At 42.2% G+C, this 68554-nt stretch overlaps 16 protein-coding genes across 16 annotated transcripts; 8 read left to right on the forward strand and 8 right to left on the reverse strand.

The window, feature by feature from the left end:
* Nucleotides 1–427: 427 nt before the first annotated feature.
* Nucleotides 428–1755, reverse strand: BCR41DRAFT_426749 (WD40-repeat-containing domain protein). Its single transcript, XM_022030768.1, has 2 exons — nt 735–1755; nt 428–630 (listed from the first exon to the last, which is right to left on the reverse strand). Exons 1-2 carry the CDS (start codon nt 1691–1693, stop codon nt 471–473), a joined length of 1119 nt encoding a protein of 372 aa, XP_021875512.1. The 5' UTR covers nt 1694–1755; the 3' UTR covers nt 428–470.
* A 4457-nt stretch (nt 1756–6212) lies between these two features.
* On the forward strand, nt 6213–7602 carry BCR41DRAFT_343263 (hypothetical protein; the record flags this gene model as incomplete). The annotated part of the gene is made up of 4 exons (XM_022022326.1): nt 6213–6522; nt 6565–6704; nt 6823–7095; nt 7216–7602. 4 exons carry the CDS (start codon nt 6213–6215, stop codon nt 7600–7602), a joined length of 1110 nt encoding a protein of 369 aa, XP_021875513.1.
* A 1469-nt stretch (nt 7603–9071) lies between these two features.
* On the reverse strand, nt 9072–10497 carry BCR41DRAFT_390704 (hypothetical protein; the record flags this gene model as incomplete). The annotated part of the gene is made up of 2 exons (XM_022028262.1): nt 9460–10497; nt 9072–9352 (listed from the first exon to the last, which is right to left on the reverse strand). The coding sequence occupies exons 1-2, from the start codon at nt 10478–10480 to the stop codon at nt 9072–9074; spliced, it is 1302 nt and encodes a 433-aa protein (XP_021875514.1). The 5' UTR covers nt 10481–10497.
* Nucleotides 10498–10819: 322 nt separating this feature from the next.
* On the forward strand, nt 10820–11503 carry BCR41DRAFT_426752 (hypothetical protein; the record flags this gene model as incomplete). Its single annotated transcript, XM_022030769.1, has 2 exons — nt 10820–11075; nt 11161–11503. Coding segments are annotated over 2 exons (529 nt in total), but the record flags the coding sequence as incomplete, so codon positions are not given.
* A 30-nt stretch (nt 11504–11533) lies between these two features.
* On the forward strand, nt 11534–12413 carry BCR41DRAFT_231670 (hypothetical protein). The gene has a single exon (XM_022020069.1). It carries the CDS (start codon nt 11876–11878, stop codon nt 12329–12331), a length of 456 nt encoding a protein of 151 aa, XP_021875516.1. The 5' UTR covers nt 11534–11875; the 3' UTR covers nt 12332–12413.
* A 983-nt stretch (nt 12414–13396) lies between these two features.
* On the reverse strand, nt 13397–13666 carry BCR41DRAFT_296631 (hypothetical protein; the record flags this gene model as incomplete). Its single annotated transcript, XM_022020438.1, has 1 exon — nt 13397–13666. A coding segment is annotated over one exon (270 nt), but the record flags the coding sequence as incomplete, so codon positions are not given.
* Nucleotides 13667–14824: 1158 nt separating this feature from the next.
* Nucleotides 14825–15857, reverse strand: BCR41DRAFT_231676 (hypothetical protein). Its single transcript, XM_022020070.1, has one exon. The coding sequence runs from the start codon at nt 15766–15768 to the stop codon at nt 15010–15012; it is 759 nt and encodes a 252-aa protein (XP_021875518.1). The 5' UTR covers nt 15769–15857; the 3' UTR covers nt 14825–15009.
* A 507-nt stretch (nt 15858–16364) lies between these two features.
* On the forward strand, nt 16365–18524 carry BCR41DRAFT_426754 (P-loop containing nucleoside triphosphate hydrolase protein; the record flags this gene model as incomplete). Its single annotated transcript, XM_022030770.1, has 2 exons — nt 16365–17645; nt 17820–18524. 2 exons carry the CDS (start codon nt 16365–16367, stop codon nt 18522–18524), a joined length of 1986 nt encoding a protein of 661 aa, XP_021875519.1.
* A 909-nt stretch (nt 18525–19433) lies between these two features.
* On the forward strand, nt 19434–20036 carry BCR41DRAFT_375749 (hypothetical protein; the record flags this gene model as incomplete). Its single annotated transcript, XM_022026975.1, has 2 exons — nt 19434–19917; nt 20020–20036. 2 exons carry the CDS (start codon nt 19434–19436, stop codon nt 20034–20036), a joined length of 501 nt encoding a protein of 166 aa, XP_021875520.1.
* Nucleotides 20037–22801: 2765 nt separating this feature from the next.
* Nucleotides 22802–23731, reverse strand: BCR41DRAFT_314861 (hypothetical protein; the record flags this gene model as incomplete). The annotated part of the gene is made up of 1 exon (XM_022021192.1): nt 22802–23731. One exon carries the CDS (start codon nt 23729–23731, stop codon nt 22802–22804), a length of 930 nt encoding a protein of 309 aa, XP_021875521.1.
* A 5528-nt stretch (nt 23732–29259) lies between these two features.
* Nucleotides 29260–29862, reverse strand: BCR41DRAFT_375751 (hypothetical protein; the record flags this gene model as incomplete). Its single annotated transcript, XM_022026976.1, has 2 exons — nt 29260–29276; nt 29379–29862. The coding sequence occupies 2 exons, from the start codon at nt 29860–29862 to the stop codon at nt 29260–29262; spliced, it is 501 nt and encodes a 166-aa protein (XP_021875522.1).
* A 908-nt stretch (nt 29863–30770) lies between these two features.
* Nucleotides 30771–32930, reverse strand: BCR41DRAFT_426758 (P-loop containing nucleoside triphosphate hydrolase protein; the record flags this gene model as incomplete). Its single annotated transcript, XM_022030771.1, has 2 exons — nt 30771–31475; nt 31650–32930. 2 exons carry the CDS (start codon nt 32928–32930, stop codon nt 30771–30773), a joined length of 1986 nt encoding a protein of 661 aa, XP_021875523.1.
* Nucleotides 32931–36133: 3203 nt separating this feature from the next.
* BCR41DRAFT_402135 (hypothetical protein) lies at nt 36134–36885 on the forward strand (the record flags this gene model as incomplete). Its single annotated transcript, XM_022029278.1, has 3 exons — nt 36134–36299; nt 36386–36475; nt 36557–36885. The coding sequence occupies 3 exons, from the start codon at nt 36134–36136 to the stop codon at nt 36883–36885; spliced, it is 585 nt and encodes a 194-aa protein (XP_021875524.1).
* A 1860-nt stretch (nt 36886–38745) lies between these two features.
* BCR41DRAFT_375753 (hypothetical protein) lies at nt 38746–40497 on the forward strand (the record flags this gene model as incomplete). The annotated part of the gene is made up of 3 exons (XM_022026977.1): nt 38746–38845; nt 39311–39655; nt 39752–40497. The coding sequence occupies 3 exons, from the start codon at nt 38746–38748 to the stop codon at nt 40495–40497; spliced, it is 1191 nt and encodes a 396-aa protein (XP_021875525.1).
* Nucleotides 40498–45334: 4837 nt separating this feature from the next.
* Nucleotides 45335–47384, forward strand: BCR41DRAFT_402139 (hypothetical protein; the record flags this gene model as incomplete). Its single annotated transcript, XM_022029279.1, has 6 exons — nt 45335–45433; nt 46446–46471; nt 46601–46743; nt 46865–46964; nt 47079–47216; nt 47288–47384. 6 exons carry the CDS (start codon nt 45335–45337, stop codon nt 47382–47384), a joined length of 603 nt encoding a protein of 200 aa, XP_021875526.1.
* An 11352-nt stretch (nt 47385–58736) lies between these two features.
* Nucleotides 58737–60482, reverse strand: BCR41DRAFT_231840 (hypothetical protein). The gene is made up of 2 exons (XM_022020071.1): nt 58923–60482; nt 58737–58798 (listed from the first exon to the last, which is right to left on the reverse strand). The coding sequence occupies exon 1, from the start codon at nt 60395–60397 to the stop codon at nt 58976–58978; it is 1422 nt and encodes a 473-aa protein (XP_021875527.1). The 5' UTR covers nt 60398–60482; the 3' UTR covers nt 58737–58798; nt 58923–58975.
* Nucleotides 60483–68554: the final 8072 nt, after the last annotated feature.

Genomic DNA, 68554 nt, shown 5'->3' on the forward strand with positions numbered 1-68554 from the left:
AATCCACCAACCTCCGAACAACAACAATCATCATCAACATCGATCTGCGTAGTGAACCATGCTTTTGGCAAATGGACTGTCATACCAGTGCCGAAGAAAGAACAGCTGCTAGAGCCTACAGAACAAAAATGTCAACATGACCACGACCATGACCATGATCATAGTGACTCTTCACATGGAACATGTGGTCAAGGCCTAGAATTACAGATGCATCTTATAGTGATGGGAGACCTCTGGAGTGTCAAACATAAGCTCATTTATGGATGTGGTTCAGCATACCCAAGCGGGCGAGTAGTTTGCGCCTTCAGATCCGGACGGGAAACTATTGAGTGGTCCAAGCCTTTGCCAACAACATACGATGAATTTATAACAGAGCAAGCAGCGTTAAAACGCAAATAAGAGATTTTTTTTTTTATTTTTTTTTTTTATTTTAAGAAAATATATAGAGAAAAATAAAATAATGCTAGAACTTAGAGTTGGATCATTCCGACTTGAAGATTATTGTCTAGATCAGATCCTACAAACATGCCTTCCAAATTCTCGTTAAACTCGAGTGATAAGATGCCTTGGGTCGACATTTTTTGTGATCCAAGAGATGTTGCCTTTGTTGCCTTTTCTCCATGTTTGTACCTAATATAATAATAATATTGTATCGATGAAAAAAAAAAAAAAGAACATGACTTTTGTACTCTTGTGATGGAAAAAAAAAAAAAAAAAAAAGCGCTTCAACTTACATGTGGATTTTGCCGCCCCCATCGGTTACAGTGAGGATATCAGGCCTTTGAGGTATATGACGAACTTGCCAGAGCGTACTATCTTCGCCAGACTGCACTTGGATCACATTATCTTTCACATCGGCTGTCTCCGTCGTTTGCTCAACTGCTAAAGTAAATGTGTGGAGTGTACCATCCAATGTCGTTGCAGTCAGTATACTAGGTTTACCCTGTCTCTTGTCAAACTCAACGGAGCAAACGCCGTGACCGATATTCCGCTCAAAGATGGGACGGTACATTCGAATATCCACCATCCGGACATCCCCATTGTCGTAACCAATCGCAATCAACAGGTCATCCGAGTCCATACCCGTGGCTCCAAGGGCTACTGACCAGGCATCGGCCTCCTTTTGACCCTTTGTTCGAGACATGTTAGAAATGGGTAGGACTTCTTTTGTCTCCTTATGGTTTTGACGCATGTCCCAAAGCTTTACAGATCCGTCACGACATCCAGTGACATATTCAGGTCGACCTGTCTGTGAACCAGTTCCATCCATGCAGTTGATGACGTCTTCATGTGCTTTGAAAGTGTTTAGGGGCACCTCTGTTCTTGAGAGATCCCAAAGTCCAACGTGCCCTTCAAAGTCGCCGGTGATGAGATTGGGTAAGGAGGAGGAGCGTGCACTGGCACGAAATGTACCAGACTTAAACTGTACTCTTTTCTCGGTTTCAGAGTGAAGAAGCAGCGTTGGAATAACATGATCCGAAGTCTTTGCTGTTGCTGTTGTTGCTGTTGAAGAGACCTTGGGGGAGGAAAGAGGATTAGTGGTCAGAGCATGGACTTGAATGACGCCAAATCCGGTGTCATTAGATCCGAGGGAGCATATCCTATTCGTGCCAGGAATCCAAAGGGCTTGGAATGCTGTGAAGGAAATGCTCTTTTGACTGATCAGCGAGACAGAGGCTGTGCATGTGGACATGAGAGGCTATGAATATTATTATTTCTATTGGTGATGATTGATCACTCAAGCACGAGAGAACATATTTGACAATTGTTTCATTCAGAAAAGAAAAAAAGTGTGTCGTATGACTGCTTGCTTGGTAAATACATCAATACATTAAAAATGTAATTGGTTGTTCAGGCATTTCTTGATGTTGATGCTCTCATCACTTTTTCCATTAATACATTCTATTTACTTCTGTCTGCTTCTCTCTTCTCTTACTCTTTTACTCTTTTATCTTTTACTCCCCATTCGCTCTCGCTCTCTTCCGCAGCTACGCACACTCACCTTACCCCCCGATAAAAATGTAATATACATTCCTTGACATCTCTCATATTTCTTACTCCTTACCCAAACAAATCATTACATGATAAATATCCATTCTCATACCTCACTCTCATTCCGTACCATTAACACAAGCAATCGAAACAGCTGACAAAACAAACACATCCCTATTCATTCAGAAATAGATCACATCCATTCGAGCTACTCCTCGCATCACCTAGATCAACTACAAGATTATGCCCTCACAACAACAACCGCATCTTCTCAGCACTCCAAAATTAGGGCTCGAAAGAGAGCGAGACATGATGGGCCCATCTACTGCTACTCAGGATTGGAATCCTCCTCCTGCCAGTAACACTAATGGCAATCCAAACAACAACGGAGGCATTAGCATCAACATGTCCAACACAGGGTCTACCTCTCCTTCATCCAATTCATCAGGCATTTCTAGTTCCCACTCAAGAAACAGACGAGGCTCTTCTTCTGCCAGTACCTCCTCGTCCTCGTCCTCTTCACTCCTAAGTTATTCATCGCCTCACGTATCATCGGCGTCGTCATCACACCACTCACTCACAATGGTTTTTGATACACAGGCTTTTACATCCGTCATGGACAACCAAAGGACACCTCCCAGAACCTTCTCAGGAAGAGCGAATGATATGGTTGAGAATCATTATACCGAACCTAGCGGATCTGTTCATCTTGAAAGACAACAGTTCACGGATAGAACGTCTCCACAGTCTGTTCAATATACCCAACTGCCATCAACCCCAGTCAACAATGACTCGAATTTTTATGAATCAAATACAGAATACCCAAGGCGACGACACCGAACGCAATCTTCACAAAATAAGCTGCAGGTACATACGCCCTCAGTTCAGTTGGCCCTTGCTAACCCAACCCTCTCAAAGAGCCTCTCAAGCTCACCAGCACCAAGTCGAACAGGCTCAGAACTAGACGGCCAGGCACGTGCCAAACACACATTCGAACGTAATGTCCGACGTTACTATTACCAGCTTACAGTGGGTTGTCAACAATCTACTTGCACCAACCGGCTTTGTCGATCCAGCAAATCCTCACCCAAAATGACAAAAGATGCAGCAGCGGTCCTTGCTGTGCAACTTGCTGCCAGACCCCGACTCTTTTTTTGTACTAATTGTCCATCAGAGCCCGTCATTCTCTTGCCAGACTCACCCCTGCCTACCATGGCTGCTACAACTCATTCTCGGTCATCATCACAAAAGCGTCGAAGCCTTTCAAGTAAAATCATGGCTTCGAAAATCAACAATACAACACCTGCTCATGCAGCTTCAGTAGAGGATTTTGGAAGTCTTAAGGACCGACGGCTTTATGAACCTAACGAGTACTCAAAATCGGTCCCCTCATTCTCCGTCTCTCACATTCTCTCACCTATGAAGCCCTCACAGCCAACGTCTCCCCTTCGTAGCAGAGATGGGTCCCCAACCAATGTACGTACTTCACCGCCGCCACCGTTGGAACGTGCAGGAACACCACTGTTTCGATCTTTGCTCTCAGTTTCACCATTCTCCACCATGTTTTCCCCTGGAAATTCAGAGGCCTATCCATCTTCATCACCCCGTCGAGCTGATCAGATTGAGACCCATGGAATACCAATGGGGCGCTCTTCTCGATCAACTCAGAGGGCCAGAAGGTTCAAATCAACCAACAATGCTTTTCATAAAGTTGAAGGATCACCATCAAGGACAGAAGCAACATCTTCGGATAACGGATTTAAAACGCCGCATCAACAGCGATCATTTAGCCCCGTGCATTCTCATCCTGACAGACCACCAAAATTTGTTGTTAAAAAAAAGAAAAGTTTTCGTATTCCTCCATCTCTACGCAAGGATGGGATGCAGGCAATGGATGAGGGACAGGATCGCCATGGAGGTAGCACCACACTTTTGGGCGAGGACGTCGTCGGGCTAGGGTATTCAGCAAAGATGCTTCGCAGTCCTCGTACTATGGGTCTATCTCAATTTTTCCACTCTGCAGCACAGGATGAAGGAGCTCCAATGAAGAGGAATCAAAAGCATAGGCGGGAAATATCAACCCCACATAGTACCAAAAACACAGCCTTTCAACCAATATTCGGCTCCAGCAGGGATCCTGATAGCGATGGATCTTACACTTCATCATCAACTGATGATGAATGCAAATATTCAGTGGATACAGATCTTAATGATCAAAAGCCTTTCGATCAAAGTCAGTTACACCATCAGCCTGGACGCACAATAGACATTTCATCGTCTCAACCCCTTTCGGATCACTCGGAGCAGAAGACTCTAGGCCAAACCCCCTATACCTACTCACGAAGCACACACTGGCGAGACTCTTCAAGCTCAACTAGTTCTGATGGAGATAGTATTGTTTGTCGAGATTGGTCAACACATACACCAGCTCTGGATAGTGCTAGTTCTTACGGCGGTCTTTCATCACCACTGCCGCCATTGCCGTCGTCTTCATCATCTAGCAGGAGATCCTCTATAAGTGAGGCTCAAGAATCGAAGGTTGTACTTCCCTATTTGAATTTGCAGCTGCTACGACAGGCTATTAAGACATACAACTCCTCCTCACCTGATCTCGGTTCTCGATCACCAGAGCTTTTGATATGTAAGGGATTCCAGCCTATGAAGGCTACAGGGATGCAGACTCCTGAGGAAGAGGATAGACTCTTGTACACGACATCCAATTACCTTGATTCGGAATACGAAAGAAATATGGACAACAGCATCAAATCTCTCTCACTCCTAGAGCTTGGAGACGATGATCAGGAATTTGTACTAGAATATCAAACATTTGCGGCGGCCAAACCTGTGCTCTCTGAAGACGAGAGTGTTCGATCATTGGAAAGTATAGATGGGGACAGTGACCCGAAACTGGATGTCGATCAGATTAACCTATCAAGCAAAGAGGGTACACTTTCACCTTTTTCAAGTTCAGATGTCGACGATCCCATTTCTCATTCCAGATTTGGATCTCCCTCTCGTTCCACAGTTTCGTCCTCAGCATGTCTTGAGGAAGGCGATTCGACATTCTTGGTGGACTCTTTGCGTTCCGTATTTTCGTCCGCATCTGCTTTAGGCTCCAGTTTCCTGGTGAATGAAGATAGCTGTGAACTCGAAGAGGAATCATCTCATACAAGGATCATCGTCGGAGGCATTAATTTGGAGGCTTTGCGAGAGTGTTATGAGATGTTGATTGAACTCAAACCTCGAACCATTTTCGCGATCCAGGTGACTAATTCCATGGAGATTCTGTTGGCTCGATTAGAGCTGGAACAGGAGGCTGCAAATGGGTACAAAACTTGGACGGAGCAGGAGATGAGAGCTATCATCATTCTTCTCATGGTTAGTAATTGATTTTTTGTAACTTTGGTTTCCATCCAACAGTTTTATATGTGTTAATTTTTTTTTTTTTTTTTTTTTTTTTTTTTTTTGTTTTGTTTTGTTCAAAAGAATCCCTTCCTGTTTGAGCAACCCTATCAAGAAACTCTTCTTCGTCGTATTTTGTTGATATTCACAGCGTTCTCAGATACCGGCACTCTGAAACAATGGCTTTCATACATGGACGAAGAAGGGATGGCACAATTGGTGACACTATTCAAAATGTATCTCTCAGCCCATTTTACGCCTCGACCTACAGGTGCCAACCATCCAGCAATCTGCGCAGTAAAGGGCTTAAGCATCCTCTATGAGGCAAATAATATTGGTGCACGTCGTGAACAGGAAAAGCAAAGACGCTTAGCTATCAAGAAGGCTATGGAAGGTAGACAGACAGCTATCCCACAGGCTCCGTCCACCATTTCATATAAATACTTTTATTCTGGCGTCATGGAGGCATTGAAGTTCAAGGATGAATACCAAATCTGGCGTGAAGGATGGGGCAAAAGGTATGGTATCATAATGAAACCACATGGACACCAAACCGTCATTGTTATATACTATGCTATACTATACTATACTATTCTGTACTAAATGTTGGATACGGTCAACTGTTTTATTATGCTTGGTAATATTATAGCTCGGACCAAAAAGCATTTTCATATTTCGATTACCCTTTCCTTCTTTCACCAACATCCAAATCTCATATTCTAAATCTGGACGCTTTGACACAGATGGCGGGCCACTATGAGGAAGCATGTGTTCGTCATGCGCTTGCGGACCACGCACAGCGTCTCCTTCCCGAGACAATGACAGCATCTACCCGAGAATTTCAGAAAGGAATAAGAGCTGGATCATCGCCATACCTTGTTCTTGAGCTCAGTCGCAGCCGCCTTGTGGAAGAAGCGTTTGAGCAGATCACTAGGAAACATTCGGATTTGAAGAAGCCTCTCAAAGTGGCCTTTGTTGATGTTGGAGAAGAGGGGATGGATCAAGGAGGTGTGACCAAGGAATTCTTTCAGATCATTGTTGAAAAGGTTTTTGATGCACAGTTTGGGCTGTTCAAGGAACTGGAAGAAGGACGTTGTTGGTGGTTTGAGGGTGTTTTAGATGGATCAAGTCATGTGGAGATGACAGAGAAGGATATCCGGATGAGACTAGTGGAATATGAGTTGGTGGGTATCCTTGTTGGATTAGCACTGTATAATGGTGTAATCCTGGGTGTTCGATTCCCGACTGTCGTCTATCGCAAACTGCTAGGATGGGAAATTAGTCTTGACTCGTTCATGGAATCTTTTCCGGTATGCACTTTTTTTTTTTTTTTTTTTTTTTTTTTTAATATCTCAAGTAGTTGTTATTTATTTGATTTTGCTAGAATATGCCACTAACTTGGTCATTTCTTTATTCTTCTTCTTTTAGGCTTTGGGTCAAGGGTTAGGACAAATGCTTACATGGACAGACGGGGATGTGTACGATGTTTTCATGCGCGAATTCGAGATCTCTTATGAACACATGGGGCAAGTCACGACTCTTCCTCTTGTACCGGGAGGACATGACATTCCAGTGACGAATGAGAACCGAGAGGAATATGTCCAAGCATACATGAACCATTATGTCCATCAACATATCCAACAAGAATTTGAGGCATTCCAACGAGGATTTGAGAAGATTTGTGGTGGGGAGGCGCTTAAGGTATGGGAGGCTCGAAAATTGAAAATTTGCGTAAACACTCAGAATAAGGAATCATAAAAGAAAAAAGGTCTTAACTTTTTTTTTTTTTTTCTTTTTTTTTTTTTTTCCTCCAATGAATAGCTTTTACGACCAGAAGAATTGGAGCTTTTGCTCTGTGGGAACTCTGATCTGGATATGCACGATCTTGAAGCAAGCTGTCTATATGATGATGGGTATAGTCCAAATCACACTCTGATTAAGGAATTTTGGGAGATTGTTCATGAAGACTTTACAGCGGAACAACACAAACAGCTGTTGGTGTTCGTGACAGGGAGTGATCGGGTGCCGATTAGAGGACTGAAGGATTTGATGTTTGTGATCCAGAGGAACGGTCCGGATTCGGATCGGTTACCGACGGCCTTGACGTGCTTTTCACGGTTGTTGCTTCCAGAGTATTCGAGCAAAAAGAAGATGAAGGAGCGTTTAGTGACAGCGATTGAGAATTCAAACGGCTTTGGACTTGTTTGAGCAGAGAATTTTTTTTTATTTTTTATTTTATTTTATTTTATTTTATTTTATTTTATTTTATTTTATTTTATTTTATTTTATTTTATTTTATTTTATTTTATTTTATTTTATTTTATTTTATTTTATTTTATTTTATTTTATTTTATTTTATTTTATTTTATTTTATTTTATTTTATTTTATTTTATTTTATTTTATTTTATTTTATTTTATTTTATTTTATTTTGCAGGTTGTTTTTTCTCTCTTTTTTTTTTTTTTTTTTATTTTAAACCCTTTTTTTTAGAGAAAAGAAAGATTGTAATAAAGAATTATTTATTTGATCTACTAAACAAAGAATAGGGTTTCAAAATCGGTTTATTTGGAAAAATTTATTTGCCAAAAAAGATCCCTTTTCTTTTTATCAAGAGCATTCCAAAAAAAAAAAAAAAAAAAAAAAAGAGAACATTCCTTCATCTCCAATTCACACTTTCCGATATAAAAATGCCGTTCAATTCTGATCGCCGAAAACTTTTCTCGGAGCTCGAACTTGCCTTTGGAATTGGTACTGGAATGGTAACGCTCTATACCAACCGTAATTTGCAAGCCTTGTGGGACATGAAGAATGACTGGATTGTCTGACCAGACGCCAAAAGGAGGAGAGAGCTAGTCCAAGTCATGAAGGAGGAAGGCCTTCCCGGCTGCATTGGGTGCATCGATGGGACTACCCTTGCTCTTGCACAAAAGCCTGCCATAAATGGAGAAGTTTACTTTGACCGCAAGAAGAGGTTTGGATACACTTGAATACCTTGTTATGACCGTTATCAATTTCAGCACAGAGGCTATTAATCATTTCATTATTAGATATTCCGTTCCAATGCAGGTTATCTGCGATGTAGATAAGCATATCATCGGAATACATGTTGGTTTCCCCTGGTTCCTGGGGTGATTCCGCTGTTTTCAAAGAGCTGCCTCGTTACCAACAACCATCTCGATTCTTCTCGCCTGGAGAACACCTTCTTTCGGACTCAGCATATGACTTATCAAGGACTTGTGTCCCCCCCCCCCTCCATACCATACAAGGTTCCTGTAACAAACAAAATTGAAAATAGGGAATTCAGTTATTGGGTTGCAAAAGCTCGCGTCAGGATCGAGCATTGCATCGGAATCTTGAAGTCTCGATGGGGCTCCTTACGGGAGATGAGACAACAAATCCGATCCGAGGCAGATATGCAGATTCTAGTTCGATGGGTAAGGTGCTGTGTAACTTCATAACATGCTCGCAAGTCTCGGAGATGCATGGGAGGGAAATGTACTTGGAGGACATTTTTGAAGAAGGCAATCCAGTGCCCCCAGCAAGGAATTGAGAAGAGCGTTAATGATTTTAGAGAGGAGGATTTGAAGAAAATGAGTTTGGAAATAAAGTATGCAAAGGGATTGTTATCTTTGCGAAATTAAAGACGAAAATAATAAATATGACAATATATATATATATTAAGGAAGCAATTTTATTAATGACTGAATCTGTTCGATGGTCATGCCTTGTTCGATCGCTGATTTCATCAGCAGCATAGTTTGTACTTTGAAGTTTTGCTCCATCTTTTGCTTCTCAATCTCAATCTTCTGCTTCTCTCGCGCATCCTCCTTCTCCATTTTCTGCTTTTCAAGTTCAAGTTTCCGGTCTTCCCTCTTCATTTGCTCTTCAATCTTTTGTTTTTCGAGTATCATTCGCTTTTTGTCCAGCTCTAGCCTCATCATTTCTATATTTTCTTTGGCTTTAGATGAAAAATATTAGAGCACTTTTATACCAATTGTGGATGTTGATTAAAAATAAAAAAAAAAAAAAAAAAAAAAAATGCTCAATTGATTGGTTAGGCCTTACCACTGATAAGTTCAAACGATGAATAGAATGATTTTCTTGGCGTCTCCGGAAAACTACCCAGATTTAGTGTCGGCGGCTTTCTGCGTTCTTCTATCACCCGGGACCGCTTCCTGGCGACTGAAGATTGCAACGATCCAGCAACGGTCAATTTTCGCTTCCGGTTACTATGCAGCACGGACGATGAGATGGAAGAGATGGAAGGGATGGAAAGATCACTAATGTCCTTGCTGCTCTCATCATTGAGATCAGTTCCCTCTCCTTTTGCTCCCATGTCAGATTCAGTGCCAGCACTAAAGTCATCATAAAAGCTATTATCAAAGGCATTATCAGCTAGGGTGCTATCTCCAAGAAACTGGTCATTCTCAATCGCTTCTTGATTTCCAATCGGTTTGTTGAGATCCATAACCTCCTCTTCCTCACCGATCAATCGACGACATGGAACCTTTTCAATGTCTTCCTGGCTATTTTCCGAACCATTTTCACATCCGGAACCAAATGTGAACAGAGGAGCGACATTTGCCCTTGGATCAAAGAGAGCATCCGTTCTCGCATAACAGATGCACATTTTTTCGAGCTTGTGCTTAGTTGTGTAGATCCCTTTTTTGCGATCCTCGTCAGTCACACCAAACCCTGTCTGGTTTTCCAACTTTTTGGTTTCTGTAAAAAGCTTAAGATGTCGACGGAAACGCTCTTGCACAGATTTGGTATTAAGTGAGTCTCTACCTTTGTTTTGCTTCGACACAACTTGCGCCAAAGTTGCCCAGCCTCGGTAAGAAGACTGATGAGGCTTGCCAATAATTGTTTGACCTCCGTAACCAAACACAGACTTAAAATTTGGAGGATACTCTAACCATGTCAGAATGCTCTCGATATCCTGCTTTGTGAAGCGCCCCTTGGGCGTCTTTGTAATCGCAGTCGGTACTTTGGAAGAAGAATCGGCTGCTGCAGAAACTTCCTTAGGCTGTTCATTCTGTGACAAAGTAGATGACTGAGAGATTTCAGATCGCTTCATGATGTACATGTGTGATTACTTGTGAGAAGGTCAAGAGCCTCAGTTTTTGTTTTTTCGAAAATACGCCCAATTCTGGAGGCGCATTTCATATTCACTGACTGGCCTTTTTGTTGACTGTGTTTTTTAGAAAGAGACGCGCCAATTTATTTGGGCCAAATGCTTAATTTTGAAACCCCACAAATGAATAGCTTTTCTTCTTCTCTGCTCAAAAAGTGATTTTATAGGGGGTAATTGTGTCTTTTCATTTCTGCAAAATGGACTTCGTGCGATGAAAGCACGATATTGAGGCTTTTCAAGCTGTGAAAGAAAAAAAAAAAAAAAAAAAAAAAAAAAAAAAACATCCCAACAAAGCGACAGAAGCGAGCTTGATCACTCTTCTACTGCTCAAGAACAACAAACCATCAATCAAAATGAAAATGAAAATGAAGCGCCTCTGATTAGGACTCGCCCATTGTATGCCAACAACAAATCTGCTCAACCAACGCGTGTACATCAACACTGGCACCAGCAGCAGGAAATTCAACGTCATCAGCAAATTCATCAATTTCAACACCATCAACAGTTGCATCTTTCGCAGCACGGTCGACAGCGCCCTGTAGTCCAGGTAATGTGAAGCTTGTTGTCTTTGTTCGATCAATTAAAGGTAATCGAGAAAGTTTAACCAAATCCATTTCGCTCCATTGTTGTAGAACGTTGGGGGGTTCACCTCTCTCTTTCATCCCAACCTCCGCTCTACTTTATCTATCCAACCCGGGCTATCCTGTGGCAAACTTTCAGACCGAGTTTACCCGCTCCACTTTCTCCTGCTTCCTCCTTCCGCTCCCCTACTCCCCCTACTCATTCTTTGTCTCCGCCTCCTCTTGGTGCGATGTCCTCCATTTCATCGGGCTCGAACGCCTACCACGTTGAGCTGTCTGGACAACCTTCACGAACAAATCTTAAACGTAAAGCGGCGACAGTGACACACGACTCTTTGGCGTCTCGCAAACGACCATCTTCGTCATCGTTACAGTCATCAGAGTTAAAGACACAGTAAGGCATTTCAGGTAGAGGGCCATCATTCTCTTTCAAAAAAGAGCACGAAACATATATTGCTAGGCAGATGGCGCTTCCCGAAAATTAGCCAATTTTAACAGCAAGAGGAAAGGCAAAAAAAGATCGCCGATCGAAACGAGATGTGAGGGCTCAACAAGAAATTCACTACAGAAGAAAGCAAACTGGAGATTGGCGAAAGCCAAGTAAAAAACAAAGTGGAAGCCATGTATAGGATCTTTTGCAAGGAATGCACTTTTTACAATTCAACTGAAAATAGTGATAAACCTGATGGCCTAACCATAGACGAACAGACGAATTATAGATGTCACTATTTCTTCATCCTGTTCGAGGCTGGTTCAATATCAGGCGATGATGATATCGTTGTTCATGATAACGAATCATTTGTCCCTCCCCCCCATGACGCGTCGGGCCAGTGTCAAGGTTGATGTCGTCCAGAATAACGTTGAAGATGTGGAATGGTCAGATACTGAAAGTAGCACGAGCGAAGACAATGACGAAAACAACGATGATGGTAACAACGGTGGTGACGATGATGTTGGCCCTGGTGACTACGGAAGACGCGCAACATCAGCAGCCTCGACTATTGTTACAATAAAGTCAACAAAGTCAACAAAGCCAATAATGAAATCAAACCAGGAAACGTTGTCAGCCCCACCAAAGACAAAAGGATCACAGCAAAATGACATAATTCAAGTGGTGAATTTTATGCGCGAGACCGAAAAAACAAAAGTGGAAATGATAATCAAAAAAATGGAAATAGAAAGAATCAGGATAAAAATGGAGGAGGAAAGAGAAAAAAAGTAGGCTAAAAATTGAGGAAGAAAGGCATTCGATTTATAAGAGAGAGCGCGAGCTGGAACTACGGGGCCGTGAACTGGAATTACAAGAGAGAGAGAGCTTAAATTGGCATTAGAAAAAAGAAAATTGCAATTCCCAGAAAGTGACGCCCGCAGTATTACTAATGTGAATGTTTACAATCCCAGGTCCAGGTCCAACAGTGCTTCGCCAACTAGGTTTGGTACAGCTCATAATAATAGTCAAGTTGTTCGAAACACTCTTCATACTCTTCATAGGAGATTCTTATTTCTATAGTGATGTCTCATTAAACGTTATCGCTTTTAGTTTTGCTCGCTTGATATCGCCAAGTACCTTCATTGCTGCATCGTAGCGTTATACTGCTTTCCAATCACTAAAGTCAATGTCTTCTTCAAGACATTCCTGTGCTTGGAATCCCTCAGTCACTCCATCTTGCACCTCACGTACCCATTTTTGTTGTTCCTGTCCTTGCTCTAATGTTGCTTTTGAATCAGGGTCCATGAGTTCCTGATCATCTTTATCAAGTCTCGTGAGGACATTGTGAAGGACGACACAGGCTAGTACATGGGCTGTAGATACCTCAATGTCTTCTTGTCTTACAATTCTAAGTCGTAACGAAGTCAGAGATGGAAAACGACCCTTGAGCATCCCAAATGCGTGTTCAATCTTTACTCGAACGTGGCTGAGATGCTTATTGAATTCCTTTGCATTGGTGGTACGACCTTGCATTCTGGAGTAGCCTGTCATTAGGGTGGGCGACGACTTGTATGCCGCGTCTCCCAATAGATGTTCCTCCCCAAAAAAATATTCTTGTTTTTTTGTAAATTGCTTCGTTCTCTTGAATGCACTAGAATCGCGCCAAGGCCCATAATAGCCTGTATAAAATGCTGTAAAGATACCATCATGATCGCAAATCGCTGTCGTCCCCATTGCGAAGCGTCCTTTCCTTGTAGCCCAAATGTCTCGCTTCCAAGATGGGGCGCACAGGTAAGGAAGATCAGTCCCATCAACGAAACCCACGACATCTGGAAATCCTTTCTTTGCGAACGCCAACTTAATTTCCGCTTTTCTGTTGGCATCGGGCCATTTGATGATATCGTTGGCTTTGGCGCAAAGTGCAGTAACAACCCGCTGGTAATACTTGTGTACGATACCAACAGATACACCCATAGAAGGGCCAATCGACTCGTAGGAAGCCAGAGATCCATTGTGCATAAGTCGTTGGAGAGCAACCATCATTTGAATTTTGACGCTTGCTTGACCCTTATTACCGGTGGGCTGGAAGCAAGGGTGGTCCTTAATAAGCTCAACTATATGGCCAAATAACCGTCTGACTATATCCAGTGGTCCAGTTATATACTTCCTGGCAGTATTTCCTGAGTAATAGCATCGTGCAATCTTTCCACATTATGAAGCTCCCGAGGCTGCTTTACCTCTATTGGGAATAGAATTGTGTCTGACTTATTGACGTCACCGCCCTGTTGAAGACATATCAAACCGGGGCAAACCATACTCTATCCCAGGACATCTAAAATGTCCCTGCAAATGGTGGTAAACGATTCACCAAGCCAATGTCTCTCTTGAAGAATTCTAGAATATCTCCCTCTGTAGAAAACCTTCTATCCTCACAAAATACTGAAATAGCTTATAGTGGATCTCGCGAATTGTAGTTCTTGTCTTGTACTGGCCTGAGCCTATTGATGGATTCGATACGCTTGCTGATGCGTTCCGAGCCAATAGGCAAGCAAAGGTCGGTGAGGTTACGTACCAATGGGATTATCTTCGTCGCATCATCTTTAGGGTTCGCTATCTCACGACCGTAAGAATAAGTGCGTAGGCAGTACACACTATAAGTGCTGACAGGACAAAGGCTAATAATTAGTATGTCGTTCAAGTAAGCGGAGACGATAATACCTTTTCGACGGGCCCAACCAAGTACGGGCTTTAGCATCTTGGTACAGACAAGGGGTGACAGTGATAGGCCGAATGGAAGGGTTCAAAACTGAAGCGCTTTGCCTTTCCATTGAAACCGAAGGTACATGTACTTCCTGCATGATGGGTGAACCAGAACATGTAAAAAACGTATCGCTCAGATCTATGGAGGTCATATACTTGTTTCTCTTTATTAAATTGCATATTTGATGGAGTGTTTCCATTTTGAAAGACCCTTTTTGGATGTATTGGCTCAATGGACGGAGATTCAATACTGGTCTGATGTCGCCTATCTTTTTTGGAATAACGAAAATGCGACTGTAAAATCCTGGACCTGTCGCCTCCTCGATGGCTCTCTTGTGTAACAGCGCTATCACTTCTTGTTCAATGACCGCCTTCTCGTGATTGGAAAACTAGTTCATGGTCCGATGAGGTGAGCGGCTTGGCGGCTCTGTATGGAATGGGATTTTGTAACCTTCTGTTATCACGGAGTTGACCCACTCGGAGTCGGACAGAAGCTGCCAAGCACACTGATAGAGGTGAAGTCGTCCGCCCACTAAGTTGTTCGACTTCCCTCCCCGTCCTTTTCCCTTGCTGTACCGAGAGCCGCTCCTGTTGTTGCCATTCCTATTTGGACTGGGCGATGGTGACCGCCTCGATCTCGAAGGGGAGCGTCGATGCGACTGATTAGACGTCTCATTGCGATAGTCAATCCAGCGATCGCGTGAGCTCCTTTAATTATTATATCGATCGTTGCGTCTATGTGGTTGGTAAGTATGTTTGCCTTTGTAATATGACCTGTCTGACCTGTATAATCGTTTTGACGATTCACGAACGACCTCAGTGAATTTTCTGGATTCAGCAATCTTGTCAGCCTCGAGAATTGGAGGTGTGGAGCCTATTGGTTTGATTGTGTGCCCCAGAGAACGAAGTACGACTTGCTCGCGGGTCCTAGTAATGTGAGTTGCAATTCTTTCCAACATGACTCGAATGACATGAAGAATTGCCAGCGATGAAGCCGACCACTCTTCGTCAGGGTTACCTCTGTTGACGATTTCTGAGGCGTACGTGTCGATTGGCCTTGTGCAGTGAGCCAGCATGCTCTGGATCTGGGCCAGTTCTTTGTCGATAGCCAAGTTAAATTTTGAGATACCAGACTGGCTGGGAACGTTGGTGAGCGGAGCTGTGTAAGACATGTTGGCATTGAGGTGGAAGTCTGCCATATCATAAATTTTGTCGTCCTCAGGGATCCGTGAATTAAAGAAGTGTCGACCTTCTGCTGAAGGGACGTATTCAATGAGCTTTTCATAGGGGTAAAAGGTCACTGCTGTCTGTTTGCTGACAACGTGTAGATTGTGCCCTGTTTCACGATGTTCATCATTTTGACGACGCAAATCGTCAATTTCTTTTCGAAGAGCAGTGATGAGATCGGTGAAAGATTGTTCAGTGCTTTGGGGCGAAGATGATAAAGAAGAAGCATTGTTGGAGCTCATTATCTTAGTTTTACACGGAGGGATGTGTTCCAGCAGTGCGTGAATAAAAGAAAGAGGTGGAACATCTGGGAGAGCCCCACAATTTATGTACATGTAATGGTCAAAAAAAAAATAAAAAATAAAAAATAAAAAGCTTCTTTATTATCAGTATCGCAACCCTAGGCTCGACCCAGCCCTCTCTAGTTTGAAATGTGACCGGAAACATATCAGTTTCCTTTTTAGGTCACACATAACTAGAGGGGCGAAGAATTTTTGAGTGTTTTGGCGTGGGTCCGAGAAAGGAAATGGTTGCATTTAATTGAGTCCACTGCGTGCACTTAGAGAGATAAACGTGATCTAGTCAGGCACAACAACAAATAAAAAATAAATCAAACAAAAGTTCAAAAAAAAAGCCTTCACACTTCAGCAACACTCAAAGCTTCTGAACCTCACCAAAAATATCTAACTTCAAGGTAAATATTTAAGAAAGAAAGAATAATAAAAGATGAACTACAATTGTTCTTGTCCGTTCTTTTGATCTGATCTATGGCTGCGCCACCATTGTTCGCTGCGCTTCTCATATCCTCGTGTAAAAAAAAAGAAAAATAGTAACTATAATGATCACTCCAGAGATTGTCAAAATTGAGTGTGAGCGGAAGTTTGGATTGACACCCAAGGAGGATCAAATAAAGGTCATCCAATGTATTGACCAAGGAACAGATTGTGTCCTAATCGCGCCATGCGGATGGGGCAAAACGCTTGTCTATTTCCTTCCTCCGGTTCTTTGGCTAGAGCAGACTATCCTTATAATAAGCCCTCTGAAGGCGACTATGTGGGAACAATCTGCAAAGCTAAACAAACTTGAGATCAGGAATGTAGCTTTATCTGCTGGGGATCAAATTACCTCCAACGAGCAACTAGTTAAGGATCTTTCCGAGGGTATCTACAGGGCTGTTTTCGTAACCCCTGAGCTCTTGTTTGAAAGCGACCACTTAAAAGGAATCTGGAGAAATAAGAGATGGCAACAGCAATTATTGGCCGTGATTGTAGATGATGCCCATGTTGTGAGTACATGGGGCGATAAATTCAGGGAGGCATATTCAATGATTTTCTCCTTTCGACCTACGATCCGAAATATACCTTTTATTGCTGTTTCGGCTACGCTCCCCAAATATCTACTAGGAGACGTTACTCGGGCAATACGAATGGAGGATCCTCTAATCATCAATCTTGGGAATGATCGACCAAACATCAGATATGAGGTGAAGATATACTGCAGGAAAAAGGGCGAGCGCTACTCACATTTCAACTCCCTCTTGAATTTCAAAAAAAAGACTATTGCCTACTTTGACGCAAAGAACGAGATGATGGGGGTTTTCGAGCATTTAAAAAGCGTGGCCGGCAGCAACGCGTCTAAAATCGACGTTTTTCATGCTAATTTATCTGAAGAGGGCAAAATTCACCATTTGGAGCGGTTCGCACAGGGAGAAATCTTGCTACTCCTTTCAACAGAAGCGGCAGGAATGGGATGCGACATAGGTGATATCGATCGAGTTGTTCAAGTCGGCGTACCCGACTCTGTAGTATCACTTGTTCAACGACTCGGGCGCGCAGCCCGCGATCCACAGCGGAAAGGGGTTGGCATTGTCTTAGTAGCGGACGGTGAAGTTAACAGCAAGCTTTCCAAGGATGCAGCAGTCGGAAGAGCGGCCCCCAAACGCATGAAGTTTGATCAAGCTGTCAACGACTTCATCAACACTAAGTTGTGCAGAAGAGCTGTACTTAACAACGTATTCCAAAACCCGCCTGGATACACTGAAGACTGCTGTGATTTGTGTAGGCCTTGCCTGGACGAAGATGTGTCGCACAACGATGTCCTAAAGCGTGCTCCAAAATGGGTATTGAGATGTTTTTCAGATATTAGAAGTCAAGGAGATCAAAAGTTGTTTTTATTATTGTCAAACGAGAGCCTTTTATCAAGGACTCTCTATGACCGTCACATGATATTCTGACCTTATGAATAAAAATGGAAGTGCACCTGAGGTGCACTCCCAAGCCTCGGTACGTAACAGGTATCTGTTAGTGCGCCTCGGACTGCCGAACAGAAGAGGCTTGCAAAGGATATCTTGGTTTCGTGGCGACTTGAAGCATTTAACCGAGATCTATATCCTATATGTAGCGAAGCCACTCCCAGCTGCGTATTGCCTGAGAAGGTGCTCGAAAAATTGGGGGATAATTTTGGGAAGATCACAGATACTGCATCAATCAACGAATTGACAATATGGACACCGTTCTTCGATTTCCACTTGAGCCAGGTGGCAGGAATATTGAAGAGATTGAATGCAGATATCAATGATGGCAGCCAGCTACGGGATGTAGCGGTGTACCTAAAGGGATCAACTGGAGACAATCATACTGTGCAGACCAGATGCGCCGATAAGCCGCTGGAAGGCGGAAGTTTCCTGTATGGGGATAAATATCAATTGCTGCACCGTCCTGCCCCGATCTCCAGGGATTTCCGGAGCAACTCCAACCCAAATACACAACCCTTGCCACTCTTTCCAGGCGAATTTTTAGAACTAGACTTGCCCAGAAAAGAATCCGCTGCAGTTCAAGAGATCCTGTCGATGGATGTTTCCGAAATACCAACTTCTCCAAGCTTACGGTCGTGGCGACTAGACTGCCCATCGGATGCGCCCATACTGCCACCGTCCCCCATATCCGAACTTCCACACCAAGGCCACAGTTTAAGATCATTGATTACTCCACAGCTTTGAAGAATAAATATGGCAACTAACAAATAGTTGATGAAACAGCTTTATCATCCACAAAACAAACGAAATCCAGAAAATTGTTTGGATAGACGCGTGTTCTTTTTTTTTTTTTTTTTTTTTTTTTTTTTTTCTTTTGATTGCAAGGACCTACAGGGTAATGAATTAATTTTCTGCACTTGATGTACAGTCGAACTTGCAATATCCGGACATCCCACTGTCAAACTTGTCCGGATAATAATATATAGGAAGTTTCGAAGAGTTCAAATAGCACCGCTCAACTCATACAGCAACAATTAAAAGGGCTGTAGCGACGACCGCAGCAGCAGGAAGAGCAGCAACAGCAACAGCAACAGCAACGACAGCACCTACAGCATCAGCTCGAACCACATCAGATAGGAGCACAATTACAGCAGTATCATGTCAAGATCAATCAGCAACACCAATATCACCAATATACGTTCAACTTTATGCAATATATTTACAACAATCAATGCCAACAACAGCAATCATCTCAGGGGCTGTCTAGTCCTCATCCTTCATTAGCTTTTCTTTTACTGGCTGCTCCTCCTGCTCCTCCTCCTCCTTCTCCTTCTCTCTATTGGTGGTACCCAATCCACCAAAGGCATCATTGTTATCCACATCTCGACTCTATCTATGTTCTCTGCAGTCAACGACTCAATTGCCAGAGGACTCGGGAGCATCAACATCAAAGAAAAAAAGAAAACGAGAAACATGGATCTCTTATACATCACAAAAATTACGCGCCTGATTGATTTGAATTGTTTCAGGAGCACAACACGTGGTTCATTTTCTTCACAGAAACAAATAAAGTACGAGATCAACATAATTTTGCCTCTCAGCACTCACTCATACTCCCTTTGTAACCTTGCAATCTTGTAACACTGTACAATCATGCCAAAAGAAAATAAATCTACCTCTACACGTCCGGCACAAGAAAATAAATCAAAGAATTCTACACATCTGGCACGAGAGAATAAATCAATCAGAAATTCTTCACGTCTGGCACACAAATCTTCAATGTCGCGAATCTCTAAATCAACCACAAACAACATCAAGTCTTCCAAGCCAATTAAACTGAAACTTTTCTGCCTTGTGGAAGGAGAACCGGAATTCTCAGTGATCATTCGTTCCGACCAAACTATTGACGACTTAAAGGATGCCATTAAAGCAGAGAATGAAAACACTTTTAATGGTACCGATGCGAAGGATCTTATTCTCAAGCTCATCCCTAATGGTTCAACAGTAGAGGAACTATGCAAGTTTCCTAAAGAGTCACTCAAGGCCCTTGACAACGTACTTGAGAAACTCCACACTTACTTTCCTGACGAGGCAGCAGATAATCTCATTTACATTATTGTTGAAGTACCGAAGCGAGGTATGTCTTTAGTTCTTATTGGACTGATAGTTTCGATTTAAGGCGTCAAACTGCCTTCTAAAACTATTCTATTTGTTTAAATTTTAACAAAGTTTCGAAAAGAGATCGAGATCAGCTAGAGAATGACGAGAGTGATAGGAGCTCCTCTAAAAAGGTCAAGCTAGAAAACATGAGCCTAATGGAGGCGATTAGTGCAGCAGGACTTGCCCAAAAGGCTTTAATAAACGGCGATCCTGATCCCTCCGTCCTTACAAGTAAAGAACTGGTTTCAGTACTTGGTAATAATGGCGTCAGGGTGGGAAGGACTGACTTGTACTATTCAATATCCCAAACGGCCACTTCCCTCCAAAACGCATCATTTCAAGAATTAGACGTGATATCCAGCCCTTTGGGGACAAAGCTTCCTGTGATCGACACGGAAGATCTGTATGTACGACAAACTTACAAAGAATTCTACGATGAGATCATCAAGAAGTATGGTGTAGGTGGGGATATAAAGGCTGAAGACCCCCAAATGGTTCTCACAGGGACAGCCGGTATAGGAAAATCATCCTTTCTCGTATACTTCGCCATCCGAATGCTTGCCACTAGCAACGAGGAAGACCCGCCTATTATCATCATCCAGCAAAAGGAAGGTTCATCGTGTTATGCTTTCGGTGGAAGATCTACTATTCGAAGTGGGGAGATAAAGGATTTCAAATCCTTCCTGCAACTACCCAGCACTTGGTTCCTAGTCGACAGCTCACCAACACCACTGCTCTTGAAATCCAGGACTATCTTCTCGGTATCACCAAAAACTTTACTTTCTAGCACGAAGGGGTACCAAGAAATCATGAAGAAGGTCATATGGAAGTACTACATGGCTCCGTGGGAACTAGATGAGTTAATAGAATGCAAAAACAAGGTTCGAGTCTTTAAAGAGGCCTTTGACTCTGACAAATCCCGTGAGAACCTTTTAGAAGAGCTCTATGACAAGATCGGTGGCGTGCCAAGATATGTCCTCGAGAAACCGAGAAAGGTATTCGGGAATAATGGGACAATAGCCAAAGCCGAGTCGGAAGCATTAGAACGCCTTCAGCTAGCTCTTGACGATCTCCAGGACCCATCAAGGATAATAAACCATTATATGCAAGGCCGGGATTCAATGGAATATAGCAGCCAGATTTTTCACCGTTATCCAACAGAAGATCATGAAGGATTCGAATTACGATGGGCTTCTAATCATATTATGCAAAAGGTGTGTGGTTTATTAAACGAGAGTACCTGGGCCAATGTGTTGGGAAAGCTCGTCGATAGTAATCCACTAGGCAAAGGAGTAATGTTCCAAAACTATGTGCAGCGCATGCTGCGGCTGGGCGGTCGTAGCTTTAAGGCCAAGAGCATTGATGGTGGCACTGAGATAACTATTGAAGTCGAAGAAAGTCCGAAAACCAAATTCTTTCATACTTTGGATAAATATGTGAAGGACGATATGGAAGGATCATTGTGGCTGCCAAAGAGTAAGACCTTTGCTTGTGTGGATATGTTAATAGCTCCGAAATATCTACTCCAGATTACAACGAACAAGAATCATGGCATCAAAAGTAAAAACTTCAAGGAACTTCTGAAAACTCTGCAAGATAAAAAGTGGATTAGCTCCTCTGACGAGGTTGTATTTATTTTTGTTGTCCCGCAAGACATGGCCGAAGAGTTCAAGAAAAAAACTTACAGAATTGGAGCAAATCGTGTGGATCCTACGCCGACAATCGAATTAAAAAATATCAAGCAATATGTTTTGGCGGTTGATCTGCAAGATGAGCTCCGGAGATGCAGGAAGAAGGCAAGCTAGACGGACAACTCAAATGAAAGTAGAATTGTGAATCAATAAAGTCCATGTACTCTGATAGAGGAACTAAATCGTGAATAGATCTCGGATGAGGTGTGATTGGAGAGTGAAGAAGTTGAATATATGGCCCCCGGAAGCCGTTGGCTAATGAATGATGATAAAGAAAATAATGATGGGGAACCTAAGATGAAGGGAATAGAGAAAAGAGAAAGAGAGGAGGAGGAGGAGAGAGAGAGAAGAGAGGGATAGAGGCGAAGATAAGCTCGTATTTTTTAAAAAAAAAAAAAAAAAAAAAAAAAAATCATGTCTGTGTGGAGGGTTGTGCCTAACAGAGGACTGTATATATATTTTATAAAGTTTAGAATACCACCCAACTCAGTAAAACCTAATTATTATCCGCCAAATATCCGGACAAGTTTGACAGTGGGATGTCCAGATATTGCAAGTTCGACTGTACAGTTACATTGGCAAAATATATTTAAAAAATAGCTAAAAAAAATTGGTCGTACAAAATCATAATGGTAATTTCGCTTGCACTTCGTCTGGCACATCGAACTTATATGTTCTCTAGATTGTCATCATGCTCATCTGCCTCGTGGTTATTGTCATAAAGTCTGCTAATACCCCCTTGGACCAACTTTTGGAGTCCTTCTGTATAGAGATCCCTGACAGGCTTTGTATTTGGAATCATATCATGAGGCGGTTCATGTTCAAGAATACCAAAATGCCGAAGTTCAGATATGACGGTTTGAATATCGCCTTCCTTGGATACTTCAAAATGAGCCTGGCTGTTGAAAGACAAATTGAACTCGGAATCAATCTTCGAGTCAACCTTGGAAACCAGGTGAATGTTCATTGAGATTGAATGCGCAAGATACTCCCAGCTCATATTACTGCCTTTAGCTGCATGGGCTGATTTAATCAGACGGTTAGAATGTTCCTGAAACATGTCAGCTGGGATCCACCCATCATCACTACCAGAGGTATTAATCAGCCACGAACGCATAATAGCCTTCTTAAGCTCAGGCGACCAAAGACATCGAATCCCGTAGGCCAGTTTCAGAAGCTCATTCCCATAATTCTTTGTACCATTCGCTTGGAACCTCCTGTGGAGCTAGAACCATAATGCGTCTTGAAAATCGTGGCCGCAAGATTCATCTGAAGATGAAAGAGTTGCATCACTGGGATTGCCCATTCTAAACGATCGAACCTGGTGACATCCGTTATACGCCACTGTTGGGCGGAGACTACACGTGCAACGGTTAGCAGGTCACCTCCAATAATGACCGACCTGCCTTCAAACCACGGCTTTTGCAGCTTAAGCATCCTCATAAAGACCGTCCCTATGACCTCGATATTGCCCGCGGTCGAGGACTGGTCAATCTTCATCGTTGGCAATGGGATTGCTATCGACTTTGTTGCCTTGAGAACGTCCATCTTGCGCATTTGAACCGCATGCTGAGCGTACTCATCCGAATAACGCTGCAAGTCATCAGAGATATGAAATCGATGCATACCTTTTTTGTGATGGTTAGCAGGAAGGAATTCCCATATTTGAGGACGAGTTTGATTATATATCCTTGAGGGAATGTCGCCAAGGTGCTCATCCATAATTATTGTTGCCGTAGTGCCGCTCTCAAAAGTATCACGGTTGTCCTTACGCTGGTTCTCCTTCCTGTTTGCGAAGTTGATATTGTCGTAAACCAACATCCATGGCTTCTCGAGGACTTGCTTACATACGTTTTCCAAGGCTACCTTGGTCAAGCGCTGAAGTGTGTCAGATGTTGAGTCATAAGAGACACTTAAACAAGCGGATGAAAGCATCCTAACGGCTCTTTTGCTGCATCCACTTCCGCGGAAGAAAAACCCTAAGAACGTCTGCAATTGATTTGCCTGCTGGTTCTTCTGGAGCATCAACATGCTTGCAATAAATGGCACTATGATTCGCTCTTCTCGAGACGCCCGTAAATTGTTGCTAGCAAATCCCATCAAAACTGATGTCAAAACTGGCGCGTTCTTCACCACAATTTTGCTAATGAGATCAAAGGAGAAGTTTTCGAAAAATTCTGGAGTAGGTCCGTTCTTGGGACAATGTAAACAGCCTTTTGAAGACATGTGCTCCATTTCCTTCTCAACGTGTTTCACAACGACAGCAACCGTAGATCGGGCAAAAGACTCCGTTTCAAAGACAGTCTTTTTATCTTTCCAGATTTCCACCATCTTTGCTGGACCACCTTTACCTTCAAAAAAACCAACTCTTTGTTTCACGAACGATTCCTCTGAGTCGAACGCTAATATAAGGAAATCGCGCAATGACATTTTTTGGGCCGCCAGGGCTTTGAAGATCTTGAGAACAAACTGTTGTCGGGCAGCATACTCTGGAGTGGCTTCAAGAACGAATTGGATATTGTCCATATTTGAAAGCTAGCATTTTGATATAAAGCCAAGAGCCATACTTAAAACAAGTTAGAACGACTTTTTCTGTGAGAAGCAGTAGTTTTATTCTTAAATATTTACCTTAAAGTTAGAGATTTTTGGTGAGGTTCAGAAGCTTTGAGTGTTGCTGAAGTGTGAAGGCTTTTTTTTGAACTTTTGTTTGATTTATTTTTTTATTTGTTTTTGTGCCTGACTAGATCAAGTTTATCTCTCTCTAAGTGCACGCAGTGGACTCAATTAAATGCAACCATTTCCTTTCTCGGACCCACGCCAAAACGGACTAAGGAAAAATGCACCCCCGGCTGAGAATTCCTAAAACCCCCCCCCCGTTAACATACCTTTATTCGGAATTCCTATCCCCCCGGCAACCACGTAATCCTTAACCCCCCCTGTCAACATTCTAGAGCTGCTTTTTGAAATTGAGAACCGTTTTTCATTCCTAATCAAGAGCATCAAGTTGGACCTGAGTTTATGCAAGCATCTTTGTGGCTTGTTGACAGCAAAACACGTCAAAAAAAAAAAAAAAAAAAAAAAAGAGCCCAACTGTACCCTCACACTGTAAGTGTAAAAGGCCCCATTGTCCCAATCTGTATTTAAGACAATAAATGTCATTGATTGCGAAGATAGTTTGGATTGTGCGACATGTGGTCTTATATAGTGTAAAGTCTCTTTTTTTTTTTTTTTTTTTTTTTTTTTTTTCGATGACTATATCGGGCTTGTGTGGTGCATGTAAAGTTGCTGAAGGTTCTGAGCCTAGAGATAAATAAAATACTAGGGGGGGAGCCATTCATCAAGGAACATGTGTCTGTCTAGCTGATTTTTCTACTGTCAAGTTTTTGATGATAAGATAAAAAGTAAGAGGGCTATAATAGCGTTGAGTTTAATAGAAAGACAGATGCAACCAAAAGCAGAAAATAAGACCCAAAAACAGCCTCAAAATGTTGACGGGGGGATAAAGATTCCGATAATTAAAACGGTTGACGGGGGGTTAAGATTTGCCTTTCGAGAATCTTTACGGGGGGTGCTTCGGAATTCTGACGGGGGGTTTTGGGAATTCTCAGCCGGGGTCAATTTTTTATTCTGACGGGGGGATGCATTTTTCCTTTATTCAAATCAATTCTACTTGTTTCGACTGTACTTATTTTGGCAGACTTTTTTGTAATTAACCATATTTTTGACCCTGCATGATTTTTCAGACCAAAAAAATCTTTTTCTGCCTACAAATCACGGGAACAGATGTCAGAGGTGTAAAAAGAGGCGTAGGTGCAAAAGGAGGCGTAGGTGTAAAAAGAGGTTTTAGTTAGTTTTTTTTTTTTTTTTTTTTTTTTTTTCGTTTGACACCTGAACCCAAGTATGGCGGTGACCACTCAGACCTCTCCCTCAAGCCCTATTTTAAATGGATAGTAAACTTTTTTTTTGACACCTAACCGCAAACCGTTTTTGATGCCACAGTCAGCTCCTCTATGACCTTTTACTATGCTTGAGTTACCATGTTTTTTTGTAAAATCATCGGTCTTTATATTTCATATTTCAGTACAAAGGTCTAATGAGATCGAGTAAATAACCTTGCGATATAGGCTACATCTGTTTGAAAGCTTGCAATGATGTCGCACGTTGAAAGCGACCAAACCGACTTGATTTCAATTATCGTTCGCGCTTGCCCATTTCTAATAAACAGGATGCGGTCAGGTCGATGATCGCTGGACAAAGACGTGGATGGTTCTCTTTAGTGGTGCCGTTCTAAAGACCTCGGGGATCTCACTTGTCGGGGTAACCTAACTCCTCTGGCTCCTTCGAGCTCTCTTTGATTGTCAGATTGTTGAGCGTAGTCTGTCTTTTTGGTGCAGAAGGGATGGAGACATGAAAAAGCACAAGCTTGTTGGCAGAAATGTCGTCGAATCCAGGCTCTTCTTTCTTCTTGATAGTACCTTTGAGTTTTCTGGGGATTGTTGTCCACTGGGAATGCGATAGACTCTCCATCGACAAATACAAGAAAGTGAAATTTCGTCTGTCATTTGTGTAATTGAGTGCTGAAAAGAAGAAAATCAATGGAAGGCTGTGAGTGAGAATACAAGGGTTGTTGTATTTAGTACGCAGTACTAGTAGGCCACACTGGACACTTGGTACTAAAATCATTACGATCTTTTTATATCTGTATGCATTCGGTAACATACCTCTAGCAAAGAAGGGGCCGGAAAGGTGTTTTGTTTTTCTTTAGGCAGGGAATAAAAAATGAAAATGGTAAAAGAGTGGAGGAGGCAAGTAAATGGTGGACATGGTGCATCGTGATAATATAGCTTGATATATGGTGTTTGCTGATACTTTTTTGTTGGATTGATTTTTTACTAATTAATTTTTCCCACAAACTCATAGGCAGATCAGATCCAGTTTTCTGTGCTCCCTTCTAGCAGAAGGCAGCCGCCTATTACATGCAAAGGAAGGAAAAATATCAGTAGAAAAATATCAGCAATCACGATGCACTCTGTCCACCATTTACTTGCCTCCACTCTTTTAGTGCATCTAGCAGTATTAACCATTTTCATTTTTTATTCCCTGCCTACAAAAATTCAAAACACCTTTCCGGTCTCTTTTTTGCTAGAGGTATGTTGCCGAATCCATACAGATATAAAAAGATCGTATTGACTTTAGTATCAAGTGTCCAGTATGGCATATTAGTACTGTGTACCAAAATAACGAAAATTTAGGATGACATACTCGTACTGCTTGCCAAAATAACAAAAATGGTATCAACGAAAGATTTTAGTATCACTTTCCATGGGTATTGTGCGGATCAGTTTTTGTGTTAGGATCACCTGCATCTTTGTTTATGAATGTCTAGCATCACTTCCATGTGCTCTCAACAAAAAAAAATGGGCGCTCGGGGCGGGGATGGAAATGATACTAATATGCATCTACGAGATTCATCTCTGCAACACTCCCAAAGTGTCTGAGTGCTCCATATACGCATATCTGCGTTCTCAGGATCCATAGAATCCAAATGCTCTATACGACAGGTTTTGTGAAGAGGGATGAAGGGATTGAACATTTTGCAATTGCGGAAGGGGAATTGTACACTAGTCAGTCATCCTTCCCATGGCATGCATCCAAAGAGTGACAAAAAATCAACCATGCACTGAGGTACTAAAATCTATAAATTATCTATTAGTACGCAGGACTGTCAATTCCCCCTCTCTCCTCCCCATCATTATTTTCTTTATCATCATTCATTAGCCAACGGCTTCCGGGGGCCATATATTCAACTTCTTCACTCTCCAATCACACCTCATCCGAGATCTATTCACGATTTAGTTCCTCTATCAGAGTACATGGACTTTATTGATTCACAATTCTACTTTCATTTGAGTTGTCCGTCTAGCTTGCCTTCTTCCTGCATCTCCGGAGCTCATCTTGCAGATCAACCGCCAAAACATATTGCTTGATATTTTTTAATTCGATTGTCGGCGTAGGATCCACACGATTTGCTCCAATTCTGTAAGTTTTTTTCTTGAACTCTTCGGCCATGTCTTGCGGGACAACAAAAATAAATACAACCTCGTCAGAGGAGCTAATCCACTTTTTATCTTGCAGAGTTTTCAGAAGTTCCTTGAAGTTTTTACTTTTGATGCCATGATTCTTGTTCGTTGTAATCTGGAGTAGATATTTCGGAGCTATTAACATATCCACACAAGCAAAGGTCTTACTCTTTGGCAGCCACAATGATCCTTCCATATCGTCCTTCACATATTTATCCAAAGTATGAAAGAATTTGGTTTTCGGACTTTCTTCGACTTCAATAGTTATCTCAGTGCCATCATCAATGCTCTTGGCCTTAAAGCTACGACCGCCCAGCCGCAGCATGCGCTGCACATAGTTTTGGAACATTACTCCTTTGCCTAGTGGATTACTATCGACGAGCTTTCCCAACACATTGGCCCAGGTACTCTCGTTTAATAAACCACACACCTTTTGCATAATATGATTAGAAGCCCATCGTAATTCGAATCCTTCATGATCTTCTGTTGGATAACGGTGAAAAATCTGGCTGCTATATTCCATTGAATCCCGGCCTTGCATATAATGGTTTATTATCCTTGATGGGTCCTGGAGATCGTCAAGAGCTAGCTGAAGGCGTTCTAATGCTTCCGACTCGGCTTTGGCTATTGTCCCATTATTCCCGAATACCTTTCTCGGTTTCTCGAGGACATATCTTGGCACGCCACCGATCTTGTCATAGAGCTCTTCTAAAAGGTTCTCACGGGATTTGTCAGAGTCAAAGGCCTCTTTAAAGACTCGAACCTTGTTTTTGCATTCTATTAACTCATCTAGTTCCCACGGAGCCATGTAGTACTTCCATATGACCTTCTTCATGATTTCTTGGTACCCCTTCGTGCTAGAAAGTAAAGTTTTTGGTGATACCGAGAAGATAGTCCTGGATTTCAAGAGCAGTGGTGTTGGTGAGCTGTCGACTAGGAACCAAGTGCTGGGTAGTTGCAGGAAGGATTTGAAATCCTTTATCTCCCCACTTCGAATAGTAGATCTTCCACCGAAAGCATAACACGATGAACCTTCCTTTTGCTGGATGATGATAATAGGCGGGTCTTCCTCGTTGCTAGTGGCAAGCATTCGGATGGCGAAGTATACGAGAAAGGATGATTTTCCTATACCGGCTGTCCCTGTGAGAACCATTTGGGGGTCTTCAGCCTTTATATCCCCACCTACACCATACTTCTTGATGATCTCATCGTAGAATTCTTTGTAAGTTTGTCGTACATACAGATCTTCCGTGTCGATCACAGGAAGCTTTGTCCCCAAAGGGCTGGATATCACGTCTAATTCTTGAAATGATGCGTTTTGGAGGGAAGTGGCCGTTTGGGATATTGAATAGTACAAGTCAGTCCTTCCCACCCTGACGCCATTATTACCAAGTACTGAAACCAGTTCTTTACTTGTAAGGACGGAGGGATCAGGATCGCCGTTTATTAAAGCCTTTTGGGCAAGTCCTGCTGCACTAATCGCCTCCATTAGGCTCATGTTTTCTAGCTTGACCTTTTTAGAGGAGCTCCTATCACTCTCGTCATTCTCTAGCTGATCTCGATCTCTTTTCGAAACTTTGTTAAAATTTAAACAAATAGAATAGTTTTAGAAGGCAGTTTGACGCCTTAAATCGAAACTATCAGTCCAATAAGAACTAAAGACATACCTCGCTTCGGTACTTCAACAATAATGTAAATGAGATTATCTGCTGCCTCGTCAGGAAAGTAAGTGTGGAGTTTCTCAAGTACGTTGTCAAGGGCCTTGAGTGACTCTTTAGGAAACTTGCATAGTTCCTCTACTGTTGAACCATTAGGGATGAGCTTGAGAATAAGATCCTTCGCATCGGTACCATTAAAAGTGTTTTCATTCTCTGCTTTAATGGCATCCTTTAAGTCGTCAATAGTTTGGTCGGAACGAATGATCACTGAGAATTCCGGTTCTCCTTCCACAAGGCAGAAAAGTTTCAGTTTAATTGGCTTGGAAGACTTGATGTTGTTTGTGGTTGATTTAGAGATTCGCGACATTGAAGATTTGTGTGCCAGACGTGAAGAATTTCTGATTGATTTATTCTCTCGTGCCAGATGTGTAGAATTCTTTGATTTATTTTCTTGTGCCGGACGTGTAGAGGTAGATTTATTTTCTTTTGGCATGATTGTACAGTGTTACAAGATTGCAAGGTTACAAAGGGAGTATGAGTGAGTGCTGAGAGGCAAAATTATGTTGATCTCGTACTTTATTTGTTTCTGTGAAGAAAATGAACCACGTGTTGTGCTCCTGAAACAATTCAAATCAATCAGGCGCGTAATTTTTGTGATGTATAAGAGATCCATGTTTCTCGTTTTCTTTTTTTCTTTGATGTTGATGCTCCCGAGTCCTCTGGCAATTGAGTCGTTGACTGCAGAGAACATAGATAGAGTCGAGATGTGGATAACAATGATGCCTTTGGTGGATTGGGTACCACCAATAGAGAGAAGGAGAAGGAGGAGGAGGAGCAGGAGGAGCAGCCAGTAAAAGAAAAGCTAATGAAGGATGAGGACTAGACAGCCCCTGAGATGATTGCTGTTGTTGGCATTGATTGTTGTAAATATATTGCATAAAGTTGAACGTATATTGGTGATATTGGTGTTGCTGATTGATCTTGACATGATACTGCTGTAATTGTGCTCCTATCTGATGTGGTTCGAGCTGATGCTGTAGGTGCTGTCGTTGCTGTTGCTGTTGCTGTTGCTGCTCTTCCTGCTGCTGCGGTCGTCGCTACAGCCCTTTTAATTGTTGCTGTATGAGTTGAGCGGTGCTATTTGAACTCTTCGAAACTTCCTATATATTATTATCCGGACAAGTTTGACAGTGGGATGTCCGGATATTGCAAGTTCGACTGTACATCAAGTGCAGAAAATTAATTCATTACCCTGTAGGTCCTTGCAATCAAAAGAAAAAAAAAAAAAAAAAAAAAAAAAAAAAAGAACACGCGTCTATCCAAACAATTTTCTGGATTTCGTTTGTTTTGTGGATGATAAAGCTGTTTCATCAACTATTTGTTAGTTGCCATATTTATTCTTCAAAGCTGTGGAGTAATCAATGATCTTAAACTGTGGCCTTGGTGTGGAAGTTCGGATATGGGGGACGGTGGCAGTATGGGCGCATCCGATGGGCAGTCTAGTCGCCACGACCGTAAGCTTGGAGAAGTTGGTATTTCGGAAACATCCATCGACAGGATCTCTTGAACTGCAGCGGATTCTTTTCTGGGCAAGTCTAGTTCTAAAAATTCGCCTGGAAAGAGTGGCAAGGGTTGTGTATTTGGGTTGGAGTTGCTCCGGAAATCCCTGGAGATCGGGGCAGGACGGTGCAGCAATTGATATTTATCCCCATACAGGAAACTTCCGCCTTCCAGCGGCTTATCGGCGCATCTGGTCTGCACAGTATGATTGTCTCCAGTTGATCCCTTTAGGTACACCGCTACATCCCGTAGCTGGCTGCCATCATTGATATCTGCATTCAATCTCTTCAATATTCCTGCCACCTGGCTCAAGTGGAAATCGAAGAACGGTGTCCATATTGTCAATTCGTTGATTGATGCAGTATCTGTGATCTTCCCAAAATTATCCCCCAATTTTTCGAGCACCTTCTCAGGCAATACGCAGCTGGGAGTGGCTTCGCTACATATAGGATATAGATCTCGGTTAAATGCTTCAAGTCGCCACGAAACCAAGATATCCTTTGCAAGCCTCTTCTGTTCGGCAGTCCGAGGCGCACTAACAGATACCTGTTACGTACCGAGGCTTGGGAGTGCACCTCAGGTGCACTTCCATTTTTATTCATAAGGTCAGAATATCATGTGACGGTCATAGAGAGTCCTTGATAAAAGGCTCTCGTTTGACAATAATAAAAACAACTTTTGATCTCCTTGACTTCTAATATCTGAAAAACATCTCAATACCCATTTTGGAGCACGCTTTAGGACATCGTTGTGCGACACATCTTCGTCCAGGCAAGGCCTACACAAATCACAGCAGTCTTCAGTGTATCCAGGCGGGTTTTGGAATACGTTGTTAAGTACAGCTCTTCTGCACAACTTAGTGTTGATGAAGTCGTTGACAGCTTGATCAAACTTCATGCGTTTGGGGGCCGCTCTTCCGACTGCTGCATCCTTGGAAAGCTTGCTGTTAACTTCACCGTCCGCTACTAAGACAATGCCAACCCCTTTCCGCTGTGGATCGCGGGCTGCGCGCCCGAGTCGTTGAACAAGTGATACTACAGAGTCGGGTACGCCGACTTGAACAACTCGATCGATATCACCTATGTCGCATCCCATTCCTGCCGCTTCTGTTGAAAGGAGTAGCAAGATTTCTCCCTGTGCGAACCGCTCCAAATGGTGAATTTTGCCCTCTTCAGATAAATTAGCATGAAAAACGTCGATTTTAGACGCGTTGCTGCCGGCCACGCTTTTTAAATGCTCGAAAACCCCCATCATCTCGTTCTTTGCGTCAAAGTAGGCAATAGTCTTTTTTTTGAAATTCAAGAGGGAGTTGAAATGTGAGTAGCGCTCGCCCTTTTTCCTGCAGTATATCTTCACCTCATATCTGATGTTTGGTCGATCATTCCCAAGATTGATGATTAGAGGATCCTCCATTCGTATTGCCCGAGTAACGTCTCCTAGTAGATATTTGGGGAGCGTAGCCGAAACAGCAATAAAAGGTATATTTCGGATCGTAGGTCGAAAGGAGAAAATCATTGAATATGCCTCCCTGAATTTATCGCCCCATGTACTCACAACATGGGCATCATCTACAATCACGGCCAATAATTGCTGTTGCCATCTCTTATTTCTCCAGATTCCTTTTAAGTGGTCGCTTTCAAACAAGAGCTCAGGGGTTACGAAAACAGCCCTGTAGATACCCTCGGAAAGATCCTTAACTAGTTGCTCGTTGGAGGTAATTTGATCCCCAGCAGATAAAGCTACATTCCTGATCTCAAGTTTGTTTAGCTTTGCAGATTGTTCCCACATAGTCGCCTTCAGAGGGCTTATTATAAGGATAGTCTGCTCTAGCCAAAGAACCGGAGGAAGGAAATAGACAAGCGTTTTGCCCCATCCGCATGGCGCGATTAGGACACAATCTGTTCCTTGGTCAATACATTGGATGACCTTTATTTGATCCTCCTTGGGTGTCAATCCAAACTTCCGCTCACACTCAATTTTGACAATCTCTGGAGTGATCATTATAGTTACTATTTTTCTTTTTTTTTACACGAGGATATGAGAAGCGCAGCGAACAATGGTGGCGCAGCCATAGATCAGATCAAAAGAACGGACAAGAACAATTGTAGTTCATCTTTTATTATTCTTTCTTTCTTAAATATTTACCTTGAAGTTAGATATTTTTGGTGAGGTTCAGAAGCTTTGAGTGTTGCTGAAGTGTGAAGGCTTTTTTTTTGAACTTTTGTTTGATTTATTTTTTATTTGTTGTTGTGCCTGACTAGATCACGTTTATCTCTCTAAGTGCACGCAGTGGACTCAATTAAATGCAACCATTTCCTTTCTCGGACCCACGCCAAAACACTCAAAAATTCTTCGCCCCTCTAGTTATGTGTGACCTAAAAAGGAAACTGATATGTTTCCGGTCACATTTCAAACTAGAGAGGGCTGGGTCGAGCCTACCAATCTTCTACATTTCCAGTTTTCATTCTTCCATCTTTACTCTCATTCCAGCACTTTCTTCGTTAAAACAACCCTTGCATTCTCACTCACAGCCTTCCAATAATTTTCACCTTTTGCTGCTTTTAAATCAATTTTTTTTTCCTTCTTTTCAGCACTCAATTAATTAAATTAATTTAGAGACTCATACCGATATCGGTATTGGTCAATTATAAGCCTACCACTTAATAAACCTTTTGTAATTGATAGCGGACTAACCAAAAATGGCAGCGGTAAGACATCGGTATGAGCCTCTGGTAATTGACTCAATTACACCAAATGTCTCTTGGCATCTTTTTTTTTTTTTTTTTTTTTTTCCTATTTCTAATTAATTTTCGCGCTGCCAATGATTTAAATTTGCACTTTCTCTCATCACATCGTGTTAATATTCGGTTCGATTCTATTTTTTCAGAAGTTGAACACTTGCTTCATTCTCTCTCCTCTTTAGCATTTCTACACCAGTACAACTGGTCAGACTTGTCCACTCGTCTATTTTCACCTTCCTCTTCCTGATTCTCGTATTTATCCAAGGTACGTTGAGATGAAAGAGAGCAGCTACAATGGCAAGATAATAAGAAGGGTGTGTTGAAAAGTAGGCTGGATTATGCTTCTGTTTTCTATTGTGTGTTGGACGGGTAAGCGCCTACTGTGCTATAAACAAGACACATAGGTTCCCCCGTCTGGACCTTGGGTCGGGAAACATGGTCTATGGTCTGATATTGTTCTGGAAAGACCAAGGTTTACTTTAAAGCATATCTCTCTCTTTTTGTCTTTCCAAACTTCTGCAAGACAATACAGCTATTGAATCTGTTTCTCAATGTGCGTTTTCCAGGTAAGCGCCTGCTGTACAAATGCAGGCTCCTCTGGATGGACCTTGAGTCGAGAGTAGATCTTCTACCTATTATATCCCTATTATACACTATCATGCAAAACTGATTCAATAATTCATGTGCATTTCTTTTTTTCATTCCTAGAAACCGTATATGCATACACCACTCATACTTTGGTTTAATAAAGCTCCCGTCTTCTACGTTGTAGTTATGCGTTGTGACATTAGCTTGTCTCATTTGGAAAGCTAATGACTTTTTTATTCATGCAGGTCACTTTTTCAGTTTTGCATGTGGTCTAAAATGTTGCCCATGACAACTGCTGGATGTCATTTAATGCAAGTAAAAGAAGGACTTTTCTCTCTTTCCTTTATGAACATTAGCTTAACTCTCTCTTAACTCTATCTTCACAGAATATGAGACCCACTCCACAAAGGAAAGTCAACGAAGCCAGGAGGTTAATGATGGGAGGCATGTCTACTAGAGAAGCTGCTGCTAGTGTCGGTATATCGCAAGGGACGGCCACCAGGATCTATGCACATAATAAGGAGTACATGCCAGTCAATAAAGGCGGTCGACCAAGGAAAGTATCTAGAGATATCATACAGTATCTTAAGGTGGACATGAAACGAGGTACACTCAAGTCTGCAGTTGAGGCCACCGTCAGAGCCAACCAGCTCATACCAGCGGCTGTTTCTGAGACCACCGTTAGACGACGGCTCAAGGAGTTAGGATTGACAGCAAAGAGACGTGTACATAAGCCAGCTTTACGTCGACGACATCGTTTGCATTTTATCAATAAGTATAAGGAATGAACTCTGGAAGATTGGAAAAAGGTTATTTGGTCAGATGAATCGAAAATAAACCGAATCTGCTCTGATGGCGTGCAGTGGATCTGGGACGACAATCCGGGACGTCTCACTCGCAGGTCGGTGCAAGGCACTGTCAAGTTTGGGGGTGGTAACGTTAAAGTGTGGCCATGCTTCTCATGGTACGGACCTGGATACATTGCAAAGATTGACAATAATATGGACGCACAACTTTACATCAAACTACTCCAGGAGGATCTACAGATGTCGCTTGATGACTGGGGCCTAACTAAAAGCGATATCGTCTTTCAGCACGACAATGACTCGAAGCACACGGCGAGGATTGTTAGGAAGTATTTAAAGTCAGTACATCTGACAGAGGAGGAAGGTACACTTCTAGAGTGGCCAGCACAATCCCCTGACCTCAACCCTATTGAACACATGTGGGCAGAATTGGATAGGCGGCTCTCTAGGTATCCGGAGCGAGCTAAGAGCTGTGATGAACTATGGGAGCGAATATCGGTTGAATGGTACAGGATCCCAGTGGACTTCTGCCGCAAACTCATCATAGGTATCCATAAGAGACTCCAAGCTGTCAGTGATGCCCATGGTTGAAATACTATCTATTGATGTAAGGTTATGCCTCACAAAAGAATAAAGATCTTTGGCCACCGAATGGGCACATGTGAAACTGATTCAATGACCTGAATGAACAAAAAAGTCATTAGCTATTCAAATGAGACAAGCTAATGTCACAACGCATAACTACAACGTAGAAGACGGGAGCTTTATTAAACCAAAGTATGAGTGGTGTATGCATATACGGTTTCTAGGAATGAAAAAAAGAAATGCACATGAATTATTGAATCAGTTTTGCATGATAGTGTATAATAGGGATATAATAGGTAGAAGATCTACAGTCTTCATCCAACAAGCCGTAAATTTTTTACGGATTTGTGGATTTTCACTTCTATTCATTTCAATTTAATAAATATATCAAACTTTATTTTTGGTTTTTTTTATACGATGTTCTTGCGTACCCACTTTTTTTTCACATTCACTTCCACCCACATCCATCCTTATGCTTCGAAAAATGAACCCAACAAAGCCTAGAAACCAGTCTTCTCGATCGAGACATGCACTCAAGAAGCACAGGCTGCACAAGTCTTATTCCTTAGCCGACAAAGTGAAATTCATTGAAGCCGTCGATGAACTACGAGCAAAAGGGTTCAAAGTCTCTGTTTCTTCTATTGGAGCAGGTTTGGCATGAGCCCTTCCACGGCAATAGACATTTATCGTCGAAAAAATGAGTATATTCAAGACGTGAATTCGCTACCCCTCCTAGCTAGTCATGCAGTCAAACGCAAGTTCGATCGAAACATGGAACCCGCGGAAGATGCTTTGCTGGAGTGGTTCGCTGCTGAAAGAGACCTCGGTAAGGCGGCATCTCTATCATTCTAGAGAGAAAAAAAGGAAAAGGAAAAAAAAAACCATTTTACCTTGTGTGTTTTAATAGATCTCAATGTGACTGATAACCGCTTGCGAGGAATGGCAGAAATCACCAAGCAAAAGGATATCGGGGTCCTCAATTACCTCACTATGAACTACTGTGAAGGGCCTACAGAGTCGATCCTCGACGCTGTTAAGATGATAACGACATCTGAAAAGCACAAGCATCGCTTCGTCCCATACAATGAAGATGATATTGTCTACGAGGACGATAATCTAGACGATGACGAAGATGGTGTTGACTACGAATCCAGTGTTCTTGACTCAGATCCCCAAGGGCTATCAGACGAGCTCGAGTCACCTCCATCCAGTCCGACGATAAATGATAAGATATAAACAAAGAGGAGCTACAAGAAGACTTTCAGCGATTTATGGATGCTTGGGGCAAAATCGATGACCCTCTGTTATTGAAACGCTGGGTTGCAGCTCAAAGGCAATTGGAGCTATTTAACGAATATCGCGATTTACTGAATGACATGAAGGAAGTGAATCAGAATGAATGAAAATGAATGAATGAGAAGAAATAAAGTTTGATATATTTATTGAATTGAAATGAATAGAAGTGAAAATCCACAAATCCATAAAAAATTTACGGCTTGTTGGATGAAGACTGTAGAGAGCCCGCCTTCCATTTATGGAACGGTGATTGGTGGCTTGCCGCTTTGCAGACAGGATGGCACCGAGCCTATACCAGCCCCTCCAGTAGGTAGCATCCAAAATGGAAACATTTTGGTAAAGATGCACTTAAGGAGAGGGCTGGGAACGAGTCTATTTAATCTTAATTTTTTTAATTTTCATGCAAGCCAATATGGAATACATAAAGATTAGTGATTAGCATTTATAACTTCTTTGTTTGAAGGTAAAATAAAGTATCAACGTTTATGTATCGACTAATAAAAGGCATCCAACTGTGTCGAGGGAATGACGTGTTGTATCTCCTTGGCGTTCTGAAAATTAAAAAAAGGAAATGTCTGTTCGAACAAAAACTGCTAATGCACAGTTCCCACGATATACACAAGTGACATGGCATACATGTGAGTATCAACAGTATCAACATTTCCATGAACAACGCTGCTTTATGAGCCCTCTTTATTACTATGCCGCCTTGATCATCTTTTGTCCACTTGATATTTCTCCACATTATTGTTGCACTGTCATCAAAGAGGATGGTATATAAAAGAAAGGACAAAATTAGGGATAAATAATAAAAATGTACATGAAGGATAATAGCGCCGCCTTGCGCCATGATTGTATGGACATGGCTAATATTGATGCGTGGCTGTTTACTCTCAGAGACAGGTTGCCATCATTCATGTGGCATCTGGAAGTAAAAAAGGTCAATTTTATCGAGATGGACAATGTCTGTGTCCCTTGTCTGCCGTGTGAACATTCAGATTCAAAATGGACTCTGGCCAACCAGAAAAAAGAGTGTTCATTCGAACATCTAACTGAAGGTGTCATGGCGGAAATATAAACGACATTGCGGCGTTCCCCTCTGAACGCGTTTTCTCTTTAGATTTTCAATATTTACTTTATACTCATTCGTTAAATATTACAACCCACCCACCATGACTTTCTTTATCGCTGGCATATGATAGTTATCAGTATTATTATTTAACACCTTTTGCAGCAGGATGCTCGATTTCCTTTGCGTCACTGTAAAACATAGTATCGACAATACAAAAAGAAAGACAAAGTATATTCCTTTTTTCCTTCTTCAAAAATAAAAAAATTGATAGCTATAAAGGAAATAAAATATGCTACATATACCATTTTACCAACTGAACTATTCTCAAAAAGGGTTAACGGTCGCGTCGTTTGCCGAGATCTAGGCAGCAGGCCACACAGTCTGTCCAATTCTGATCCTAAAAAACAAATGGAAATAGACCTTTCTTTACCCCTTTCACTCCAATCATGACTTTCAAAAGTTGTTTTCATGCATCAATATAAGCCGCAGCAGAGAACTCTTTAATCTTATTTGTTGAGGGCAAAAAAATGAAAGCCTTTCATTTTGGATGACAGAATGAAAGCCCTGGTTGATTCTTGTCAGGCAGAACTTTGCTCACATGAGCACTCGCGCAGCATCTACTCAACAGAGCGGCGTGAATTTATGATAAACGATGGCATCAAAGGTGGCGACGGGTCAAGTCAGTTCACTTCTTTTTATTTATTATTTCTCTTTCGGTGATTATTAAAATGGTTTGTGGCATAGATGCACCCGATTCTGCTGGCACTCCAGTCCAACAGCGTCGCAGCGATAGAATTCGCAAAAAAATGGCTGGAATTGTTAAAGATGGTAAGTATTCGATCTATATATACGTAAATATATATACACACTGAAAGAAAACCACGATAAATAGTAAACTGACGTTGATGTTTTTCTTTTCTTTTCTTTTCTCTTTGATGTAGTGGGGGAGGCCATCACAACCCCACACAGGTCTCACATTCACTCCAAGTTTCCATCTCCGAGAGGAGTTGAATTAGACCAATACAAAAGATGACTTCAATATAAGAGCGGTACGCGGAGCAGCCTGACGCTGACAGACGCATATAGGAACTTTGAAAGGACTATCAAAGTTCAAGAGTTCCATGCGGATCAGCGGGGCAAACGCACCAATGCCCATTTGAAAAGCCGTGGTTGTAAGTCACTTATTTTATTTTAATTTGTTTTATTTTATATTTTTTGGTGAGTGGAGAAATAATGGGCATTAACTGTATATCTAATCTCATTCTGTTAACGATAATAATATTATCTCAAAAGTGATCGTGGCTGCTGGCTCCAAAGCCCGTCAAACAAGCGTGACCGCAAAAAACGAAGTCGAGCCAGCCAAAGTACAGGCTGTTCCACACCATAGTTTGCGACCAAGTGTGGAACAGGTCTCTGTACAAGAGTCGAACCCAGGGGTTGGTTTCCATGACGGTGTCCTACCCGAAACCACCCTGGAGAGACGCAGGAGGCAATATAAACCAACCGGGTCCCGCCATATTGCCTCCATTAATACCAGTTGGGAGGAGCGGGACCAACAATGGCGAGCCAAAAGACTAGAAAGCTACAAAGCTTCATCTAAGGCCGCCAGAGAGACCGCAGTGTTCAAGAAACGCAACTGTAAGTAGCTTTAAGAGACGCAAATAACATAAGGAGTTGAATAATATCAAAATGTAACATTGATTATTCTAACCATCTGTTTTAAATTTACAATAGTGAACATTTGCGGATGGGGGAACTCACGGAAGAATCTCGGCAACTACCTTAGTATTTGCTGGGATTACAACTCAGACCTGGATGAAGACAATGATCAGACACTCCCAGAGCGTGCTGCATTCCCTCTTCAATATAGCAACGCTGCCGGAACAGTGGTTGAGTCCGGCGTGATCTATCATCCGCAGACAATTGTCGACGGTGGTAAGGATCACCTGAATGGATACTGTTTCACAGTCCAGTCAGAGCTTGCCCTGAAGTTTGAAGCAGCACAGCGGGTGTTGTTTCAACAGGCGAGTGACCTCATCCAAGGCTCCTTCTATCAATACAATATGGACCTGTCTTTGGATTCCAGTCTTGATGACGGATTCACCATTGATATTTTTGTGTCGTCGGCCCCTTCAAAGGATTTGGCCGACATCACAGTCCGAGGGGTGACGCAGTTCATCTTTATGAAGTCGTACATTTATGTCGACAAGATCTGCGTCGCACAAAAATATCAAAAAATGGGAATCGGGGCTTTTTTGATGGATAGGATCCTCAAAATCGCCCAAAGGCGAAACAAAGACATTCTCCTGTACGCACTTGGCCCTGTTATAGGTGCGTACAAGAGATGGGGTTTCCAATATTGTAAAGAGTGGCCGCCAATTCCCAAGGACGTTGGCGCGGTCATGCGGAAGCGTATCCGCACAGAAGGAGTCAAAGACGAATATGTTGGCCTGGAGTGGGATGGTACAGGCTTCTCTTAGGTCGCAGAGCGCCTACACCACTTCCAGGCCAGCACGATACCCTTCGTCTTTTACTATAGTCCTTGGTTTTTGTTTTATTTCCGCCATGTATTTTATATATATTTATTTGCTTATTTTTGCTATGCACCATTATCACCACCATAATTATTAGAATCATCATCATCCTCATTAGAATATCATAAGCATTGTCAATGGCATTAATTACTCAGTGTATTCTAATAAACTTTATTTATTTATCTTTTTGTATTAAAAATAAAAACCTTCTTTCAGCATCAACAGCACGCATAGTTGACTCAGCACTTACTTACACTTTATCTAATCTATTGTCTAGTCTCATTCAAGTATTGAGAGGGAATCCACTGATCTTACGGATGAGGCATGGAAAGAAGCGCTTCACATTGACTAGTCCATGGGCCCAGTATTGATTAACAGGAGCATAGGAAGCGTCTGCAGCTATCACCACCAAGTCCACCTGCTGCACTTAGTCCATTTAATGTATCTACTGCGGATGTTTAGGCGCGCATGTCTACCACGAACGCGCCTACTCAACCCTTGTCGTTGTCGTTATCGTCATCGTTGGGGAGTAGTAGGAGTGATAATAGTAAAAGGCTATTATCAAAGAGATAAGGAGAAAAGCAGCAATATAGCACAAAAACAAAATACTATTGCCTCATCTCATCCACAGCTAAAGTAGTATCAAAAATCAGCCACGGCCACAACTTACACCAGGAACGCCTGGTCGTAGTGAGTGCATGGCGTAGCGGCGTCATGTTGTGTGACCCCTGTTCCCTACCATCTGAACCCAAGATGCTCTGACCAAAGGCGAGGTTCCATTGGTCAGCCGTTCGACAGGCCACTGCCATGGGATTTTACTTGGAGGAGCGAGGCCTATGGTCCTTGGAAGGAAGCAGAGGACCTGGAAAAGAGCATCAAACCAAGATAGAGCTTCTGGAGAGATAGCCTCAGAGCTAGCGAACAACAGCCAACAGCCAACGGCCAATATAAAAAAAAGCTTTAAAAAAACTTCAAAATATAAAAAAATAAAAATAAAATAAAAATAAAAAAAATAAAAAAAAAATCAGAAGCTAGGGGCCAGGGGCCGGAAGCCAGAAAGCAAGCAGCAGATAGCAGTTACGTCACTGCCAGCGCCGATAGAAGGTTGTCTCACCCATATCAGCCTGAAACTGCCTCAACAAAACCAAAGACAGAAACCTCAGTCAAAACAATCAAAGGTAACCGCAGTTAATCAAATACAGTTTGTTGCGATCAAGGTGATCAAAGACTACCAAAGCCAAAACCGACCAGGAGCAATCAAAGTCAGTCAACCACGGGCACTCAACCAAAGCCGACGAACGTGTATGAGTCTACGCTGGTTCTTGAATGAGCCATGCAGTGGCGGAGCCCCTTCGATTGGGAATGGGAATGGGAATGGGAATGGGCAAATGTGTAAATAATTGTGTGTGTGTGTGTGCGGGCGTTTGCAAAGCCATGGGGCCTGATCATCGGAGCACGATATGCCAGACCACCTCCACGTGGTGTGCTCTGGACAACATCTTGGAGAGTCTTTTCGATGGTGACAAAGGAAAGTACTTTCCAAGGTGGCTAAGAGTCTGGCTCCTTGTAGCTTAGAATAGTAACCAGGTAAGTTAGATAGCTAGATAGCAAACATTTACTTAATAAAAAAAAACCTAAAATAAAAACAGGCTTTGAAGCTCAGTGAGTCATCTAAAATGCACGAAGAGTCCAGGTAATGAACTTGAAGATGTCCTTTGTCGCCTTGACACTCCATAGACAGAAACCTCTTGCGGCACAGCATCCAAAGGAAGCACTCATGCTAGTTTGCATATAATGGTTAAAGAAGCTGCTGTAGTCAATGAGGGCACAGCAATGCAAATGTGAACGCACTGTAACACGGTAAGCGCCTATAACAACACACGTCCACCAAAGTAGCAGTCCGAAATCATTGACTAAGGGACAGCTCATAGACTCTACCTAAAGAATTAACCAGAGCTATGTAGTTGTGTGAGCGCAGCTAGATACATAGGGCCTTAGGGCATGCTATTGCTACTAGACAAAAAAAAAAAGAATGCACTTTTGCACGATGTTTCCCTCTAAAACAAACCAATGCTTGATGAGTGGAGCTGCTTTTAAAACTTATGGTCAGCAGCCCCTATCTTTGCCACTCTTTTGTTGATTAGGTTGAAGACCTTCTCTTTTCAGTAGAGTATGAGTTATATTGATTATGGAACTCGTTCGGCAAATCAAATGCGTAGCCTAAACTAACGGTTATAGTCAAAGACCACCGAGCTTGAAGCCCAACTCCACTAAGGTATTCATGTGCTTAATTGGGTTGCTCTTCAAGGCCGTGAATGAGTGAATGTAAGTATATAGCCAGCTATATATTACTGAGCAGCTTGCTACCAATAGCTGACACAGCTTAATCCATTGGCTTTGCTATTGATTGTCGCTACTAACATTCTATTCCTATTTGAGGACATTTGCATTCACAATAGTCACAGATCCATCACATTTTCAGACAAAAGACAAAGATCATTGTATCTGATCTTGTCTTTTAATATTTATTATTAATTGTTTACTGTGCTGTGGTTTCCAAGCTGCATCCTGGCCCAAGAGTGGTGATGCCCTTGGTGCGTGTGCATGACTAGATATTTCCTAGTCGGCTTGGATTCTTTTGATGATGCTTCTTAGTATATCCTTTGATGCCGCCTTGGCTAACTGGCCTTGCTAACCTTGGTTGACTGGCCCTAGTGGCCTGGCTTTAGGTTAGCTGCCCTTGGTTGACTGCTTTTGATTGTCTGGACTCTTATCGGTTGCCCTTGGTCGACTTTGGCTTTGGTAGTCTTTGATTTCCTTGATTGCAGCAAACTGTGTTTGATTAATTGTGGCTGCCCGGCTGCCTTCGATTGCTTTGACTAAGGTTTTCTGTCTTTGATTTTGTTGGAGCAGTCTCTAGCTGCTATGGTTGAGCCAACCGTCTACCAACTTTAGGCCTTGGCTGGCTTTCAATGAAGTTTCTTTTGGTTGAGTGGAGTGAGCTGGTTGGCTTTTTTTTTTTTTTTTTTTTTTTTTTTGCAGTGACGTGACTGCTATCTGCTTCTGATTTTTGGTTTCTGACTTTTGGTTCCTGCCTTCAGGCTTTTGACTTCTGGCTTCTGGGTTCTGACATTTGGCTTCTGGGTTCTGGGTACTGGCCTCTGGCTTTGACTTCTGGTTTCTGGGTTCTGGGTTCTGGCTTTTGGGTTCTGGCTCCTGGCTTCTGACTTTTGGGTTCTGACTTCTGGCTTCTGGCTTCGGGGGGGTTTTTATTTTTTAATTTTTTTTTTTTTTTTTTTCTTTTTTTTTTTTTTTTTTGGTTTTTTTCGGGGATTTTATATTGCCCTTGGCTGTTAACTGTTGGCCGTTGGCTGTTGGCTGTTAGTTATTAGCTCTAAGACTATTTCCCCAAGCGCTCTACCTCGGTCTGATGCTCTTTCCCAGGCCTTCTGCTTTCCTCCATGGACCGTAGGCCTCGCTTCTCCAAGCAAAAGTCCCATTGTAGTGGTCTATCGAACGACTAATCAATGGAACCTCACTTTGACCAGAGCACCTTTGGTTCAGACGGCAGGGAACAGGGGTCACACAACATGACGCCTCTACGCCATGCACCCACTACGACCAGGCGTCCCTGGCGCAGCATCGCTAATTGGATAACCTAAGAATGATAAGTCAGCAACAATGAACCATTCACAAAGCCCTATAGAGCACCGAGTTGCCAAAGACTCCATCTAACCAGAGAGAACGAAAGCAAAGGTAAGTAGAATTAATATACTCTTTGTGTCTTTTTTTTCTACCTACCTTAGATGCTACCAGGCCTCGATAACACCTGTTCCTGATCCTGATCCTGATCCTGCTGGAGGGGGAATCTCCTTGACGGCCGAGGCTCGAGCTCTACAGGGCCCTGTGAAGAATTCATTGCTACTGACTTACCATTCTTAGGCTACCGCAACTGTGTGTCATCCTGTCCCTACGCGAAATCCCCAGAGGCACTCGGATCAAAGTGAGGCCCAGAGACTAGAAGTTCTCTAGCGCTACCACAATGGTCCTCCCTCAAGGAGTCGTGAGGGTCCGACGGAGTGGAACCCCCCCATCAGAGCAGCTGGGGGGTTCGGGGGAGGCGGCAGAGGGACCGGCGGAGGGGCCCCTGGGCTCTGATGGTAAGGCGGAGTGGAGCCCTTATCGAATCGGATAGGTCTCTACGGAAAGATCTGAAGAAATAAAGAAAAAAAAAAAAAAGCGTGGTTAGAATATTTGGTGACCAGAGTACAGAAGATCATATCTCATTACAAAGAACAGTATAACGCAGCAACTCCAAAAGAGAAAAAAAAGTGCAATATGTTTACTCAATAAGAGAGTACTTACAAATCCGCTTGGGGCCCCATTTCGATAAGCACTGCATGAGCTTTTTGCAGTCTTTGGGATGGTCGCCGGTGAGCATCCATCGGTAGTGTTTCTTATGATGACCAGAAGGGCAAAGGTAAAAGGATAGGAATAAGTTAATGGACCTGCTGGACTCATTTAGCAATAGCTAAACAGTGGATGATGATAGGCAAGACAAAGCGAAGGCATGCATATGCTAGATACTTACTTGATGACGGCTCTATAGTGGATTGCATTTCACGCCTGGGATAGAGCATTTTTTATGGCCTAAGTATGGCTTTTGTAAGGCATGTGAAGGGAAGGTGGAGAGAATGAGAGTGAAGAGAGAAAAAAAGAAAAGAAAAGTTGGGGGGAGACGAAGGGTATTTACGAAAACTGCTTTTCTTTTTGTGTCGTCCATATGACGTTTTACAGCAACGCAAAGGAAACTTGGTATCCCACTGCCAAAGGTATTAATAATAATAATACTACTACTAATAATATTCATCATATGTCAGCGGTAAAGAAAGCCATTGTGGAGTATAATAGTAAGCAAATGAGCGAGTAAAAATAAATATTTAAAATGTAAAGAGATAACGCGTTAAGAGGGTAATACCACAAAAATATTTATTTTCCGCCATGACGCCTCGGTCAGATGTTCGCTATTTTCTGGTTGGTCAAAACATTTACACGGCAGATAAGGGAAGCAGACATAATCCACCTCGGTAAAATTAACCTTTTAATGAGTATGGAAAGAGCTATTGAGTCAAATATAATGAGTAGTACAAAATAGTGCATTGTATAGACATATAAGAAAAAAAAGGAAAAATAAAAAGGAAAAAAAAAAGGAAAAGAAAAAAGAAAAAGAAAACGGCATAGCGGAAATTGAAAATCGATAATCTGCGCACCTGTGATATCATTTGTCAATTTTCATATGCTTACAAGGTGGAGAAAGCGAGTGTTAATATGCCTGTGCTCTGAATCTCGTCCATTTACTTTAGCTCGCTGTCTAAATAGATATTTCTTTCTTTGTTGCACCACCTTAGCATGCAGAGAGAGCAATGTGGCTCGTGCTCTGATTGCAGCCTAATATTGTTGTTTATATGATCTTGCAGATCTTGAAGACGGAAGACGGAATGTTAGCAGTGCTTTTCCCCACCTCCACCCATGAGTGCTTTCTCTTTTCCCTCTTGTATGCATATGAAGAATGACGGATGATATCATGTATTGTGCATATTATCCATTTTCAAATTCCGCTACGCCGCTTTTTTTTCTTTTTTTCTTTTTTTTTGGCCGCTCTAGAGCGCTAGAGCGTACAAAAAGCAAGATGCTTGATATATTCATTATTCAGTCAATACTCTGAAATCGCAAATTGGTTTCACTTATCATTTTTCCTGCGCGACTTCAAAAACCACTCATCATTCATCCATTCGTCCTTTACTCGCGAGTGCTTTCGATATAAAATAAACTTTTTTTTTTTTTTTTTTTTTTCTTTTTCTTTTCTTTCTTTCCCTTTTTCTCTTCTCTTCCAGTTCAGCCTCGTCGACCAACATGAAAGGTAAGCAACACTCCACAAATATTCACCCTTACTAAAGTCCTAACTCTCTCACCTTATGCTGCGCTGTACTTGTTCTGACTTTTCATTCTCTGTCTATCTCTCTTTCTCTCTCTTTCACACCACTGTTAGACCACAAATGATACAAACTTCTAGCCAGATACAGAGCAGAGCTAGGAAACCCTCTGAACAACTCAACAGCAAACTACAGACCAGAAAAAGCAAAAAAAGCCTCACCTGGTCATTCACAGAAGAGCCCTCGCCGCTGTCATCAAGTAAGTATATAGATTATGTATGCCTTCGCTTTGTCTTGCTTGTGATTGTCCCTACCATCAAATAAGCTTAGCATACTTACAAAGTTATCTTCGTTCTTTTTTTTCGTCTTCCTCCTTCTAGCTGTAACAGGGGCCACTAGCCCTAGGCTCATGGCGACGATTGTCCCAAAGACTGCAATGGGCCCATGCAGTGCTTATCGAAATGGGGCGAAAGCGGAGCTGTAAGTACAATTTCTTTTAGAGTACATGTCGTGACTTTCTGTCTGTACTCTGCTGTGCTCTGACTACCAAATATTCTAACCACGCGTGTTTTTTTTTGTCTTCTTCCCTTAGAGGCTCATCCGCTTGAGCTCCAGCCCGCCGACCCTTCCGTCAAGCCCTCGCAACTCCTTGAAGGGGGATCATTGTAGTAGCTCTAGAGAGCCTCTAGCCTCTGGACCTTACTTTGATCCGAGTGCCCTTGGGGATTTCGCGTAGGTAACAGATGACACACAGTTGTGGTCGTCTAAGTATGGTAAGTCAGTAGCAGTGGCCTGTTTACTAGGCCCTATAGAGCTCGAGTCCCGGCCTTCAAGGAGGTCCCCCCTCCAGCAGGATCAGGATCAGGACCAGGATCAGGATCAGGTGTTATCAAGGCCTGATAACACCTCAGGTAAGTATACATGCGCATACATAGCAAAGAGCATATTAACTTGATTCTACCATTGCTTTTGTTCTCTCTGTTTAGGTGGGATCTTGGCAACTCGGAGCTCTATAGTGTTTAGTAAATAGTTCATTGTTACTGACGCCATTCTTAGATCACCTCAATTAGCGAAGCTCCACCAGGCGCCTGGCTGTAGTGTGTAGTGCATGGCGTAAAGGCGTCATGTTGTGTGACCTGTTACCTGCCGTCTGAACCAAAGGTGCTCTGGTCATAGTAGGGCTTCATTGGCTAGTCGTTCGATAGACTATTGCAATGAGACCTCTGCTTGGAGAAGCGAGAGCAAGGGTCATAAGGGGAGTAGAGGGCCTTGCGGCTAGGAGCGCAGGGCCAATAGAAAGCAGACAGCAGCCGAGGGCCGAAAGCCAATAGTCAAGAGCCAGCAGTCAGCAGTCAACACCCAACATCCAATAGCAGAAAAAAAAAAAAAAAAAAAAAAAAAAAAAAAAAAAAAAAAGAGCAAATAACCAAAACACAAAACAAAGAACAAAAAAAAAAAAAAAAAAAAAAAAGATAAAGATAAAAACCGAAACACAGAGTAAAGAACAAAAAAAGATGAGGAAAAGAAAAAAAGAAATAACTTAAAAAAAAACACTCAAAGTCAAAGGCAGCCTCAGCCAAAGCCATAACAGGCAGCCTTGACCAAATCAAACACACACTGCCCCGATCAAAGCAAGCATGCGCAACCTCACTCACGCTGGCCAAAGGTATCCCAGAATAATCCAGACAACTGAAATCAGACAACCGGAGCCAGATGGCCGAAGTCAGGTAACCAAAGCCGGAAACTGAAGCCAATCAAACCCTTAAAGACAGTGCTAGTCAAGATAGCTGTGAACCCCCAATCAAAGCAACACAGGCTGTTTTGACCGAAGCAAACACACTCAGTCTCAGCCAAATCACCAAGACAAGCCAGGCAAAATAAACACAGGGTGCCTCAATCAAAACAAACATACCCAATATCAACCAAGCTACAAAGGCAATCTAGAATGATCCAGACAACCAAAGTCAGTCGGCCAAAGCCAGCCAGCCGAAGTCATTCAACCGAAGCCAGCCAACTAACGGCAGCCGACTGAAAGGCATCAAAGCCAATCATCCGAGGCACTGCGAAAGATACTCTAAAAATATTTTCAAAGAAGCTCAAAGGCCAAAACAATAATCCACACAAGACTATCTACCTCTAAATAACAAAACAAAAGTCTTTTGCCTACGAACCTGGTCATCCTTAGGATAGAGCGCATCTCGGAAGTGCCAACATAGTAAACAATTAGCAATAAACATTGTTTGTCTGAAATATTGGTAGATGGATAAATGTTCTTGATCGTTATGATTGTAGCTGCCTCCCCGAATTGAAAGTATATTTACTGGCAATAACTACTATATCCAAGAAAAGAAGTTGATCATTGAATCGTTGGTATCATTGGAGTGTATAACATGAAGTGAGAGAGAGCCATCAGGCTCAAGCAGCCCTCGTTTTCAATAAACATCCGATATGGCAATCGATAAAGCTTTTTAATAAAAGAACTCTTGAGATCATCCTCGCTAATTCGGATGCAGAGTATAAATTGGCTAGTGAATATACTTGTGTGAGCACGGCCCATACCCAGCCGCGCGCTTGTGGTGGTCCAGTACGGACATGGAGGGGGGTTTGATGAAAGTATATTTGTGTAAGCGATATGAGATCAACGCGTTCCTATTGCCCGATTTGCCTCGTCTATTTTCTTTTTTCTGCAACTTAGCGGATTCAGTAGACTGCCATTTTTATAGTTAGATCCCCTCTTGATGACCAGTTTTTTGATTATTATTCAAAATAACGGGAATTGAATTTTGAATGCTTTTTAAACGGACCCACTAAACACAACGAATGCTATGAAACGGCGCATTCTCGCAGTCAATGAGCAAAGGCCTTGCTTGAGGAAAAAATCGAGACTATGTAGTTATGGATGCAACTAACCAATTAAATACATAAGCTGCTACGCCTTCCAATGAAAAAGAGCAATGCACGGTGTCGTTCCCTCTCCCCAAAATAATAGGATCAGCATTTTCCTCGTCGTCTTTTGCGGGCGGAATGCACTGCCTGATTAAGTTGCTGTAATCAGACCAAAGGTGCAAAAATCCGCCCAAATGGTTATCTTATAGCCTGGGAGGGATCCCACATGTGATTATGGAGGCCAATAGCACTAAAGCTACTCATGTTTTTGATTGGACTGCGCCTCAGGGTCATAAATATGCCCAAACGGCAACACTACTAGTTACTTTCACGGAGCGACTTGCTACCAGGAACCAGTACAGCTATTCTATTTGCCCTTCTACATCTATGTTGCCTTCTATTGAGGGGTAACTACAATCATAACGATCAAGAACATTTATCCATCTACCAATATTTCAGACAAACAATGTTTATTGCTAATTGTTTACTATGTTGGCACTTCCGAGATGCGCTCTATCCTAAGGATGACCAGGTTCGTAGGCAAAAGACTTTTGTTTTGTTATTTAGAGGTAGATAGTCTTGTGTGGATTATTGTTTTGGCCTTTGAGCTTCTTTGAAAATATTTTTAGAGTATCTTTCGCAGTGCCTCGGATGATTGGCTTTGATGCCTTTCAGTCGGCTGCCGTTAGTTGGCTGGCTTCGGTTGAATGACTTCGGCTGGCTGGCTTTGGCCGACTGACTTTGGTTGTCTGGATCATTCTAGATTGCCTTTGTAGCTTGGTTGATATTGGGTATGTTTGTTTTGATTGAGGCACCCTGTGTTTATTTTGCCTGGCTTGTCTTGGTGATTTGGCTGAGACTGAGTGTGTTTGCTTCGGTCAAAACAGCCTGTGTTGCTTTGATTGGGGGTTCACAGCTATCTTGACTAGCACTGTCTTTAAGGGTTTGATTGGCTTCAGTTTCCGGCTTTGGTTACCTGACTTCGGCCATCTGGCTCCGGTTGTCTGATTTCAGTTGTCTGGATTATTCTGGGATACCTTTGGCCAGCGTGAGTGAGGTTGCGCATGCTTGCTTTGATCGGGGCAGTGTGTGTTTGATTTGGTCAAGGCTGCCTGTTATGGCTTTGGCTGAGGCTGCCTTTGACTTTGAGTGTTTTTTTTTAAGTTATTTCTTTTTTTCTTTTCCTCATCTTTTTTTGTTCTTTACTCTGTGTTTCGGTTTTTATCTTTATCTTTTTTTTTTTTTTTTTTTTTTTTGTTCTTTGTTTTGTGTTTTGGTTATTTGCTCTTTTTTTTTTTTTTTTTTTTTTTTTTTTTTTTTTTTTTCTGCTATTGGATGTTGGGTGTTGACTGCTGACTGCTGGCTCTTGACTATTGGCTTTCGGCCCTCGGCTGCTGTCTGCTTTCTATTGGCCCTGCGCTCCTAGCCGCAAGGCCCTCTACTCCCCTTATGACCCTTGCTCTCGCTTCTCCAAGCAGAGGTCTCATTGCAATAGTCTATCGAACGACTAGCCAATGAAGCCCTACTATGACCAGAGCACCTTTGGTTCAGACGGCAGGTAACAGGTCACACAACATGACGCCTTTACGCCATGCACTACACACTACAGCCAGGCGCCTGGTGGAGCTTCGCTAATTGAGGTGATCTAAGAATGGCGTCAGTAACAATGAACTATTTACTAAACACTATAGAGCTCCGAGTTGCCAAGATCCCACCTAAACAGAGAGAACAAAAGCAATGGTAGAATCAAGTTAATATGCTCTTTGCTATGTATGCGCATGTATACTTACCTGAGGTGTTATCAGGCCTTGATAACACCTGATCCTGATCCTGGTCCTGATCCTGATCCTGCTGGAGGGGGGACCTCCTTGAAGGCCGGGACTCGAGCTCTATAGGGCCTAGTAAACAGGCCACTGCTACTGACTTACCATACTTAGACGACCACAACTGTGTGTCATCTGTTACCTACGCGAAATCCCCAAGGGCACTCGGATCAAAGTAAGGTCCAGAGGCTAGAGGCTCTCTAGAGCTACTACAATGATCCCCCTTCAAGGAGTTGCGAGGGCTTGACGGAAGGGTCGGCGGGCTGGAGCTCAAGCGGATGAGCCTCTAAGGGAAGAAGACAAAAAAAAACACGCGTGGTTAGAATATTTGGTAGTCAGAGCACAGCAGAGTACAGACAGAAAGTCACGACATGTACTCTAAAAGAAATTGTACTTACAGCTCCGCTTTCGCCCCATTTCGATAAGCACTGCATGGGCCCATTGCAGTCTTTGGGACAATCGTCGCCATGAGCCTAGGGCTAGTGGCCCCTGTTACAGCTAGAAGGAGGAAGACGAAAAAAAAGAACGAAGATAACTTTGTAAGTATGCTAAGCTTATTTGATGGTAGGGACAATCACAAGCAAGACAAAGCGAAGGCATACATAATCTATATACTTACTTGATGACAGCGGCGAGGGCTCTTCTGTGAATGACCAGGTGAGGCTTTTTTTGCTTTTTCTGGTCTGTAGTTTGCTGTTGAGTTGTTCAGAGGGTTTCCTAGCTCTGCTCTGTATCTGGCTAGAAGTTTGTATCATTTGTGGTCTAACAGTGGTGTGAAAGAGAGAGGAAAGAGAGATAGACAGGGAATGAAAAGTCAGAACAAGTACAGCGCAGCATAAGGTGAGAGAGTTAGGACGTTAGTAAGGGTGAATATTTGTGGAGTGTTGCTTACCTTTCATGTTGGTCGATGAGGCTGAACTGGAAGAGAAGAGAAAAAGGGAAAGAAAGAAAAGAAAAAGAAAAAAAAAAAAAAAAAAAGTTTATTTTATATCGAAAGCACTCGCGAGTAAAGGACGAATGGATGAATGATGAGTGGTTTTTGAAGTCGCGCAGGAAAAATGATAAGTGAAACCAATTTGCGATTTCAGAGTATTGACTGAATAATGAATATATCAAGCATCTTGCTTTTTGTACGCTCTAGAGCTCTAGAGCGGCCAAAAAAAGGAAAAAAGAAAAAAAGAAAAAAAAGCGGCGTAGCGGAATTTGAAAATGGATAATATGCGCAATACATGATATCATCCGTCATTTTTCATATGCATACAAGAGGGAAAAGAGAAAGCACTCATGGGTGGAGGTGGGGAAAAGCACTGCTAACATTCCGTCTTCCGTCTTCAAGATCTGCAAGATCATATAAACAACAATATTAGGCTACCCACAATCAGAGCACGAGCCACATTGCTCTCTCTGCATGCTAAGGTGGTGCAACAAAGAAAGAAATATCTATTTAGACAGCGAGCTAAAGTAAATGGACGAGATTCAGAGCACAGGCATATTAACACTCGCTTTCTCCACCTTGTAAGCATATGAAAATTGACAAATGATATCACAGGTGCGCTTATTATCGATTTTCAATTTCCGCTATGCCGTTTTCTTTTTCTTTTTTCTTTTCCTTTTTTTTTCCTTTTTATTTTTCCTTTTTTTTTCTTATATGTCTATACAATGCACTATTTTGTACTACTCATTATATTTGACTCAATAGCTCTTTGCATACTCATTAAAAGGTTAATTTTACCGAGGTGGACAATGTCTGCTTCCCTTATCTGCCGTGTAAATGTTTTGACCGACCAGAAAATAGCGAACATCTGACCGAGGGCGTCATGGCGGAAAAATAAATAATTTTGTGGTATTACCCTCTTAACGCGTTATCTCTTTACATTTTAAATATTTATTTTTTACTCGCTCATTCGCTTACTATTTTACTCCACAATGGCTTTCTTTACCGCTGACATATGATTAATATTATTAGTATTATTATTATTATTATTTAATATCTCTGGCAGTGGGATACCAAGTTTCCTTTGTGTTGCTGTAAAACATCATATGGACGACACAAAAAGAAAAACCGTTTTCGTAAATACCCTTCGTCTCCCCCCAACTTTTCTTTTCTTTTTTCTCTCTTCACTCTCATTCTCTCCACCTCCCTTCACATGCCTTACAAAAGCCATACTTAGGCCATAAAAAATGCTCTATCCCAGGCGTGAAATACAATCCACTATAGAGCCGTCATCAAGTAAGTATCTAGCATATGCATGCCTTCGCTTTGTCTTGCCTATCATCATCCACTGTTTAGCTATTGCTAAATGAGTCCAGCAGGTCCATTAACTTATTCCTATCCTTTTACCTTTGCCCTTCTAGTCATCATAATAAAACACTACCGATGGATGCTCACCGGCGACCATCCCAAAGACTGCAAAAAGCTCATGCAGTGCATATCGAAATGGGGCCCCAAGCGGATTTGTAAGTACTCTCTCTTATTGAGTAAACATATTGCACTTTTATTTTTTTATTTTTTTTGGTGTTGGTGTTGGTGCGTTATACTGTTCTTTGTAATGCGATATGGTCTTCTGTACTCTGGTTAACAAATATTCTAACCACTTTTTTTTTTTTATTTCTTGCTTCGGCTCTTTCCACAGAGGCCTAACCGATTCGATAAGGGCTCCACTCCGCCTACCATCAGAGCCCGGGGCCCCTCCGCCGGTCCCTCTGCCGCCTCCCCCGAACCCCCAGCTGCTCTGATGGGGGGGTTCCACTCCGTCGGACCCTCACGACTCCTTGAGGGAGGACCATTGTGGTAGCGCTAGAGAACTTCTAGTCTCTGGGCCTCACTTTGATCCGAGTGCCTCTGGGGATTTCGCGTAGGGACAGGATGACACACAGTTGCGGTAGCCTAAGAATGGTAAGTCAGTAGCAATGAATTCTTCACAGGGCCCTGTAGAGCTCGAGCCTCGGCCGTCAAGGAGATTCCCCCTCCAGCAGGATCAGGATCAGGATCAGGAACAGGTGTTATCGAGGCCTGGTAGCATCTAAGGTAGGTAGAAAAAAAAGACACAAAGAGTATATTAATTCTACTTACCTTTGCTTTCGTTCTCTCTGGTTAGATGGAGTCTTTGGCAACTCGGTGCTCTATAGGGCTTTGTGAATGGTTCATTGTTGCTGACTTATCATTCTTAGGTTATCCAATTAGCGATGCTGCGCCAGGGACGCCTGGTCGTAGTGGGTGCATGGCGTAGAGGCGTCATGTTGTGTGACCCCTGTTCCCTGCCGTCTGAACCAAAGGTGCTCTGGTCAAAGTGAGGTTCCATTGATTAGTCGTTCGATAGACCACTACAATGGGACTTTTGCTTGGAGAAGCGAGGCCTACGGTCCATGGAGGAAAGCAGAAGGCCTGGGAAAGAGCATCAGACCGAGGTAGAGCGCTTGGGGAAATAGTCTTAGAGCTAATAACTAACAGCCAACAGCCAACGGCCAACAGTTAACAGCCAAGGGCAATATAAAATCCCCGAAAAAAACCAAAAAAAAAAAAAAAAAAAGAAAAAAAAAAAAAAAAAAAATTAAAAAATAAAAACCCCCCCGAAGCCAGAAGCCAGAAGTCAGAACCCAAAAGTCAGAAGCCAGGAGCCAGAACCCAAAAGCCAGAACCCAGAACCCAGAAACCAGAAGTCAAAGCCAGAGGCCAGTACCCAGAACCCAGAAGCCAAATGTCAGAACCCAGAAGCCAGAAGTCAAAAGCCTGAAGGCAGGAACCAAAAGTCAGAAACCAAAAATCAGAAGCAGATAGCAGTCACGTCACTGCAAAAAAAAAAAAAAAAAAAAAAAAAAAGCCAACCAGCTCACTCCACTCAACCAAAAGAAACTTCATTGAAAGCCAGCCAAGGCCTAAAGTTGGTAGACGGTTGGCTCAACCATAGCAGCTAGAGACTGCTCCAACAAAATCAAAGACAGAAAACCTTAGTCAAAGCAATCGAAGGCAGCCGGGCAGCCACAATTAATCAAACACAGTTTGCTGCAATCAAGGAAATCAAAGACTACCAAAGCCAAAGTCGACCAAGGGCAACCGATAAGAGTCCAGACAATCAAAAGCAGTCAACCAAGGGCAGCTAACCTAAAGCCAGGCCACTAGGGCCAGTCAACCAAGGTTAGCAAGGCCAGTTAGCCAAGGCGGCATCAAAGGATATACTAAGAAGCATCATCAAAAGAATCCAAGCCGACTAGGAAATATCTAGTCATGCACACGCACCAAGGGCATCACCACTCTTGGGCCAGGATGCAGCTTGGAAACCACAGCACAGTAAACAATTAATAATAAATATTAAAAGACAAGATCAGATACAATGATCTTTGTCTTTTGTCTGAAAATGTGATGGATCTGTGACTATTGTGAATGCAAATGTCCTCAAATAGGAATAGAATGTTAGTAGCGACAATCAATAGCAAAGCCAATGGATTAAGCTGTGTCAGCTATTGGTAGCAAGCTGCTCAGTAATATATAGCTGGCTATATACTTACATTCACTCATTCACGGCCTTGAAGAGCAACCCAATTAAGCACATGAATACCTTAGTGGAGTTGGGCTTCAAGCTCGGTGGTCTTTGACTATAACCGTTAGTTTAGGCTACGCATTTGATTTGCCGAACGAGTTCCATAATCAATATAACTCATACTCTACTGAAAAGAGAAGGTCTTCAACCTAATCAACAAAAGAGTGGCAAAGATAGGGGCTGCTGACCATAAGTTTTAAAAGCAGCTCCACTCATCAAGCATTGGTTTGTTTTAGAGGGAAACATCGTGCAAAAGTGCATTCTTTTTTTTTTTGTCTAGTAGCAATAGCATGCCCTAAGGCCCTATGTATCTAGCTGCGCTCACACAACTACATAGCTCTGGTTAATTCTTTAGGTAGAGTCTATGAGCTGTCCCTTAGTCAATGATTTCGGACTGCTACTTTGGTGGACGTGTGTTGTTATAGGCGCTTACCGTGTTACAGTGCGTTCACATTTGCATTGCTGTGCCCTCATTGACTACAGCAGCTTCTTTAACCATTATATGCAAACTAGCATGAGTGCTTCCTTTGGATGCTGTGCCGCAAGAGGTTTCTGTCTATGGAGTGTCAAGGCGACAAAGGACATCTTCAAGTTCATTACCTGGACTCTTCGTGCATTTTAGATGACTCACTGAGCTTCAAAGCCTGTTTTTATTTTAGGTTTTTTTTTATTAAGTAAATGTTTGCTATCTAGCTATCTAACTTACCTGGTTACTATTCTAAGCTACAAGGAGCCAGACTCTTAGCCACCTTGGAAAGTACTTTCCTTTGTCACCATCGAAAAGACTCTCCAAGATGTTGTCCAGAGCACACCACGTGGAGGTGGTCTGGCATATCGTGCTCCGATGATCAGGCCCCATGGCTTTGCAAACGCCCGCACACACACACACACAATTATTTACACATTTGCCCATTCCCATTCCCATTCCCATTCCCAATCGAAGGGGCTCCGCCACTGCATGGCTCATTCAAGAACCAGCGTAGGCTCATGCCCGTTCGGACCTACCTTGGATATGCATTGTTGTACCTTGATTGTGCATTGTTTTTTTTTTTTTTTTTTTTTTTTTTTTTTGCACACACGCTCTAGAGCGTGCAAAAAGCAAATTGGTTTCACACTATTTCCTTAGAGCGATGTTAAAAACCACTGATCGCACATCCCTTCGCCCTTTACTCGTGAGTGCTTTCGATATACAATAGACTTTTTACTTTTCTTTTCCTTTTTCTCCCCAACACGCAACAACTAAGAAAAAACAAAAAAAATAAAAATAAAAAAAAATAAAAAGCAAACAACAGAAAAACAGAAAAAATATTGCCATAGAAACATAACAACAAGGCAGCACCTGTCAAAGTAACTACAGGCTCCCTCAATCAAAGCAAACCCAGACTCCTCCAACCAAAGCAAACATGCCCAGTCTCAACCAACTCACCAAAGGCAGTGCCAGTCAAAACAAACACAGGGCGCCTCAAGCAAAACAAACACACTAAAGGCACCCAAAAAGCATCCAATAGCTTACGCATATCAAGACTACCAACCTCTAAAGCACGAAAGCAAAAGGCTTTTTGGCTAAGAGTCTGGTCGTCTTTGGGATAGGATGCATCTCAAGAGTGGTAGCATAGTAGATAATCACCAATAAACATTGTTTGTCTGAAATATTGGAAGATTCTTGCCCTTGATCACTGTGAGCGTAGTCGTCCCTTCAAAGCTTATCACAGGAATATGGCAATAAGTAGTAAACTATACTTCACTGAGCTTAATAACGTTCTGCCATTATATATAGAAGGTTCAGCTTATTCCAGATGCGACCCTTATTATCCGTTACCAGTGTCGCCAGGCATAATAATAATTTGTCCATTTCCCCTTTTAATAGCATTTATGCTCATGCTGTCTCCTCCACACTCACCCAAACCATCATGACACCAGGGTTTGCAGCCCAATTTATATATTGTTTCCTTGCAGAGAAACTACGCAATGTAAATTATCCCCATGGTTCCAGATGTGCTTTCCAACATTACTTTTGCAGTGTAAGAGATTTTCTTTTATCATCATTACTTGGCTCTTTAGCTATCTCTACTATAGACAATCACAACTCTATTAAACAGTTGGGATAATTGATGTGTATCCCTCAGTGTGATACGTAAGTTCCCTATGCCTTTTTTGTAAGGGGGATTGTAACCCTTTGTATTCCGGTGAAGGGGTTGAAGGAGCAAACAGTTGTTCATGTAGAGGTATGCACGACGGTTGCTCGCGGACAACTTGGTGAAATGATTGGTGTTCGACCAAAGACTTGGGCTTGGCTATCCTTGGAACAGGATAAATACATTCTTGTTGAGAAGAGCAACCTGCGTTTATGCAAACACTACACTCAAGTTCGGCTGCAATTTTAAGCCCTTCTTCCTCCTTTTTCCTCTCTTCTTCTTCTTCCATCTCCTGTTCAAGCAATGCCAGGGCAGAGCCGGTAGGGCTATAGGCCCAGTCATATTCCTCCTTTTCAATTTCCTTCCCTACCTGTTCTTCCCGCAACTTCTCTTCAAACCTCACGGCTCGCCAGGATTGTCGTGCTTTAGTGACCCGTAGTACACCCGATGTGCGCCCGTACGGACGATAAACAGACTTGGAATGGTTTGAATCGCCATAAATAGGGCGAGAACGTTTGGCAGGCGGTGGGTGTCTAATGGATGACCCTTTTTTATTTTATTTTATTTTATTTTATTTTTTTCAGATGAAAAGTGTAAGTAAAGGTACATGAAAGCAAAGTTTGTAAAGTAAGAAATGTGATAGAAAAAGCTCATAATACATATTCTAGCATCGTATATTGTAGACCCAACCTTTAATAGCGTGTGCGGTGTACGGTACTCAAAGAGTGCATGATATGTGTTGTGATTAGCAGTCATTTATATGGGTTTTTTACTACAGCTAAGGTTAATGTCCCTTTTTATTTAACGAAGATCCCTAGATTATAATAAAGTCATCTTTCTTTCCTTCTCGTTACTTATTATGATCCTGGCATATTTGACTGCTCCTTAGCTACTACTTGTCTGTCTAGAGCTTTCTACAGCGTAAGATTTAACTTTATATAGACATTAGCAAGAGTATTGACTAACCCTACATGATCAGCCGAACCATTGAAAAAAAAAAAAAAAAATAGATTAAGAATAGTTTTGTAACTCAGGATTATTAAAGAGGAAGATTACATAGGAAAGGGTCGCTGAAGCTAGGAAGGATAATCTAGGTTTGCTCAGGCAGGCTATTTACTCTCAACCTCATCACAGAACTCCTTCAGTTTCTTCATCGAGTCGCCTGATGCTCCATTCCACCGCCTGTCATTGTGGCGCTTCAATTTGGCTGCATTTTCAGCGAACACCTGATTGCCCATGACTTCATAGATAGTATCAGCCACAAGATGGCGATCCAATTCTCCTTCAGTAGGGTTGCTCCAGAGATTCTTCCCGATTTTGAGTTTGTGCTCCAACATGTGAGCGTTGATTGGCTGATCTGTAAAGATTGGCACTCCAACAATCGGAATGCCTCCTAACGATACACATTCTGTCAAGGAGTTCCATCCACAGTGAGAGATGAACAAGCCTGTTGAAGAGTGGCTTAGGATTGTAGTCTGAGGGGCCCACTCAACAATCAAGACTCGGTCTCCCATCCTGTCTAGCCATCCCTCGGGTAGACCGTACTCATCGCATTGGACTTTACATTCTCTTTCCTTGTAGTCTTTCCCGGCGTGCGACGGTCGGTAAGGTACAGTCTCGTTGTACTTCTTAATAGTCCACACAACAGGACGGCCTACTTTCTCCAGTGCAAAGGCTAGCTCGACCTGATCAGCCTTACAGAGATGTACCCATGAACCCATGGCTATGTAAATTACTGAGCGTGGTCCTTGGCGATCCAACCATGGAAGAACTAAGCTTTCTGGCCCTTGCACCTCAGGGCAGGTAGATTGGGCTTGTTTAGGGGCCGGTGGCTTCGAGAAGTCTGTTGCTGGCGGCAAATAACCGATAAATCGAACGTTGGGGATATATTCTTTTAGAGCGGCTATATAATGCGAATCATAGGTTTCCTCTTGATCGTTGATGAGCATTCCATCGTGCGTTTGTGCTAATCTGCATTGCTCTGCCAACCCGTCAACCATTCCACCCATGTCGAGTAGCTGTAAATGGTTAAGGAGCCCGTAATGAGGCACTTCTAAGAATCCTTTACGATCAAACCCACTAGCATACACTTGAGGCAGCAACATTTGCACTGTCCACACAATCATTGGAGATGGCATGAAAATATATGACTTGATACCCATTTTGGCTGCTACTTGGCGGCCCCAGGTCGAGCCGTACTGGTTACTCACAGCCACAGAGGGATAGGTTACTCCTGCTCGAGAAGACAGATCATTTTTGATACCAAGTAGGACATCATCAGCCAGCTGGGCAGGTTGCTCGAGTGAGTAAGTGAATAATTCTTTCACATTGCCTCCATTTGGTCCCAATTTGAGTGTAACGATATTGAGGCCAGGCATTGCTTTAATTGGTGCACATTTGTCAGCGGCGGCATCTATCGTATAGATGGTAACGGTGAGGTCGGGATGTACTTTTATAAGTTTCTCGGCTAGGGTCACCATACAAGTGAGGTGGCCAGGGAGGCTGAACGTGAGGAATGCATAGTGGACCATTGTGAAGAAAGACAGTGATAGGCTTTGGATGTCCGTTTGTCCTCTTAGAGTTGCTCGCTATTTATTGAAAATTAGTGATGAGCTTGTAACAAGACGGATATTCACAATCCCGATACAGTCTCAATTTTTTTAAAAATAGACAACAAACATTTGTGACTGGCAAAAAAAGAAAAAAAGCTCACTAGTTATTGTTCCTCCGGGCCGCGGGTTCTGGTGAATCAAATTGCCGTCTGGACAAAATGCTTCCCTTTTTGGAAATTTTCGTCTCCACTGTCCTAAAAAGGTTATTCACGCCGCTGAATGTTATTCAAGCTGCCTTAACTCCGGCCTGGGTATCTACTCTTAGTTAACCATACTGTCTGTTGCATATTTCACAGTACACATGTAACATAAAAAATAAAATAGGCAAAATTTTATATGCCAAATATGATCTCATTTGAAAAACAAATCCGTCGCATAAAATACAGCTTGAGGGCAGATGTATTTTCAAACTTTGCTGAAATAAGACAGATAATTCCCTTAATTGTTTTTATTTTATTTTCTTATAACCATTCTTCCTGGATATTCGCATCCAGTTTGAAGAAGGGATTGGCTAAGAAGCCCACAATCCATAAAAAACTATTCTAAAAAATCCTCTACCGATTCCCCTACTCCAGCTGAGTGTGGGTTTTTTAGAATGCTTTTTTTAAAAAGAGTAAAGCTCTTTGCCAACCGACGACCAAAAAATATAACATATTCGAAAATTGTATAAAAGTGTACAATTATCGAGATTCCACCGTGCATAAGATAATATAATATATGCTAACGGTTGTATATCGGAAAACATGCCTATAGACAAACTTGTAGTTATACTTTGATATGAATTTGAATAAATATCCTGTATATGATATGTATTCCCAACATATGTTTTCACTATAGCTAAGATTTTTGCCTCTTTTTTATTTAACGAAGATCCAATGAATTCTGCTTCAATCAAATCCACTCCACCTTCTCCTGCCTTTGACGCTCAAACTCCACCCAGGGCCGTTGTTTCTACCCTACCGGAGGAGATGATGGTGTCTTTACTTGAATCGACCCCAACAAGGCCTCCACCAACGCTTGCGGAAGTGGAAGCTCCGTCCCAAGCACTGTTGAGCCAACTAAAAGAATCACTTATTCACGCTGGTGCCGATCGCCAAAATTATTTGAACGAGAACATGAAGTTGACCGTTCATTACAATGCGGCAATTATCAATCCAGCCCTTTCTACTGAAGGAACTGAAGCAGCTAGACCGAAGTTTGAGCAGATTAAACAAAGAAACCGCCCTGGGAGAGCTGAGGATCATCATCTCTACCAACCAGGGGTTAGAGCTCAGGTAGCCGATGATAAACCCCAGAATATTCTTGATAGAAACCTAGAACAAAACAGAAATAAACTAACTATCAACACAGCTGTTGAACGCCCTATCCCGGTTTTCCTTTCGATGTACACAAATATTCGTCTTTAATTCACAAATCTGTGTTTATTAATTGCTCATTAAATACAGCAGCGGCAAGTGCTGTATTAAAAGCTAAAAGATTGCAACCAAAGCACCACATCCGCATGATAATTATGCGAGTCCTAAATCCAAAAAGAAATATTGATTTTAGAGGACTAGAGCCTGAAGACAACAGGGTATCTCTTGCCATTACTATAAATGGCCTATTATACATGAGTTTACTTGACCCTGGCTCCTACATATTCTTCATTAATCGAGAAGTCGCTAAGGACATCAAAAGAAGAACCAATTAATCTGCAGATGTCATTGGGCTCATTTTTACAACAATAATAATCGCGTACGAGCTTCTACAATTGTATGATTGGCACGTAAACAACGAACTGGGTTATTGGTAAATCTTCATGACTAAAGGTGTGGCGGTGACCTCTTAGCCCACTTTCTCAAGATCATCTTTACTCACTTTATTTTAAATGTATATAGTAATTATTATTATAGATATCTTTTTTTTCTTTTTCCTTTTATCGTTTACTTTTAAAGAGAGTTAAAATCAGACTGTCAACGCTCACCTCGGATCCTGGGGATAAAAGAAGAGAACCAAGAGGATCGTTATGTGGCCATTTTCTTTATTACCTTTTACTTTATGCTTGAATTTCCATCCGTTTTTTTCTTTATAGTCTCTGTCCTTCAGCACAGATGTCTTGCGAGATCGTATTGATAATAATCTTGTAAAATAGGATCTATATCAAGAAGCAAGCTGCAAGTGCTCCTTGTTACGTTTTGGGTTCATTTCGCTTACAAAGGTATAATCCTAATAATAATGATTACATATAAGCTTCCAGATTTATGGATGAAGAACTCGTTCAATTTTTAATCCTTAATTTGAAGATATCGTAAAACCCAATTGTGCTAAAAAAGGCTATGCTATAGTCAATGGGCTTGCCTTTAGTTGCTGGATTTTTTTTTAAAGCTTTCTGAATAGGCAGTAATCAGATCGTGTGATAGATCTCTTCTAGCAATTTTAACCTGAACGCTTTGGTTACATCGTGTGTAGCGCATCTCCTTGTAATATACAGTAACCATCATATTTGGAAAAATATTTTGCTCTCTAAACTTCATTGCCCTGTTGCATGCTCAAGATGAACCGGATTGAGATAGGAAACTGGATACACATAGCTATCCTCATAATAAACAGCATCCTCAAATCTAGAATCGATATCCCCACTCTTGATTCCATTATGATCATTTAATGGTAATCAGGTCATTTTTCCAAATATGAGACTACCCTCTAGAAAATGCTAGTTCGCTTGGTAGTCTAAGTGGCTAGTACCTAGTATGCTTTCCTTTGGCCCTGTAAACCGCCCGGAGTCTCCTTGGCATACTCTCGATTAGTTTCTGGCAGAACTCTTGTGGGGTTGAGTACCATTCCCTCTCGATCCGATTCCAGAGCTCAGCACAGCTTTTGACTAATTCCGGGTACATCCCAAGTCTCCTCTGCAGCTCAGACCACATGTGTTCGATAGGATTCATGTCAGTCGACTGTGCTGGCCAAGTTAGAAGCCTTCTTGACTCTTCTGTCAGGCCCACTGACCGCAAATATGCCTGAGTGACCTTCGCAGTGTGCTTTCGATCGTTGTCATGTTGGAAGATAAACCCGTCCTCTGCGATGCCCCAATCCCGAACGGACTGCTGGAGATCATTCCTTAGGATATTGATGTACTTTTCTGAGCTCATGGTTCCTTCAATCCTACAGATTCGGCCGGGTCCGTTCCATGTCATGCAGCCCCATATCATGACCCCCCCGCCACCAAACTTCACTGTTCCTTGAACAGTTCGCTCATTGATGGCCTCTTCCTGGTCATCCCATACCCAGGCCACCCCATCTGAGCAAATACGATTCATTTTGGACTCATCGGACCAAACGACAGCCTTCCAGTCCTCTATAGTCCATTCTTGGTATATGCGAGCGAATTGAAGACGCTTCTTTATGTGTTGTTTCTTGAGGAAAGGTCTCTTGACAACCTTCTTTGCCCTCATACCAGTCCTCCTAAGGCATCTCCTGATGGTGGAACTTGATACGGGGCTTGGGAGTAATTTGCTCGCTTCCTTTTGAGCATCAATGGAGGATTTGAAAAGACCACGCTTAAGTCCTAGCTTAAGATACTGGGCCATTTCGTCTCCAATCTTCCTTGGACGACCTGCTGACTTATTCGCAATATCTTCTGCTGCGCTTCGACGGATATTTGTCACAGAAGTATGGGAAATTCCGAGTTTCTCGCCAACCTGTCGAGTGGAAAGACCTTGCTTGAGGAGAGCAATGGCTCTTCTAACCTTGGATTGGGTAATTGGCTTCATATTCGTATGGATGGACGTTTAGGGGCTAAAGTATCGATAATAAATCAAAAAACATAGGAACTCTGGCATTTAAGAAAGAAACAGACTCGAAAGAAAATATTCTAGCATTTTCTAGAGGGTAGTCTCATATTTGAAAAAATGACCTGATTACCATTAAATGATCATAATGAAATCAAGAGTGGGGATATCGATTCTAGATTTGAGGATGCTGTTTATTATGAGGATAGCTATGTGTATCCAGTTTCCTATCTCAATCCGGTTCATCTTGAGCATGCAACAGGGCAATGAAGTTTAGAGAGCAAAATATTTTTCCAAATATGGTGGTTACTGTAATAACTTGGTCCTGATGATCCAGACGTCTAATAGTAATGGTACTATAATCATCTGAATATAGAGCGTGCCAAAAGTTGTTACGAATCTCTCGAACAGCTGTTGAATGGTGACGGAAATCAATAATGACCCATTTCTTCAGTGGAATGTTCTTATATTCGCCACCGGTCTCAAACCGTCTTGCGTGTTCAGCCATTTGGTTCCCTTCGCGAAGCAGCTCAATCCCCCAGGCACGATAACCATTCACATAAAAATTCAGAAATCCTACCGAGCCAAATACTGGTCCAACGTCGAGGCTAATTGTTGAGCCGAGTGGGACAACGCTGGAAGCCGCACGATACCATTCCATTTGCCATGTTCGTTCTAAAAGCCCTGTTACTCTCTCTACAGTATCTACTCCAACACCAAGTGACGTGCGCAAGACGGACGGTCTCATGCGTTCAATTGCTCTTGTCAGAAAACCATCGAAGGATATTCCAGGAGACACTATTTCTCCTATACGCGAACTGAAAAATCGATGGCCCAAAAAAACACGGTTAATTGGGGCTGTAAACTGGGGCCGCTTATCAACAATAGTAAGGAGATCGGACTTATAAAAGCGGCTCAAAGGCGGGTTTGTATTCATTTCAGCATCACAAAATGACCCCCTATCAGAGGTAAGCAGGGCTTTGCAAAGAAGCTCTGATTCTTCTTCACTCGGCGACCATTCACTCATCCGACTAAAAACCCGTGTCATACTTAATCCTCCTCGAAAGTCCGGCGAGATCAGAAATCGTAGCATTTCCGGGGCAGTGCTTCCATCACGGAAACTACTGCGCAGACTGTTCAGTGTATACCGACACAGATCTGCATACCCATTAGTAAAGTTGAAAATTGCTTCCTAAACTTCTTGTGGAATATTAAAATCACTCATATTATAACTATGGTTGCGTGTAATAAAGGGTCGCCTTCAGAACACGAATTGTGAGTGCCATAGACTTCCTTTCCACGAGCCAATAAATAGGACGTTATACAGTTGCCCGCAAAAGTGATTACCAATTACACGCTTTGTGACAATCATTTACCACAGGTGCGATTTTCAATTGTCGCTATACCGTTTCTTTTTCTTATTTTTCCTTTTTTTTCTTGAATAAAAGCAAAATGCCGTATTTGTATTGTTATTCAATCGATACTTTGGGATCTCAAATGATTTCAATTACCATATATTTTCCTTGAGAGATTTCAAAAACCACTCAGCACTCATCCTTTCTTCTTTTCTCCAAAGTACAATCCGTCAAAGAGCCCTCGCCGTCGACAGCAAGTAGTATTTGTCTATACAATGCATTATTTTGTATCTATATATTAAAAAAAGACAAAAAATTAGGTGGCTGCCTTCTGGTACCATAAATGATCAGACATTTATAATTAGGCAACAGCTTGAGCATTTACTCATCTGTGGGCAGCAAGAATCTGTGTGCAGCAAGAATCTGTGAGTGGCGAATCACTGGAGAATGGGCATCCAGTGAGTGATTGGATATTGGTTGTTTTTAAATCAGCATAATAAAGAGTAGATTTAAAAAAAGTAAACCTGTTCACTTTGTTTTACTGTTCTAATTCCTCAAAACACCTCTATTCTGAGTCCTTGCCTTCATTTCCCTCGCACCTTTGTTTTCATTGCTTTCGTCTATTTTATATGCTAAAAAAAAAAAAAAAAAAAAAAAAGCATTGCAAACGTAAAAAAAGTAACAAGAGGCCAGTGCGACATTATCAGACCTCTATTTAAGTTGGAATTTACTGCCGTCTCCTGCATTCTTTCATTTTACTGCAATATTTTCGTTTTCAACAGTGCTCTCAGTATCAAAATCTGATTGCAGCAATGTAAATACATGACATACACCTGTATTCAGTGCAACAGTAACAGTCATGACAGATGGACCTGCCCTCAAAATACAAGGTGTGTTGAATCTCCTTGCGCCTCTTTTTTTTTTTTTTTTTTTTTTTTATTGGTACTGTAGTAGTTGGTGTTTACTGATTCCGAACAAATGTCTTTATTACCTCCGTTTCACTGTTAAAAGGTAAAAGGCACTGAACAGGATATTAATCCCATACAGAGACAAAGGTTTTTATTTTTTTTTATTTATTTTTTTTTTTTTTTGGGGAGGTTTATCTTTTATTTCATTTCATTTTTAACTTTGCGCCGTTATTACTGATAGCACCCTAAGGCGAAGGAATGTAGTATTTGTGGCCACTTAGGCCACAACCGAAGTACATGTCCGGAGCTCTGATCCAAAATTTTGATGTTTCGATTTGTAATCCTTAACAATACATATTTTTCAATCCTAAATTATCAGTTTCTTTTGCAATGGCATCGTTAGTGGTCCAATCCAAAATCGAGCTAAGCCTGTGGCGACTCGCAGGAGCATTAGCCTTGAGGATCCTGTTGAGCGAAAGGCCTGAACGAAGGCGAAGGTATGCTACTCTTGGTCCACATTTATTGAAGTTATAATTTACTACGTATTATATTTTTAGCCTAACATCATTATCATTGCCTTCTAGGCTACGGTCACCCTATCGGCCTGCTCAACGGCATTGCAGTTTATGCAACCGCCTAAGGCATAACCAAAACACATGTCCCGATAAAGAGTAAGCCCGACCTCCCCTTATTATTATTTAGTGTAAAAATATAGTGATAAAAAGTAAGAAAGCTTTATAAAAATTCGTGATCCTATTTTCTAATATAATAGTATGGATACTGTCCCTTCGTTAGAAGGAGGTTCCGACAAGAATTAATCTCGAGCCCCAATATCGAGCGCCATAGGCACCGCTTAGAGCAGATGGTCCAGCACCCTTATTGCAGGCTACCACGTTCCTTGAAGAACGTGTAAAAACAACAGGCATCGACCAGAATTTTCGTTGTGCTACAGGTCAAGTCAAAGTCCTTCATCTGGAGGGTATTCCACACCGATTTTTAGAGCTCTTTGGTGGCCAAGGCACGGTAAGCAAAGCCATTCGCAATAATGTGGAGGATCCGGTCCTGATGCTAACCTCGAGGAGGTCATTCTCCTCACGACATGGTTCGAGCTCAATAGTGCCATTGAGAAAGAAATTTCGAGGGCAGAAGTTGCAAATGCGGCCAATGCAGAGACCACAAACAATATAAAGGTACCGGGATACTATTTGCACTCTGATATACCTTACCACTACACCCCACTACACTCCACTTCACTCACAAATACTTCCTGTCAGTCAGCTGAGAGTGGTGGCCGAGTGTGAGGTGAGAGGAGGTGTTTGTGATTGAAGTGAAGTGGAGTGTAGTGGAGTATATGAGTGCGAGCGAGTGCAGTGTAGTGGAGGTGTTAATGGAGGTGTTAATAGAGGCGTTAGTGGTGGCTTTCATTAATATTCTCTTATACATTTATCGATAATTAGCTTCCTTAATTTACTAAACTTTCATCTTATCATTTCTTGAAATGGCTGCCATACGTTCCACAACTTTACCTATCACACCCTTGAGTGGATCAACATCGGGTGTACAACGTATCGTCCAACCACGACGATCTCGGTGGACTGTGTAACGTATCTAAGAACGCCCCCAGATGCTGAAGAAGAACAAATACAAAGCCAACAGATGATAGAGGATGTTGAGGAGAAGCTGTATGATAGGATCTACAGCTTCATCAACGAGTACACACAGCTTGCTTTAGTCGAACAAGAGGGGAAAGAAGAGGAAAAGAGTGAACAAGAGGAAAGAATACTTGAAGGGGAAAAGGCAAGAATAGCTAGGATTGCAGCCGGAATCAGCTGTAGAGCATGCTTGAACATCGGTTGATCGTCTCAATATTGGTGTATTTGCCATTCTTTAAAGCAACCAGCTCCTACCGCCAGTTTATCGATCACAATCCCCAGAAAACATGTATGGAGCATATGTGCACTATCAGATGTTTGGTAGAGTTGTGATTGGAAGTGGAGCTTTTGAACATGAAGCTGTACAAATTAGCGCTTTCTCCTATTCATTATA

This window comes from Lobosporangium transversale (assembly GCF_002105155.1).
Source record: "Lobosporangium transversale strain NRRL 3116 chromosome Unknown BCR41scaffold_77, whole genome shotgun sequence".
NCBI lineage: Eukaryota > Fungi > Mortierellomycota > Mortierellomycetes > Mortierellales > Mortierellaceae > Lobosporangium > Lobosporangium transversale.

Bases quoted from the DNA above. Each gene is read 5' to 3' on its own strand.
- BCR41DRAFT_426749 (XM_022030768.1), bottom strand. From the start codon at position 1,693: ATGTCCACATGCACAGCCTCTGTCTCGCTGATCAGTCAAAAGAGCATT. The intron at 631-734 runs GTAAGTTGAAGC...TTATTATATTAG, and splicing joins GGGGGCGGCAAAATCCACAT to GTACAAACATGGAGAAAAGG.
- BCR41DRAFT_231670 (XM_022020069.1), top strand. From the start codon at position 11,876: ATGATGATATCGTTGTTCATGATAACGAATCATTTGTCCCTCCCCCCC.
- BCR41DRAFT_231676 (XM_022020070.1), bottom strand. From the start codon at position 15,768: ATGAGCTCCAACAATGCTTCTTCTTTATCATCTTCGCCCCAAAGCACT.
- BCR41DRAFT_231840 (XM_022020071.1), bottom strand. From the start codon at position 60,397: ATGGTCCACTATGCATTCCTCACGTTCAGCCTCCCTGGCCACCTCACT.